We start from the raw sequence: 65,163 nt of genomic DNA, 5'->3' as shown, positions 1-65,163 counted from the left end.
TAATAATTCAACGTATTGTTTACAAAATATTATATAATAGTTTTACAGTCGTAATTATAACACAATGATGTTACTTGTTTTTGATATGAGTTTCAATCACCAATACTGTCTGAATTACAAATATGATATCGATTCTCTCATCTATAACAACAAAAAAGGTAAATGAAATTAACACAGAAACCTTACTCCTAATATGTTAATGAAGTATCGTTACAATTTAATCGAAATGGACTATATTTATGAAATGCTACCCATGTCATATCTTAACAGATTTGTAATTAAGGTTAATGACCCCTTCTGTAGCAGTGTGTATTTTCTAACATTTGAAAATGCCTGTACCAAGTCAGGAATATGACAGTTCTTGTCCATTCGTTTTTGATGCGTTTTGTTATTCGATTTTGCCATGTGATTATGGACTTTCCAAATTTATTTTCCTCTAAGTTCAGTTTTTTGTGATTTGACTTTTTACCAAATTTTCAAAGTAAAATATTTTCAATTAACCCCTTTTTTGACAATTTTACCTATTATGTCTGGGTTTTTTTCACACATCGTTGTAAATATAATGGAATAATGAGAGGATTGTCGCTATCAAACCAAGTTTAATCCGCCATTTTCTACATTTAAAAATGCCTGTACCAAGTTATATTACAGTTGTTGTCCATTCGTTTGGTGTGTTTTATCATTTGATTTTGCCAAAAACTTTCCGTTTTGAATTTTCCTTGGAGTTCAGTATTTTTATGATTCTAATTTTTTCAAAACATCAATTTGAAAGCTAATGAATAATAGAGATTGGCAATTTTGTCCATATACCAAAGTGGAACGAACTTCTTTCAAATCAATATTAATTATTAATTTTTTGCATTTCATTTCATGAGAAGTGGGGGTTTGTGGAAAATAAATCAGAGATGTTTGCAGAAAATCCACTGACTTTAAGACAGTGATTTTGGTTATAAAATGTTAAACATACTAGATTAATGACTTGTTTGTCCATGATTTGCTAGCGTTTATTGATTACAAAACGTCTTGAACAACCTTTACATTCCAAAATAATCTCGTGCCAATTCACTAAAGCCGAGTGCATTGTAGAAGGTGTACTTCAATTGGTCCGTACCTATATTTATGTCAAATTCATATGAAACGAGTTTCTTGAAATTCTAATGTTATCGAAATTGTTGAACCAATGCAACTAAGTCATGTTCGCACGTTTTTATATGCAATATGAACCTATAACATACTAGAGACAAATAATAGTTCTCGCAGTTATTGTTGACCGCCAGCTAATTGATATTTTAGTTTGTGGCCTAAATTTACAGGATCGCAACATTCAATTTGATAACAATAAACATACAGCACGTGTAAAACGTGTCATATAAGTGAATAGAAATATATTGTCCCGAAGTGTCGCCAGTCAGATTATTACCCATTTGTAATAACAGGTTATTTCCCAAAAAAAAAATGAAAGGTTCGTATTGGTATATAATAACTTTAAACGTTTCAAAACAAATAATTAAAATTATAAATATATGTAAATGTCTTTCATAAACCATTAATAGTAACTAAAACCTATTTGTACTTTTTTTAAATCAAATCAAATACATAAACGTAAATTGAAAATTGTGAAACTGTTCAAGGGAAACAATACACGCATGGATTCTATAGACTTTTTTTTTTAAATTTAACACAGTACAAAGGGATACAACTCTTGCATACAAATTACACTGTAAAAAATATATTTAACACAGCATTCGTACTCCACCTTCAATGAAGATTCCAAGTTATCAATATAACTAACCGTTGTTAATCTATAGGATAGAGACAACAAACGAAAGCTAACCAACAGTAAAGTATATTTGTTTGAACCTTTTTAAAACTTGCTCAGAAAATTGCAAGAACTACTTGACTTTCAAATCTCTTAATAAACTAGTTTACACATTAATATAGACAACTTCAGACAAGACAATATTTTATTTAAGTCTCCCCTCTTCATTTTATATAATATACAAAAGTTAATAAACAATATCATAAAACATACAAGAGCCACTCTAAAAAGAGGTATGCGAGTCTATCTAAAATGTATAATGAGTATATATACATTATTTACACTAAAATTAGCAATTAAAATATACATGTACATCTTCTTTTCAATAAAATGTCATAGCAGATTTTGGCAGTAAAAAAAGTACATATTTTCAACAGTGAATGGGAATATAAATTTATCGTCAACAGGCAAATGCATAAAATTAACATTGAATATTTATATATGCTTGATAAAACACATAACAACAACGCAAATATTCATACACTCGAAAAAAAATTAATACATATTTTTCATCTTAAATTAAAAAATTTGCATTACAAGTGTTCTTATAACAAATTATGTTTTCATACCTTCGAGTCTCAATTTGCAAAGAAGCAGTGCCACTTATAAATTTGACAAATGCACTCGTGTATTTTCCAGGTATGTTTTTTAAATAAACAGTTTAACTAAAATAACTGCCACATTTAATGGGTAATCTATACTACTGCTTCTAACTTTACATAAGGTGTGTCCTAAATCAAATAGTCAATGTAATACAGTTAGATAATTTTCCATACCAAATGCAGCTTTAACATTCAGTTACATTATCTAAATTCGATTACCTCCCCTTTATCAGTAAAATTGCTACAGATCAATTGTATTATACGCAAGTAAGCAGAGAAAACACATGTGTCCGAGCGTACACGTGTAAATGGCATAGCTACGCCACTGATCGTTAGAAAGGCACATTTAACAATGAGCGTGAGGCGGTAAACAATAAAGGGAAATAACCCATCAATCATACATGGAGTAAGGGAGATAATACAAATCAATACATGTGACAATCAATACAATACAAAGGCGCCACTTCTTTTCTCCTTTAAAGTCTCTCTCTCTCTCTCTCTCTCTATACAATTGTCAACTAATAATCTTTGTTATTGTAAGAACATGAAAGAAATTAAATGTTATCAATATGCATAAACTAAACACATAACTATCAATAAGAAACAAAATAATACTGACATTTCCTTTCTCCTTTAAAGTCTCTATATCTTCATCGAATGCATATTATTGTATAAGTAGTTTAACAAAAAATACTGTGTATATAAAATGAGCAGTAAATGAAATACAGAAAGACATATGACGTATCTCTAAGTTAACAATCAACCTAAGGTGGCGAGTAAGCATTAAATTTAAAAAGCATTGAAATCTTTAAACTGCGTTGGCGTTTTCACGTCGGAGCGCTTACGGAGAACGCTTTTATTATCTTGTTCATTGCTCGAGTTACTAAGTGTCAAGTCATGCGGTTCGAGACTATTATCAGGTTGCCAAGTCGTTTTCACCATCGTCGATATTTTCGCAAATAAGAATAGGTGGGGGCTCCGCGCCATCTGGTGGTAAGTCACGAATAGGCCCAGGAAGGCATGGTCATCTGAATCAGACTCCTGATTGTATACGTTTTGAGAATATCTTGGATTTCGCTGGACACTTATAGTGTTTAAAACTTAATGACATTCCGAAAGTTTTACTTTGTAGGACGAGGCGCGGAGTTGATTGCCTGAGAATTTTTTTGATGAAACACCATTCGCCATCACGCGCTACAACAAGGTACCGATCTCGCGATTGGGTCTTTGATCTGTCGGTATAAAGGTAAACCGAATCCCCTATAGTAATATCAGGGATGGGACGACCGGGTCGACTGCATTTAGAAATTTCGTTAAATCCGTGATTTTTATTTTGGGGCCTCGTGCTGTGCGCGAATAAGGTTCATGTCAGAAATTGGCAATTGTTCATGAGTAAACTTAATTCTTTGCGTCCATAGTTCGCGGGATGACAATCCACGCTGGCGAAGCCTTGAATTAAGTCTCGTGGTAGCAATAACTAGTGTATTTTCAGATAGAGGAGAAGGATCGCGTTCCTCACGAAGTAACTCGTCTTCAAGCTCAGCGATGGCTTTATCGGCAACTGGATTTTTGTTCTGATTTTTAACACGGCCAATTTCAATTGATATGTTGAGCTGCTTTAAATATGAATCGTCTCATAAAGGGCGAAAATCCGGGACCGGGTCAACTCGAACGACAACACTGGGACCGTTTACTGAAAGGCTTTAAAGGTATCAATAAGTGCATTTTTGCGCCTGTCCAAAGTCGGGAGCCTCTGGCCTTTGTTAGTCTTGTATTATTTTAACTTTTAGTTTCTTGTGCACAATTTGAAGTTTAGTATGGCGTTCATTATCACTGAACTACTATATATTTGTTTAGGGGCCAGCTGAAGGACGCCTCCGGGTGCGGGAATTTTTCGCTACATTGAAGACCTGTTGGTGACCTTCTGCTGTTGTTTTTTTCTATGGTCGGGTTGTTGTCTTTTTGGCACATTCCCCATTTCCAGTCTCAATTTTATCAATAAGTGTATTAACCCATCTTGCAAGCTACCCAGTTTTTCGTCTTTGATAAAGCACGTACTAGTGTACGACGTTACAGTTTCTCCGACGACCAGGATGAGTTGACGGTTGTGCTTAAGAACGTCGGCCACGTAAGATATGCCAACCAAGTCCGATGGGTCTTCTGAAAACTGCTCGACGAGGCTCTTAGGGAACCGTTTTAAAGACGCGCATGTGTGACAGAAGTCACTAGCCTGTTCGATCGGCCGCCTTTGGCATATCTAAAGCGTAAAAGTGCCGTTTTAAGACGCGGTTAAACTGGTGTTTTGACGGATGTTCCAACTTAATATGTAGAGCGGTGACGAGTCCGTCAAGAACGCTACGTGGAACAATGATCAATTCGTTGGGTGAAGCAAGAGGATCACAACGCCGAACAACTAACAAACCGTCTTTGGCGATTGATGCAACATTCAGGTAACGTTTGACGTCTTTGGTGTCTGTCAGTGGGCCGAGTGCCTTGTTTTAAATGAGCATGAGTGCGCCTAAGATCAGGGCATTCTGATTGAATAATAATCCAGGCCGACCTGGTGGTAAAAGGTAAGTGAAATTCGTCATTGAGAAAGTCTTAAATGCTTACGGCTCGAACATCGGCAAATGCCGTTACAAGTCGGAAACCCCCGGAAGCTTTTTTGACAAGAAATGAAGGGTTAATATACTCGACTGAAATTCCGACGTCTTCGGGTTTACAGAACACTCCTTTACATTCCAATTCGTCAAATTTGTTTTGGAGTTCTACCAAATTATTTTTTGAATACTGTAGCATTCTACCTTTCCTTTGGAGAGGCTGGACAGGACCCATATCAACAGATGCTTCAAAGGGACCTATTTCCCCATTATAACTTCGGAGAAGTTCATTAAACTGGGTTTGGAGATCCGGACTAAGTAAATTATCTGGAACTACAGAGACTTGTTTGAAAAATTGGGAAGTATGTGTTGTGTCTATGTAGTTTGTTGTTTTTATGTCACGGATATTGTCCGGAGCCTCTGGTGCGTTGTCTCTGGTAGTCGTAAGTCGTAGTTGTATGAATTGCGGTACCGACGTATTATTTACGTATTATTTACTAGAGTTAAGTTCCTCGTTTGGGCTACCATACATACATTTGTAACAATTGCCTTGTCGCGTATTACGATTTTATGTTTGCTAGGGAAAATCGCGATGTCGTTCGATGACATGAAAGGGATACCGGCGAGTATATTAACGTCTAAGTCGTTCACTATTAGGGCCTCTAACTGTAATTCTCGAAAGTGTGAAATGACATTCACCAACTATATTTAACGGGGTAACATCGTCAGCTTGTAGAGTGGAAGGGTTGCTTTTCTTGATTGTTACGCCGATGTTATCCGCGGAAGAAGCTTTTATCATACTCACCTCAGCACCCGTATCTAGTGTTAGCTCAAGCGGGAAATGTGTATAAAATGGCTTAAAGAAAGGAGACTGTTTAGTGCTCACCCGTCTTAAAGCAGATACACCTCTAAGCTTACTAGGACCTATATTTTCATTTAAAATGAGACTTGTTCATTATCAGCATTGTCCTCAGACTCACTATCACCTACTTCTGTACAATAAGATTGCCCTACTATGGATATATATTGTTTATCTTCATCGGGTAAGTATTTACAAGTACTTAAAAAATGTTGGGACGGACGACCTGCTTGCTTACATAAAATACAACACTTTATTTGACGACCAGTTCTTATACTACCTGTCTTTTTTGCACTTCTGTAAAAACGTTTGTCTTTTATTGACGCCCGTAAAACCTTGGCATCAGTGGCTGAATAAATTTCGTCAAGTAAACTATCAAGTGCCTGTGAAATTTCAGGTTTCAAAGAAGCTAATGTTTTTGACCGTAACTCAGTTCCATATCGCTGCTTCACTAGGTTGGGCAAGTCACGATTAATAAGTCTTAACCAAGTTAGTACAATCAGGTTTTCCAAAGAAGGCGATAGTTCTTCGTCGGCTTCAGGTACTTCTCCGTGGTGATGAATATTGCCACCGGCACGAAGCATATTGTCTTTAATAAATCTAGCCAATCGCTGAAATAAGTCATCAGTACGCTCATTTGGTTTCAAAAAGATTCTATTAAAATCAAGAAAGTGTCCACCAGTAGACTGAAATCCGTAGTGTAGACGAATTGACTGCCAAATAGAATTAATTGATGTCGAATTTTTAATTATAGTGTTTCTTGAAATAATCGGACAGTAATTTGCTATTTGCCCAAGCATAAGGTCCAAATGTGTGTACGTTTGGGCTGCTGTTCGTCGGTTAGCTTCGGCAACCTCCTCGCCATCGTCAACAATGCCACGTAAACGATTGGCGTTGGTTTTCTTCAGCCTTGTAAATCTATCTACAAGGAACGCTGCGAAGTTTTGATCAAAGGACAAGGTATTTTGTAAGTTTTGTCTCCATGCTTCAAACGATATTGTTTCAACTTTTGAGAGTGACCATTGTTTTGGAGCACGTGTGCCTGCCATTTTGTAAAGATCAGTTAAGTCCAACAATAGAAAATGTTGTCGTGTTAGTCAAAATAAATAACAAATATTCAGGCTGCTCACCTTTTACTTCTAGAGTGGAATAATGTTCAAATTGTTGAGTTATTTGAGATGTGTGTTTCTTAAACCGCTGCCGCCACGCCAATTAGCAGAGAAAACTATAACACATGTGATCGTCAGACGCGTAGCTACGTTTTCGTCAAAACGCGTACACATGAATTTTGGAGAAAATATATTTTAAACTAAATGAATTAAAAGAACTAGTTATGAGCACACAAGATGTATAATGCTTTTTCCAATCACTTGTAATTGAAGACAAAAGTGACGAAATTTACTTTTTAATCAAATGGTATGATATTATATTTAATAGTTCATTTTTTATATCAAAGTCTGAATCTAATGTGAATTCTATTCATGATGAAATACAATAAGTGGCTTGCATTTGAATGTTACACCTGACCATCAATAAAAATTAATTATTTTTGTATTCATTAACAAAATTTGCGGGTAAAAAGGTTAGAGCAAAAAATAGAACAACAACATTGAGATGTACATTTGCTTTTTGTATAATCTCTATCAAATCTGATTGATTGTTGTATATACCACATCTCCTTTTAACCATATTGAAAAGTATCAGTTTGTTCTTCTTTTATAAAACAAATTACTATAAAATTATAAATCCACACAATAAAAATATTACACAAAAAACAAACTACACTATAACAGTGAGGAGAAAGATACCCATGGGATATTTAGACTGATCAGTATAAAAGTAAATGAAAAACAGGAGGAGATATCAGGTGCTTCAGAGGGAAAAAAAGATTCTGCTCCACATGTGTCACCCGTCGTGTTGCTCGTATTAGTACAACCCTGCTATTAATTCCAATTCGTTAGGTTACATTCGCAGAAAAGGGACAGGATTGTGGTTACAGCAATTGAAACATATCCGTTGTTATCTGTGAATCAAACTCGTGATGACGACTGTAAATTTTTGAAGAACGATTATAACTTCACTATAAGAAATTCTTGGTTCAATAGTTTCCTTGTAAGCAGCAATACTCTATCAAGGAAATCACGATAGGAAATGCAAGCTCTGAAATATTGAATCAGCTGGGAGATACATAAAAACCGTTAAAAAATGTGGCTATTGACGAGTTTTATAATGACAGAAGTGGTATCTCTTTCTCGAGAACGAGAGAGTTTTATGTGGTTTCGTATCATACTAGGATGTCCATTGCCTTGGACCTGCTGTTGTACATCAGACCTCTCGCCAAGGTCCGAGCGTACACGTGTAAATGGCATAGCTACGCCACTGATCGTTAGAAAGGCACATTCAACAATGATCGTGAGGCGGTAAACAATAAAAGGAAATAACCCATCAATCATACATGTATAATCATGACACATGTAGTAAGGGAGATAATACAAATCAATACATGTGACAATCAATACAATACATTGGCGATAAGTATGACTGAAAGATCCGATGCGTTAGTTATAAATGTAATTTGGTACAAAAATAAAAACAAAAACCGACACCTCTGAGAAAATATAGCGTATATATACACTTGTGTCACTTATATGTATGTGACTTTGTATCATATGAACTAAGCGTCTTATAAGTATTACAGTTTTTAAAAAATCAGACGTAGAACATTTAATATTAGTTCTAGTTTTTATTCAAGTTTTGTGTAAAATGTCTACCAAAGAAGATTAAACATGTGTTCATATTTCTATTCATTCCGTGGAAAATTGTCTAATAAATTAAAAAAGTATGTTAGTAGGGCTACTGCTAATCAAAACCACACATCTACGTCTAAGTTAGTGCTATTTTGAAGTAAAATGTACATAAAATTGTATAGCAAAGAGTTCATGTTGATGCTATATCTTTGATGCTGTTATCATGCTTGACCCTAAACATGTTAAACATTTCTTTAACAGCGCGTGTCCCTTGTTTTCTCCTTTTTGCAATATTTTTAGCTGAAATATTGCAGTATTATTCAAATTTATTTCATCGCTTTTCAAAAGTGTCAAAGTTTGATTGCGTGATGGAATTCGAGCATCCCTTTAACTTTACCTTTGATACATTTTTATTTTTCTTGAAAAATTATTTATTCGAAAATAGATTCGTGTTGTTTATTCTTTAGTTTTCTATGTTGTGTCATGTGTACTATTGTTTGTCTGTTTGTCTTTTTCATTTTTAGCCATGTCGTTGTCAGTTTATTTTAGATTTCTGAATTTGACTGTCCCTTTGGTATCTTTCGTCACTCTTTTAAAGAGGAGGTTTGAGGAGGTCAAGCTATAATTAGTTTTTTTGTCATTCTCATAATTCAAATGCCTTCACATTTTTTTTTACAAAAGAATAATATTTAAAGTGTATACTTCCAATCCTTATCGTTTTTGTTGTATCAACGTAAAAAATACATTTAGACCTCTATCCCACTTGGAGACATTTATAGACATCAGCTGGTGATGATGTGTTTTTGCCAATGAGGCAACAATCCACAATCCATCTCTTTATGGTCACCCAAAAATTAGCAAATAAGTAGGGATGATAAAAATCATGACTGTCCTAAAAAATAAAGGGTTAATTATCATACATGGTTAGTTACCATATATGGAGTTAGTAAAGAGTTACTTCCCCTTTCAAAACAAAAAACCTGCTACAACCCTTTATAAAAACAACACGGTGTTGAGGAAAAAATCTGAAAGGATTCAACAGACGGAGAAAGTGATACATGTAATGAACGATTGAAATAAATTCATAAAATAAACTTATTTATATAGCTAAAAAGTTGTTATTGTTGGCATTTGTTTTCTGAATAGACAAATGAAAGTAGGGTTTTATACTACTTAGTAAGTATTGAAGACTTGATCATTTTAATAAGGCCGCTAGTCAAAATACCACATGTGAAGATAGTCGCGGAAGATAAATTCGTTACACGGTGTGCTAGTGACCTAATACAATATGCATGTATACTGACCCCATATATATATATATATCGTATTAGGTTACTAACACACCATGTAACTAATATTACAGGAATAAACAATGTCCAGAATAAAGAATCATATAAATACGGAAACAAATTGATAGTGGATCATTTTCATTGAAATTATTTCGAATAAACGTTATGTGTTAAACATGAAAAAAAATGCCCCAAAAAATCAAGGAATATAGAAATAAAGGACCAAAATGTGAACGAGAATTGGATCGTGATAAGCCAGACTGTCATCTTTTTAATGTTATTTTTTTATTTTAAACAAATTAAAGATACAATATATTTTGTAAATATTTCCTCTGAAAATGTTTTATTTTTCTTTAGTGTACAATTGAATTGACATATTTTAGTTCAAGGTTGTTTCTTTCATACATTTTTGCACACTGTGATGAGAAACGGATTGAATGTCGTAGATACAATTATCATAAATTAGCAAAATGCGTCTGGTATAAATTTACTGATCCACATATCTTGCCCGTTGATAATTTGTTTTTTTAAGAGAAATTTTACGTAAATTTTGACAAAACTTATTCCTGAATTTACCTCCAATGATAATAAATGTTCACCCACTTCTGAATAATTCATATACTTTTTACTGAAGTTAATTCAGTCTGACAAATATCCTCGTTCAGTATATATATAAAAAGGATTTATGATCATATATATTATGTGTGATACAGTAACAAGAAAACAGAGGTTTTTACAAGGAAAGAAGGTTAAAAATTCATCTGATTAATGAATATAAATTGTTGTTTGCTTTGTCAGTTTCACATTAATCTTACAATGTAATGGCCACTGGCTAATCATACAATCTAGATGTGCAACACTGCATTGAAAATAAGTAAAAATTACATGTTCATGTCTAAGAGAAATACTTATCTTACATAAACTTAATTATAAGAGTATGTAATATCATGAGAAAACATAGAATAATAACAGGATAAATTTGATTTATAAGACAGACTATTCTCCTAGAAATTAAGTCATCTTATTCCGGACAAACGCGTATGTGGAGGAAATTAACTTAGTGATAATACCATAAAGCTGCTGAAATCGTCTGAAAGCATTGCTGGTAAGCTGTTTTTCATTTTATTTCTGTTATATGTCATGGCCTGTCTTAAGGATGTACACCTCTGAGGAGCTAAACATTTCTAGAATTAGACTTTTTTTCTTAACCTGGTTTTTGGGTTTATATGACTATAAAAAATAATTGGTGAAGAAAAAATCATATGGTGGTGCACATCTTTTTTAGCTACAGCCCTTTGAAAGTACCGAATTTTGATGATTTTCCCATTTTTCATCAATTTTTACCTATATTTTTTGGGCTTTAATCATGAAAAAAATAGCAATTCCACAATTAAACTTTTTGTCATACTTTCAATAAAGATGAAGGGGACCAATCTGAATAAATTTGACTTAAAAAAACTATAGGTATGTGTTAATATAAGAAAGTTTTATCATGTTTTAATGCTTTTTTGTGTACCATGTTGTCAATTTTGTAAATTTGTGAATTTTCTCCGTTTTAAGTACAAATTTTATATTTTTTCAAATTCTTTGTTATGAATGATTGATAAAATACATATCTAAGAAATTTGAAAAGAAAAAACGGATGTGGGATGTCCATGTTTCTGATAAAATCATTTTTTGTATCCCTCACCCATTTTCTCAAAATTTTGACTAAATCTGGCTTGATTAGTTGTAATAAAATTTGAAAAATTGATTACTCAAAAACTACACATTTGAAATAGCCATTTTTTTCACAGAGTTAAGTTTGATTAAAACTTTTGTTGAATTCATTGATATTTTCCACTTGAATCACATATTTTAGAAAAAATTCCAGAACGAGACTGAAACGAGACTGAAACGTCAGAAGAATACATCCTTAACGTACTTAATAATTGTCGTATTTATATACTAAGAAAGACGCAAAACTATTTTTTATACTGCAACTAAAACACTTTCTGGTGTCTGTATCTACCTAGTTATGGATAAAATTTCATAATTATACAATACATGTTCATTGTCGGTAAATATAGAATTTATTTGTATGAGCTTTTAAAATAGGACAAGAAGCGAAACTCGCCGATCTTTTCTACTGTTTTGTTGCGAGTACAAATAAATTTTATATTTTCCAACAATGTACATATTATTATATTGTTTTTATCCTGAAATTTACACCCAACACTTGAAACTTTCAAATATCTAAATCGCGGTCTTTCATTTTTCAAGGCAATAGATAAAGTTTAAACGTGGATCGCGTAAAGGACCCAAAATGAACTGGTATGCAAAAACGACATCCACATTACCGCTTGCTCCACATTGAAGCAGGATAACAGGAAACTTTTCAAGTTAAATTAAAACAAAATCAGTTATTTGTACAATAGTTTACTGATTGCAGGATAAAGCTGATCGAGTCCGTGTAATGTAAATTTCACGTCAATCTTCGCTTGCCAATGGTTACGATCAAGCCCCCTCCTCTCCACGTGGAGAGTAATAAGGAGGGTGAGACTGGATTTTAACCCTTGGCAAGCGGAGATAATTTCAAGTCGTCACTTTATTCACAATTTGGGGTCTTTTACTATGTTTAAATTTTATACTTGGAACGAAACAGTAAAAAGGCCCACCCTTCCCCAGTTTCTAAGCCTCATTCAAAACATTGATATTTTTTAATGTTGCCTTTCATATGAGGATTAAAACTTATCTTAAAACTTAATGGAATTAGTATAAGAAAAATCTGCATAAACTATTAAATTCGCCTCTTTTTTATATCTGCCCATTAACATGATTAATAAATGTATTACGATTTGATAAACAGTTCTACCCCAAAAGATACATTTTGTATGTTTCTTTATGATTTATTTTAAGCATATAAATGTTTGAGAGTGTAGAGTCCAATTCTTCTTCAAGGTAAGGAACCGAATTCAATATCTGAATTCTTTAATAATTGAAGTGACAGCTAAAATGTTCGATACGGTTTAGTTATTTTGTTGCTTGTCAATCTGTTCTTGTCATCTATGTTTAGAGTTCAGTTTTATGGGATTTTCCCTGATTTTAATGTAAGCTTTAAATTTGTTTACTTTTAATGGCCAAATTTAACCCGACTACATATTCATCTGCACGTCATAAGTCCGGAATTGTGTCTGTATTTGTCTTTGATTTGTTATGTCTGAGGGGTAATTTTCTTTTGAACATTTGGTTTTGATTTTTTGGGTCTTTTGAGAATTTGGTATTGGTTTTTTTTGTTTTTTTTTTGTCTTTTGAAAATTTGATATAATTGATGTTTTGTCTTATTGAGAATTTGGTGTTGATTTATCTACCACTGTATTAAACAAGGGAAAGAAGAAGACTAAACTGCATGTATGGTATCATTTTTTTCTCTCGTTTTTTTATATACATTTAAGATGAAGTCAACTTAGATAACCACCATTGATTTGTTTAATATAAGTATAAAGAACATTATCAATATAAAAGAAAGTGAAGATAAAGTTTGATGCCAGGTTCTTTTCTTTTTTTCTTGAGAAGCTCCTGCATGAAAGAATTATGCAGACTAAAAAGGCGTTCATTCTTGCTAGAAGTTCTTTTCGACAGCAACCAATAGTTTGACGTGGGCGAAACTCCGCGTTGTTTATGTTTTTTCAGAGCTCTGTAGTGGTAGGATATTATTTTACTAGTATTGAATCCCTGTTTTTAGGAATTCTTTTTTTAAATAAAGTACTAGTAGTCTCCTATTAATACAAGTTTGTTATTATACGTCATTTTCATACCGGATTTTTATAGCTTATCGTATGGTATGGGTATTGCTTGTTGTTGGTGCCGTACGTTGGCCTTTTTTCTTTAAACGTCCTTACCCTTTTTGTACTTGTCTGAGTTCTCATTGACAATCATGCCGTCTGTCATAATCTTTACAGTCAATTTCCAGCATGGTAGATTATACGCTTTACTTTAAATAAAAAAAGTGCTATATCATTAATAGATACTGACAAGTTGGCACCTGTGCCATGAATATATGGTTAAATATGTCCACGTGGCCGTCTGTTTCATGCAACTCGACTGTAAGTCTTTTCACTGTTACGTAACGTTTATCGAATATGATTGATAGCAATGTGCACTATGTGAAAAATCAGTTGATTATTTACAAAATTTGTGAAATTATTATCATTTGCATTTGCATCTGGGTAAATAACCTTTCTACACTTTGTTTTTGTCATGTTTTTGTTTAACAATCATAAACTGACGAGCTTTTAAATTTCATTAAAATGATGTAATAAGTGTACGCTACTGAATTTTTCCAATGAATATAATTATATTTGAATATAAGTATAAATAAGACAATTCTCCATCCAAGTCCCAATTGATAAAAGTAAACAATTATAGGTCAAAGTACGGTCTTCAACACGGAGCCTTTGTCCGTTTCTAAATTGATATATGCAGCATTAGAGACATGACCCAAAGAGCCAGATCATAAGTTGCCCTGAACAGTCCTGTCATTGTTAACAAAAATATATGTTGTTTTTGGGTGAAAAAAAACCAAACAAAAAATAAATAAATTTGACCTTGAATGTCAACGGTCAATACTCGCCGTATCGTCTTGAATTGTTGCACACATTTACTTAATATCAGACGCCTATAATGTTATGAAGAATAAAAGAATAAAAAAGGATACGTAAAGTAGTTCATGACATGAATATGTCCTTAATTCCGTTATTGTGACCTTTAGTTCAAAAGTCTGACGAATAACATAATTATTTGCAACACGATATACTATGGTAATACACAGTCATCATAGTGCAGCGGCGAAATCTGAACAGACGCTTAGTTAAGGAGTTTAATGCACCCAAAGAACACACACCTGAATTTTTTTTAAATGAAAGAATACATGTTAAACTTGTATTTTAAACATGCCGTAAGAAAATCGTATGGTCGAATTTCCGTAAAAATGGCATTTTAGAGCGTTATGTAGTGTATAAAAAAAATTCACTGATACACTAAAATGCTAATTATTATTACGAATTACAATATTACGGCTATTTTTCAAATTGATAATGTAAGAATATATCACTGACGATAAAAACAGTCAATAATTGTTTTAAAAATATTTACCATTAACATTTTAAAAAACCGTTTTACTTCAGTAGTTGTGATTAACACGATTTTCACCGGTTTCCGTTAATAACAGGATAATTATAAAACACTTCATTTGTGTTTATTTGGCATAAATATACACTTCGATATTTACTTTATACAAAACAACTTTCGTTTGTAACATTTCTTATTAGATTAACAAGATTTTTTTAATTTGAATAGAACACCTCAATCTGTTACACATTTATTTAATTCCGGAATTACGGTCCGGGACGTTTATTTTTGTTTAATCCTCACTCCGCTCAGTTCTATCACTGTACAAGCCAAATGTCGATTAGCATTTCACATTGAAATTGTTTGACTAATATCAGTTTTAGGGCTTATATTTGTCTTTACACTAGTTTTATATTTGCTTTGTTGTTGATTTCATTGTTTTTTTGTTATTTTTAATACCCAGAGTGGTAATATATTGGTTTTTTTTATCATTGTTTACATTGTGTTAAGTAATCGCTTAAAAATTATTCCGGATCTGTTGTGAAAATTTTCCGGGTAATGTCACAGTTCGGTTGTCATTTAAAACTTACCCCAACAAGTGCAAAGAGATGGAAGTCTTATTTAGATTGGCAGGAATGCATAAGTTGTCACCTTAAAAGCCCGGAAAAATTATATATTTTCACTGACAAGGGCAAAGTTAGTTTTATGGAAGCTACTAAACTACGGAAAGATGAGATCTATTTGAAGATTGTAGAAGAGTTGTCTTCTATTAATCAATTTTTTTCGGAAAATATTGATGTTAAATACCATAGATCTTGTTGTAAATCTTACACCAGTAAGCAGAATCTATCTTGTTATAAACAAGATTTTATGGAAACGGAGGAGAATATAGGTGGTGCTTGCATTTTTTCACCTGCTGCAAGCACATCTAGAATCACAACTCGATCAGAGTGGTGTTCCTGTATCTTTTGTCAGAACAAAACTTACAAAAAAGATGCTAAATTGCACAAAGTGGAATCAGAAGACAGAATTAAGAATATACTTGAGGCAGCTAGAATTAATTCGGATCATGAAATTGAGTCAACGGTTTTACATGAAAATTTTACTGAAAATGCCCTTTATCATTCGGCCTGTATAACTAAATATCTACTGAAAACACCACAAAAAGTAAAAGCAGAATCTTCTGACCACGATACTGCATTTGTGAAGTTGGTATCAGAAATTAATTCAGACCTGATGGTAAAGCATAAGGCTTTTATGATGTCCAACTTGTTTGAGAAATTTCGTTTCTTGCTTCCACAGGACTATGCCGACAAATACACAACATATAAATTGCAAAATAGGTTAATGAATTAGTACGGCAATTCAATTGTCATACAACCACAACAAGGCCAGGGTAAATCAAATATCATGTTCAGCAGCTCTATATCTATCGGTGACGCCTTCAAAGCTGCAAGTCAGCTAAAATCTGAACTCAAAATAGCACAGTTAGATTTGGAAATTGGAAGTTCCAAAAATACAACAAGTGAAGAACAGATTTTACACACCGCTGCCAATATTTTAAGACGTGATATACATAGCCTTGATCTAAACAATGATTATTACCCAACACCTTCCGAATGTTTTCTGCCGTTGTCAATTCAATCAATGCCCCCAAACCTGACCAAATTTATTTGTTGGTTAATAGATGAAAAGTCTTTTCTGGCCGTTTCAAACCAAAATCATACTACCGTAGAAAAAATGCGAAAATGTATGTCGCTTACAGAAGGCATAGTTTCAATGAGTACTAATGCTATCACTCCATTTCAAATTGGTCTTGCATTACAATTGTATCACGAATTTGGATCAAAACAATTAGTTGAAACATTAAATGCTCATGGGTTTTGCAGTTCGTATGATGAGGTTAGGCGTTACCTAACAAGCTTATCAAGTCATGAAATTGATAGGATCAAAAATGGCGTGTATATTCCAAACGGTATTGTACCGCTGTCTTCCAATGGTTGTCTTATCCAGGAAGGATCAGATAACATTGACATAAACACGGAAACGGTGGATGACAAGGATACTTTCCATTCTATGGCTAGAGCTGTTTTCCAACTGCAGACTGAAATGACTGATTCAAGCGCTGTACATGCTGAACAGGTTAAAGTTAAACGAGGACAGGAAAAATCTCTACCAGTCGACGAGAAGACAATGTCTTTGATAAACTGTGTACCATTCAACAAGCCAAAAGAGCGTCCTGAGCCTCCCCGTCGTGAGAATGCATATAGTGATATACAATCTTGTTCAGAACGATGTGAAGCTTCTTTAGACTCCGTTTGGGTTTTGCTGCGACTTCTGTTCAGAGAAGTAATTAAATTTCCAATGGAACTTCCAGAACAAATTAAACAAGCAATCCCCTTCTGGACTGGGTTTAATGGCCTAGTCTCGGAATCACTTCCTTGTCGGACACTTGTTACATATGCACCAGTTGTTGACTCGAAGCCAAGCGATATGTCAACCGTTTATACAACAATGAAGAAATGTATGGACATGTCAAAAGAAGTAGGACAGGACTTTGCAATACAGACGTTTGATCAACAACTTTACGCAGTATCACAGCAAGTGAAATGGTCAATGCCTGAAGTTTTTCAATCCCCTATTTTGAGGCTTGGTGGATTTCATACACTTTCTTGTTTTATAGCTTGTATTGGCAAATTGTGGGCAGATGGAGGTCTTCGGGATCTTATGGTTGATTCTGGTGTTTATCCAGTTCTGTATACCACCCATGTATTACCATTAACAGTTAGATTCAGGAACTGGGGATATCTCCAGTCCCCGACATTTAAGTACTTGGATATGTTCCTGAACGCGGTTGAAGTAATGCTCCAAAACATTCGTGCAGAACGGGAGGGTTTGTGGTCATCTACTGATATGCTGCCATATTTCTTCATAACCAACAGAACAAATTACTCCAGATGGATCCCGGTTTATATTCTTGATATGCTTGATATCCCTCATAAAGTTCAATCAGCATTTGATTCTGGTGAATTTGCAATTCACCAAAAAAAGGGAACTTTTAACGGCATTTGGAGTGACATGGCCACCGAAAAAACCATTATAAAAGACTCTAAAGGGCATGGGGGGATTGTTGGATTAACCCGCAAAAAATCTGCTTTGATTAGATGGACATTAACGAGACATGTTCTAGGTCATTTCGGTTCAGAAATGCGTGATAGAGCTGGTTTGTCCATAGAGAGTGATTTATCTCACGTGGAAATGAAACCAGCAGCAATGACACGAGATAACCAACAGGTTAGTGATTTGATAGATCATATCGTCAACAAAATGACAGATCCTTTTGATGTTACCTTACATCCAGTTCCTCTCATAAACATTTCAACTGGGATGCACGCATCTAAAGAAGTTCAAGATTCTTAATTGAATTCTATTAATGAGGGCACACAAAGGGTTTAATCCTTTGTTGATGGTTCTTTGTCGAATGGGCAGTCTCGAAGTTTCTATAACCCGATATCAAGATCTAAACTAAAGTCTTTCGAGGATATGACGAAAAAAACTAAACTAAAGTGTCGTTCTGGTGACACAGTTAATGTGCATATCAACCCAGAGTTAGTTTTTAGGCGTGCCTTGGCTTTGGCAAATTGTCGAGAGGATGTAACAGTTGCAAAAGTTCTGTCCTATCCAATTGGCCCAATCCCAACATCCATGTTCCATGACGATGGTACAATGCGCAAGACTTGCAAGGCAGATTTAGCTGACATACTGGAACAGGATGTAGTAGTCTGTCAAATCCTTCCAATATTCGATATATCCCGAACCACCCATATAAGAGATGGCATGGCATTATTGCAATCTATCAATGCAAAAAGGTTTAAAACATTTGGTGAATTGGCTTTAGATGTTGTCCGCAATCAGGTTGCTTGCTTTCAATATGCTTCAGTGGTTGCTGACATTTTTGATAGATATGACATTCAAAATTCCATTAAACGCTCTGAACGGGAACGTCGATCAAAGTCATTTTTCAATCCAAAAGTGTTTCAAGTAATCGAAGGAAGAATCATTCCAGACTGGAAAAAAATTCTCAGTTTAGGTGAAAACAAGCAGTCACTTATAAAGTTTCTTGGTGAATTCACTTTGCAATATATGAAAGAAAATAGTTGTCTAATGGATGGACAAAAACTGTACCTTGCTGGATCATTTCCCAATCCAGAAATAGTGAAAATTATAAGTCCCAAAGGTATATCAGATTGCAGTGAATTGTCAAGTACACAAGAAGAGGTAGATACACGTATTATTCTGCATGCATTGAATGCTGACAAACTGTACAGGGAAAACGATATAAACGGTCGCATTATTGTAAAGTCTCCGGATACGGACGTGCTAGTACTTTTAATACATTATTTCCCACAGATGACTCATATATCTGAATTGTGGTTTCAAACAGGAATGATCACTAGCATTAAGGATTGTCGGCGTTACATTCCTGTTCATGAGCTGTGTGGGTCGTTAAATTCAGTTTTGTGTAAAATCCTACCAGCTGCACATGCTATTACAGGATGTGATACTACATCGTCTTTATTTTGGCATAGGCAAGAAATCCATGCTAAAGGCACTAAAAGAAACGCCTGTTCATTTCAATGACTTGTCCCAGATATCTTTATTAGATACAGAAGATTCGGTAGCCGTCAGTCGAAAACTCGGAACTAAGCTTTATGATCCTAAAGGAAAGTCCAAACACTGCCATAATAATCTGAACAGTTTCCAGGTGAAACTAGCCACATGTAAAGATTCTAGCTTGGTCCAACTCCCTCCTTGTGAAGCATCTTTCAAACAGCATGTCCTTAGGTCTTCTTTCCAAACCAAAATCTGGATGACTGCACACATCGCCAAGTCTGCTATTGGATCGCCTCTACGGTTTGGTTGGAAAGAAGGAAAGTGTGGTCTTGAACCTGTCTTGTTTGAAGGTCAAATGTCATCTGGCTCAATATCTTCAATTGTTTTTACATAGGCGGTAATGGTAACGTTTTTTCCTGTAGCTCAGTCCATATCGTAAACTTGGATATGTATGATAGCTCGTTTCGAAGCTGTGACATTTTCACATATGTGGTTAAATTTTCGGGGTACGAAGTGAGATTACTTTTTCCGTAAATTAGCAAACCCCGAACATCCTTTTGTGATGCGGCTCCTTGTGGTAAAATATCCCCTTTTTAACACAATAAGTTCTTTGAAAATTTAATACTTTGAACACATTCAATAGCTCCATAGTTTTTACACATTTATTCTATGTTCCTCTACTTTCCTAATCACCAAAAATAATTAAGTTCAGTCACTTGTTAAAAATAGAAACATGTCCAATATCACTACACAGAGATTTTTTCTTTACACGTGACTTTTGAGTTCCTCATTTCGAGGCGCATTAGGGATGTTGTCCCATCTGACTTCCTTCAAGATTTGGTGTGCACATGCAAAGGAAAATCAGTTTTGCAGTAAAAGTTGTGTGTGTTTTGAACAGAATTTGTCCTGTACTGAACTGTGTCAATGTCAAGCATCAGACCTTTGTAAAAACATCAATACACACCTGGTAGATATAGATGATGATGATGATGATGCTTGATTACCTGACCTATCTATGTCTAAATAATGCTTATTCATATATAAACTTGTTTTGCTTTTAGTTTTTGTCCACTTTTTCTGTTGATTTAATATACGTCTAGTTTACTTTGACACTGAAGCTATTTCCGTTATTATGATAGGACGATCGGGCATTCTTATGTTAAGAAACGTCAAAAAAAACGTTGGTATGATGCTAACATATTTTATAAACCTTATATGAATACATTTTGATTGTACAACAAAAATATTAATGACAGCTTTTGTCTGCCAAAAAAAATGTAAAAAATTTACTGAAATAACCATCATGACCATTGAAACTGAAATCAATGAAATTAACTTTTATCCCCCTTTATCTGACTTTAAACTTTTGTATAGTAGCTAGTCGTCTTAAGACTTCATTTTTATGGGAAAAAAATATTACCAAAGTTCAAGGTCATCCTTGTATGGAAACTAAATGAAGTCATAAATAAACAAAATATATCATATAACGAAAAACGTCAATTTTAACGTTAAATATGACGTATTTAGAAAAAGAAATGGTATGCCCAACCGGCTCCATATATGTTGAATGAATTATTGTCCCTTGATTGTTTAATATGTTTTATGTTCCTAAGTTTAGCCCAAAATAGACAGTAAAGACAAAATTTTGTAATATTCAATTGTTGACCTTTGACCTCAATTATGCAAAATTCCGACCACTTCTTATGCTTACGGCATCATTAAAATTAAAGTCAACAATTTTATCTTTTCAATGATATATAATTTAGCCGTGTGTTCGGTGGGTGCATTAAAAAAAAATATTTTTGATTCTACCGCTGGACTATCATGCTTAAACATGAATTATAATAATCTAAGGAGAGTCTTACAAACTGTCTGTACATGTACATCAAATCTATCTTTGGCGGATAATCCCATCGATGTCCTAAGTGTTGTATGCAAGCTTAAGTAAAATGGCATTATGCAGCATGATAATGATGTTAATGATTACAATAATAGTGATAAATTAAAAACCAATTATTCAGAGAAAAATTTAAGGTCTTTCCACCTCGATAATAAGAATGAAATTTAAAAAAACGATGTTAGAAAATGTCACTCCTTGTTGATGTAATTTGGTTCTTCAAATTGATATAAAAAAATAAGATTAATAGGTATATGCAGAAGACTTAATTGTTTTATTATGAACAGAAAATAATTTTTAGCAAAGGTCAAAATCTAGAACGTCAAATTGACCTTTGACCTTGACCTCAATTTCAAGGTCATAGGTCAGTGATCTAAAATCAAAAGACCCCAGGTCAATCATTTGTATATATGGTTGTGGAGAAATACTGATTTCAAATACATAAGGGGAGAAAACTCCTATAAGGGTTAACCAAAACACTTCGACTGAAATAGGTAAAAGTTGCGCCTTTTTGTCAACAGTAATTTGGCAAACAAATCATATTATTAACTGTAACAGTTTCTTTTGAATAACGATAACAAGCAAAATTCAAAATTTATAACATGACCTTGACCTTCGACCTTGATCTCAATTTCAAGGTCATAGGTCAGTGAACTCAAAACAGAAGACCGGAGGTCGATCACTTGTATGGTTGAGAGAAATACTGATTTGAAATATATAAGGAAAGAAAACTCCTATAAGGTTTAACCAAAACTCTTTGACTGAAATAGGTTGAAGTTGGGCCTTATTGTAAACAGTTATTTGGCAAACACATCATATCATTTACTGTCACAGTTTCTGTGGAATAACGATAACAAGCAAAATTCAAAATTTAGAACATGACCTTGACCTTTCACCTTGACCTCAATTTCCTTCAGAAGGACCAAGGACTTCAAATCAAAAGACTGTAGGCCTCTACGACTTATGACGTATGAATTTATCCAACAAATCGCCTATCTTAAATTTTCAAAGGGAAATAACTCCCATAAGATGTCTTCCGATCACTCAAGTCAAAATAAACCAAATCATTTTCAAGAGTAGACGAACAATTTGGTGAAAACAGTTTGCTAAAATCTTTTACGGTTTTAGAGATATAGTGATAAAAAGAAAAAGGGGACACGAGGAGATAACCCCTAGAAGAATAAGTGTTCGGTCACACAGGGTGAGTTATGAAACCCCCATTACTGTACAACATCATTGGCCAAAAAATCCATTCGATATGTTGTAAGACAAAAAAGCATCTCAGACGGCAGAAGAAAAACAAAATAATCAGAAGAAAAACAAAAGGTCTTTCCACGAAAAGTGGAAAGACCTAATAATAAATGATTGCATCTGGTAGTGACATGAATTTTGACTATATTTGAATCTACTCGGTTTAATCCAACATTTTCGACAAAGAAAAATGCCTGTATTAAGTCCGGAGTATGACAGTTGTTATACATACGTTTGATATATTTTGCCATGTACTTAGGGACTTTCCCTTTAGAATTTTCCTCGAAGCTCGGTATTTCTGTTTTTACTTTTCACTCACTGAATCGAAATGTTTTTGACAAATGTCGCATCGAACACCATCGCTGACCAATATGAATTGATATGTATCTGAAAGACAATGTATAACTTCCATCATAATTTTAGTTTTTGTTTTTTATCGGACATTTTTTTGGATAAAATTTATACTAAAATTTGCCGTAATTGCCTAAAATGTCGGTTTTTTGCTTATTGAAAATGGCCCATTTTGAATAAATTATGGCAAATTGGCCCTACTACAAGTCTGTAACTATTTCTATAAACCTAAAATAGAATACAGGCGAATAAGAGAAATATCCGAATCAAAAGCTACAAACTCAATAATGAAACGGAAAAGCGAAAATATTTATAAGAAAGACCACCATAAGACACTAAATTTTGTGACATAGGAAAAATTCTGAGATTTATCATACATGTAAGTTGGGAATATTTGTTAAACTCACTCAGGACTAAGATATGTCATATACGTGTACATAGGATTGGCAGAATAAATATTTAAACGTTCTTGTTTTTTGGTTTTTTTGCAGGAATTGAATTATTATGTAAGAGCGATATATATACAAGTATATGCGCCTGCCTACTTAATTATACTAATATAACGTGTCTGTCTTTTAAACTGTATTTTTATTTGAACATCAGTTGATATTAGTATGAAAGCGATTATATAATTTTTTTCAACTTAAATATACATGTATACTTATCAGAGACACGTGGGTTAGAATAAGTAGTTTTAAATAAAACAGAGATATTTCAGTCGGTAGAGTAATCCTTAATTAAAATATTGTAATAAAATCTTAGTCATCTGTTGTTTCTAAAATAAAATAAGTTGAATATGTAATAAAATTAGTCTTATAAAATTACAATATTTGTTTTCTTTCAAAAATAAATACTTACTATAATTACTTCAATATTCTGATAGCATTCATTTCATAATGAGAATGACTTTGGAAACTTACTGTCAGTTTAAGGTTCTGATATAAAAAGCAAAGTAGATTGATACAATGTAATACGAATCTGTTTCACTTGTTTCAGTTGCAATCTTTGTCCTTTTTATTTAAATGATAACGCACCTTTAGAAAAGTAATAAAAATGCATCTATACAGTTTTGTAAATAATCATTTGGAATTAGAAAAACTTCATCAAATTAAAGTGCATGCGCAGGTGTTGATTTGGGAAGACTTCCTCCGGAAATTAATATTAAATTTTACTCTTTATTGTTTCAAATAAAATTGTATTCTGATGACACTGATGCTCTTGGTGAGGCATCTTTTGTTTTGTCTCAATACATTGACTGTGATTTTCCTATGTAAAATATGTGCAAGAAGGACACATTAAAGAATTTTAATATTCCTGTAAAACTGTAAGAAATCAAAATTAGCAAATATATTAGAAAACAGCAAACTCGCTATTTATTAAACATGAAGTTCAAAATAATAGAGAAGAAAAAATCTCACCTGCTCAAAATTTGAATTTAGAAGACTGATAACAAAATTAAAAGAAAAGGGAAGAGAAATGACATTAGAAGAAGGTAATGCAAAAACCACGAACAAAATGAAGATATCAAAATTAATTTATTCTTTCTTTCTTTCCTTCTGTCTTTCTTTTTTTTTGGGGGGGGGGGGGGGGGGGGGGATCGCTATTCAGTTTTATTTTGGTTATTAATCATCTTGTATCTTTTCGTTATTATGTCAATTGATAACCAATTCTATGTTATACTGGTGCCGTTTTTCTTACTTATTGTATTAAGTAGTTTTGCTCATTGTTGAAGGCAGTACGTTAACGGTGACCTGTAATTGTTTACATTATTTGTTATATGGTTGATTGTCTTATTTGTAATCGTACAACATTAGTTTAAACATTTTTATTTATAGTGGATTGGGAAACAAGTTTTGCAACTTATATCAATCCCTTTCCACTTTTCGGATGCGAGTGCTACCTTGTAGCGGCATTAGCCTGCTCTTTTTCGAAATCTACAAGGGTGTCTTTAACGTTCAAGAGATATGGCTCTCTCTCTTAACACGGGTAGGCCATTTATCGTCCCCTTCCGACGGACTATCATCGTTTCCTCGAGACCATACTCGCAAATGGTGTCAAGGAAGAGCCGAAAATTCTGTTCCTGAAGTTTTCATCCAAGACCGGGAATCGAACCAGGAACCTTTGTGTTAGTAGTCCGATGCACTAACCGCTACACAACGGCTCTCTTAATCGTACAACATTATTTGTATACTTTTGTATTATAACTTTACTTGTGGTTATATGAAAATATTTCCAGAATTATCTGAATTATTTTTTACATTTATATGAAAGAAATCATAAGAAGTACAACAAAATGAATACTGGTAATAGGAAATAAAAAAAAACTTACATTTAAATCAACATTTCAACTACGAATACGACGATCTACTCTGCAAAACCAGAATCAATCCCCAAGTATGAAATCAGAATTTAAGATTAAAATTCTGAATTTAGAAATTATTTGGCTAAAACACTGTTCCATTACATCCAGGTAAACATTGACTCTTTTTCTTTTATCCTACTTTTTTATATAGATTCTTGAGTACAAAATTGTGTTTTACATGTGTGTAGGTACATGTAAGTAGACTAACCAAAAATAATCTTTTTACCTTATCATTTTTGGCTAAACATTTTGAAATTATGGGTTTTAATATGCTATTCCGGCAAATTCGTACTTTATTTGGCATTTCAACTTTTTGATTTGAGCGTCACTGATGAATAATTTGTAAGTACACGTTTGGCGAGTAATAGGACTGGTACTTTTGGTGAATTTTGTAATCTTCTTCTAAAATTGGCAATCTGAAATTGGTGCTTGCAATCATTTCCAATTTCAAGAAAATTGCTTTAAAAAAAATCATTATACAAATTCAGCGCCTTAATCTTATTAGTACAAATACATTGATCTTCAGATAACGAGAGTTGATGGCGGCATATTTAGATGAACATGCATACATAACGTATTACATAATATACATGCTTAAAATGCTTTCTATCGACTCCTGTCACACAGTGTAAATAAATAAGAAACAATCTCTAACCGGAAACTCTCGTTAAACATCATATAACATAAGCACATGCAATCAAGTAATAAACAGTTATAAGCCTGCTGGTGCCAGAGGCGCGGATCATATTATATGTATTAATAATATGCTAGTTTATTAAAGCTCGCAATACTGAACATGCTTGAAATATGTGCCACTGGGCGTTGAGTAAATCAATTATTAATTAATTTATGAATTGATTGGTTGTTGATTGCTAAACGCCCAGTTATTAATAAATTGATTGATTGTTGATTGCTTAACGCCCAGTGGCACATATTTCAGGCATGTGAAAGACGAACTTAAAATACTATGTGAAGATTCTTATACATTGCACGAAATACGTTGAGAAATTTAAAAACAAGGGATCTCTTTATAAAATCAATTTGTGATAATTGTTTAGCTAAAGATTACGAAGCCTGACATCCTGCTCCAACCTCCTCTCTGTGTCTAGTCAACAGACCCATGGGCTAAAGATAAGGACGAAATCAACGATCAAGTGTGGTATAAACCCCGTATACTTTTCTCAACGATCAAGTGTGGTATAAACCCCGTATACTTTTCTCTTTAAACGCTGGGATTGTGTAAAGACTGTTTCAGGAAACGGTGTTTTAACAGCTGGCAGCACATTATATAGAATAAGAATAAAATTGTTTATTATAGTGTCACATATTGATTGAAACAAGTCATTCGCACAATATTCATATACATACAAACAACTATCAATATCCAGCCTAAATATACTAATGAGACACTGATCCTTAAAACCAAAACATATACAAAAATATACTATTTAAACTTGTAAATAATCTCATAAAAGTTATATCTATATATACATGTAGGTAACACCAATCAAAAGAATCGCGGTTAAGAGCATTTCGAAAATGAAAAGATTTCTCTTAAATCTTGACTTTTATTGAGACGTGACAATGGTCAGATTGAACATGTTGAAGAGGTTGACCACTAAATATTTGAATACAGAATAAGTGAAACTCTATCAGATACAAAAAAAAAAACACATTTGCATTTTAAGAAACTTGTTTTAACAATGATTTTTCTTAAGGTACATTATAGATCATAAGTAAATATTTTTTGAGACAGAATTTTCTTATACTTAGCCAAAATGAAGATTTTACTATGCTCTTTTTAAAAATATAAGAAAAAGTATGGGTCACCGTGCTATTTTTCAAGCTATGAGTCGTTGAAAATTGCCTAAATTTGGTTAGATTGTTCATGGAAGAACACATTTGTGTGCATAAAAAAAAATCTTTGAGATAGAATTTTGAAATAAATTGTGAAAAGATAGGTTTTGTAATATATTTTAAGGAAATAAAAAGAAAAAATGGTGTCACCGAACTTGTTTTCTTGGTACAAGTAAAAGGAAAAAATTTCCCTATCAGTCCAGTATAATTATTTTACTAAAAGAGTTATCTTCCCTTAAATGGGTCATTTGAAAAAAATGATTCTAAAAACAAAACAAAACGATGTTTGATTAAATATTTTCAACTATACAATAAATTACCAAGTTTTCTGTATATTATTTAACAGTCTATCCTTTAAATTGCAAATCTGTTTTCAAATTTGCAGATTTAGGCAAATAACTAGACCGATTTTTTACTGTGATTGTACAATCCAAGATGGCGGTATACCATGTGTCTACCTTAAGCCTGTACAGACTGAGGATTGTCGACCATATTTAGGTTTTTTTCCAGAAACACATGTTCATGCGAAGAAGGTGATCTATAATTGCATCGGTAGACGTTACTTTATTTTGGTTTCGAAATACATGTACTGAGTGACAGTAAATATGCACAATAACAACTGTTGTTAGCTATTTTACTTTTTGTCATTTATTCAGAAATTACATAATTTCGACATTTAATATTCTTTAGAAATTTATTGGTTTTGTCATGTTTGCTGCTATGCCAGAAAAATCTGACTGATTTTGTTATCATGTGATTCGAGATACACGCACTCCGACGACTTACCCCCTTCTTACCTTGTTTGTAAATTTCGTGCGATGCCAGCAGATGCTTATTCATTTTGATATTAATTTCAATTTAAGTAGTTAATCATTTTAAAACTTGCACGTGTTTATCTCGTAATTCAATCTTGAAATTTCACTCTTATTAAATTATTACATGTACTTTCTACTGGCTTTAAATACATGGAATGTTATGTATATATTTCAATCGTTTAAATTAAACAAGAACATACTGTCATTCTTTTAGGAGTTATTGTCCATATATACATGTTGTCCTTTATATATATATATATATATACAACTCATCTAAACATCAACCCAACAATGTTAGATCTGTAAATTTGCTTTCGCAAATTTTTGGTTCTTCTCTCGCCGGGATTCGAACCCATGCTACTGTGATATCGTGACACCAAATCGCCTGCACTGAAGCCGTCCCGCTAGACCACACGACCACCTGGGCTCTCAAAATAAGAGCTTTCGCTGGCCGTGTGTTACCTTTCCTCGTCAGTTTTAATCTAGCGGCGTACTACAGTACATGATATATAAGGCATGAAGATGTTACTGTAACAAATACGACCCTCATAGCTAAACGTACACGTCGATACTTCATAACTAAGGTTTTTTTTAATTTATTTTTTTGCGGAAATGGGAGATGTCTAAAGATAAGATCACCCTATTTTCTTTTATATCGCAGTCAATTATTTGGTTGTGTTCATTTTCCTAAAAAGGGACCCTAGCTGCGAGATATGTAAAAAAAAATATAAAATACATTTTTTTTTTGTTCAATCATTAATGTAAGTGAAACAGTGAAATAATATATAGCTTTTAGCAGCAAGTATGGCGTTAAACTTTGTCAAAATAAGCTAAGAATCATCGAATAAATTATAAATTATTCACTTGCATGCAAGAGATGGATACCGCATGCATTTTGCGTGTTTAGTTATTTAAAGGAAAAGAATGTCGACAACTATAGTACAAATAACAGGTATACAAATAAATGTTTGCTTTATTTGTACTTGTACAAATAAAGTCTCCTGTTACCTCTCTTTCATCTTTCACTTTGAGCAAGCGCTAACATGAATATTTCTGTTGCCTAACTAATTCAATTTAGGATCCTCTTCGCGGTCCGCGTTTCAACTACATTGTATGTCGATTTCTTTAAGAAATTAGAGACAATGATTTCCATTTAATTACTAAAGTTGCAAGTGTTGGGAGTAATTTCAGGATAAAAACACTATATGATAATAAAATAATAATAATTTATTTTATTAAAGTGTCACATACTTGTCTACAGATTTTTTATACAGATTATATAATATACATTGCACAATAATAAAATAAGACAAATACCCAGCCTAGAGAGACACTATATATACAAATATATATCTATTTAACAAATACAAATTGAAAAAACATAAAAAATGTTAAAAATGTTTAAAATTATCCGGATATTTCACATCATAAAAAAATAAAAATTAAAATAAGTAATTAAAAAAAAAACCAAAAAAAACCATATCTTTTAAAAATAGAAATGACAAAATTAAGTATGACGTAAAAAAATAAATGGTATGTGATAAAAAGAATATATTTTAAAGAGGTTATATAAACAGATTGCGAAGAATAAAATGAAGTTATCTTGTTGTTTTGTTAAAAACCTCTCAGTAAAATAGTAAATAAATAGAACATGATTGAAATGAATTAAAAAAAAAAAATTAAAAAATTAAATGTGACTTTGACTTTTACGGAAATATACAATCATGAATTAAAAAAATAAATAAATTAAATATATTAACTTTGACTTTTACGGAACTATACAATTAAGAGTGTAGATTGCTTTTCAGTATGTACATTGTCGGGTCATTTACTTGTACTCGCTACGAAACAGGAGAAAATCTCGGCAGAGCCTCGCTTTTCGTCCTGTTCCTAAAACTCATACAAATAAATTTTGTATTTTCCGACAATGTACATCTATATTGTATATAATTTATATCTATATGTTTGTGTATATCGCTTGTATTTGCAATCGTAGGTATTCGGAAGTCAACTCGAAAGTTAATTAGATGGCGTATAGACTAAAATACACACGAACAGAAGCTTCATATTATTGAACCCATGTCTAGTATATTGTTTATTTCAGACTTTTTTGTAATTTGGTTAAATGTTTTACATTGTAGTAAATCAAATATGAGAGCTTGGGTCAAATTTATGAATGTGAATTTGACAGCTACATGTAGTGTCCCTTTTTCCGACGTAGTCGGTATAGTTTTGGTTTGTGCCCTTTGAACTTAAGGACGCTTATCTATGGCAACAGAATACGCATGCTCGAAAATCCTTTCTGTGATTGGACAAAATGCTGTCATGGTGGGTGATTTGGTTGTGTTTGAAAAAACATCTCGTCAATTATATCGTGATGGAAAGCAAGTGAAAAACTATAAATACTTGAACTAGATCTAACACAGATTTATATTTTTATTAAAATAATTGTTTCTCCAATAGCTCTTTGCATCCGTGACAGCTGATTTCGGGACAATAATATAATTTTTAATGTCGTAAACTTTGTTGTACGAACGTACATGACTTTTAGAACGCACCTACGCATGTGAGATTTCCGCGGGGTTTTGGTGAATGTAAACAGAAAGATACGAGGACCGAGAATACTGAAAACAAACAGAGAAACCGTTAATTAAATAGTATCTTTGTGCTTCTGAAGGTTATCGAAATGATAGTTTTAAACATATACTCAAATTTAAATACGTCGGATATCTTTTTTAAAGACAGTTCTTGTTTAAAACATGTGCAGCTGTTTACAGGGAGCCCTGTAATTCTCCAATGTTTCATTTCGTTTGATTTCCGAACAATGATTTGCTCTTTGAATCACGGGTCACATTGATTTAAATAAAAGGTGCCTGCATGGCTCTCGTGTACTTAGCAACACTAAATATTTCCGAACAATGATTTGCTCTTTGAATCACGAGTCACATTGATTTTTATTAAAAGGTGCCTGCATGGCTCTCGTATACTTAGTAACACTAAATTTTGAAACTATTGAAGCGTAATGTACGCTTAAGTTATAAAATATTGGTCAAGTACATATGTACTGCTTGGATAGTTCATTAGATCAATAACCTGCACACGTGTTTCTAAAAAACAATATCACGATGATATAAAACATTTCCGGAAGTTAAAAAATCTTTAGTAATAAAATACGATAGTCGTAAAATATCACGAATCCAGTCAATCTTTTCTTGCTTGTTCTGGAAATACTTCATGCATGGACCACATCAATTGCTCCTTAAAATACTTCATAAACTAAGAATAGTGATTCTATATCATGTATATCATTAAGAAACACCAACATGCATGCACGTGTTTGGCTCATTAGATAATGACATGTGTCTGTTTTGAAACTGCGTTTTTACGAGTAAATATACTGATATCAGGTAAGAAATCATTTGATTATATATTTTGTTTTTAATTGTCAATAAAATATTTATAATCAAAATACTACATTCATGGTATTTTTTACAGATATATATATATATTTCATATATTTTTTACAAAGGAAATATAAATAGTTTCAACGTATCATTTTTGTCATAGAGGTAGAAATTGTGTAATTAATCTTAAGTTAATTTAAAAAAATATTTGTCAACAAATTCATGAAAATATTTTGAACAAACAAAAATTCCATCGTGACAACAAATGAAATTTGCGTTCAATTGCGACAAAACAATGACATTATTCAGTGTACTAGGTACAATTTTGGTATTCCAGATAAAAAAAAATCAGAACAGTCCTGATATATAGGATATTGACATAAACATATCGGACGCAGATTTAGTTGGTGTTTTTTCTTCAAAATCTTCAAATCCTTAATGTAAAATTAAAACGAGTATGATAATTTACAAGTGTCTGCTGGTTATTCAGGAAATTCGGAAATTATATGAACGAATCGTATATAGTTCAGTGGTTGTCATTCATGTTGGTTTATATCTCATTTGTTAAAGGCCCGTACGTACGGTTGCCTATAGTTCTTGCTGTAAAGCAATTTTTATATTTTTCAAATACACTATTTCACTTTAAATTCTCAGTCTTTGAAAGAAACGAATAATAACGATTCCAGTATGATTTCCCTAGAATATTTTAATCAATGAAAATCTAAATTCAACTGATTCATTAGAATACTATTGACTGATATAGCTATGTATTTGTACTCTAGACACGATGTATCACAACCCGCACACTCGCATTCTCTAAATATTATTCTGTAGTAGACACAGTCATAATTATGGTCACTAAAATATTTCGGAGATTATCTATTCAATTGGTTTAAAATCATTTCCTGTTCATGCATTCTACTTATATATTTAACTTCATTAACTTTTAAGATGCGAAAAACATTAAATAACACAAAACGTATATCCAAAGGGGAAAGTATATGCAAAATAGAAAATTGTATCGCATCAGAATTTAAGAAATGTTTTGTACATGTATACAAATTATTCCACAAGACATACATGAAAAATGTGTACATTTTATATATTAAGTTTTCTTCAAGACAAATGTTACACTGAAACCATAGACCATAATATTGTTATTTTTTTTATTATTATTTTTTATTATATATAACATTATATAAGCTGATAAACAAATTAATGGATATTCAATTTAGATTTTTTTCCATTTTTTTAATCTATCTGAAATAAGATTTGCTTCTAAATTAGAAATATAATTCATTTTAATATTGGTTCTTTTGTGAATATAAAAGGAGATTTGATGTCTTCGTTAGTGAGACAGCAACCGAACAAAACATAAATAGAGGGTAACATAATCAGTTTTTTTTATTCAACACTATATTGCTTACTGTCAACAATTTTCTTCACTAGTCCAGCATTCTAGTGAAGGGTTATACTAAGTTTTAAGAGGCTGTCCAAGTAAATATCAGACAAATCCTATGATATGGGTGGCACAACATAATTTTTTTCCCACTTAATGTTTGGTTCCAATGCAATGTATATATCATACAAAGGAGATATATGTCAATGATATTTTTGAATCAACAGTGGATGGCTCAGAAAATGATTTTAAAGTTCACTAACAACGCAACAAAACTGTGTACAAAATGAAGAGTTATCTCCCCTTTTCAATGAATTTTCAGTGCATTCTATGTATTTTTTTTCTCCTTACTTGTTGCAGTTAATAGAAAACAAAATTTAACTGTGAGAAAGAATGAATTTGTGATATGAAATAGATGAAAACAAATTGAAAACAAAATATGTCATGTGCCATCCACTGCCTGGTTTTTTCCATGGACACCCTCTTTAAAAATCCTCTTGAGTTGGAAAGTTATGACGAAATTATTCTTTTCAACCAACACATAATTCTTAAAGAAAGAAACAAAATTTAGTTCAGTCGTAGATAATGTTTTATAAATCTAAAAATTCATATAAATCAGGGGCGGATCCAGCCATTTTAAATTACATGTCCCCATTCAAATGCATTGATCGTCCAAAAAAAAAGGGGGGGTTCCAACCCCCGGAACCCCCCTCTGGATCCGCGCCTGTAAATGTTATCATATTATTTATATTTAATTTGAACAAAATGTTTTAATATAAAGTGATGTTCTTTGATTAATTCTTTACAAAAAAATTCGAACAATCTAAGTTTCCTCAGTGCCACTTTGAAGTCTTCCTTTATCCTTAAAGATGAAAAGTTCTGTTCTCTGATACATTGATCTTTTTCAAGTATTTCATGGAATATTTGTCTGTCTAATATATGATGTTTATTAACTCAAATGTCTTTTTTGTCTTTATATTTTTACGTTCTCTCGGTTAATGCTCAAGTTTTTAGTACATTTATATTAATAATACCCCATTCTTACATACATTAGTTTTACATGCTATAATTAAACATGTATATCCAATAACGCAATAAATACATAAATAAGATATAATCGGCAATAATGATGCATATAGCTGCATGTCAAAACGTTTTGAATTTAAAACACATCTGTGTGCAGAATGATAAAACGCGCATTACGTTTTTATTGCAAATATTGTTACCCAATTTCTTTATAGAATCAAAGACTAGATTGACCAGAGGTTTAATTGATAACAACTTTTATGAAAAATGTATGTAATAAAGTGTATGATGTGGGTAGTTTGATCTTACTAATTGATCGCTGTTTGGTTTTTCCAGCATAAACGTGTCTACTATATCATGAAAATGTGTCTTAACCTTTTTTCATTTAATAATCTTCTCGTGTAGATGCCAATGACTTTTTGATTGAGATGGTTTTCTGAGATTAAGTGTTTTCTGTGAACCCTTCTTTGAATTTGTAATGATTTATAGGTACTTAACCTAATTACTTTGTAACGGTCTAAATGTGTAATACTGAACCCGTTATACAGAATTAATAATTCAAAAAGTCTGAGCTCTTAACTCAGCACATGCTGAAAGGTCATGCTTTCAGGAATGCAATTGTATTAAATTAATATAATATTTTTGAAATTGGGTCAATTTTCTCAAAATATCTAAGTTGTCATATACCATCTAACGTCTCTTTCAATAATTCGATTCATGTATCATTACACTTCACACCGCAAAACGGACGACTCGTCAGGCGGAGAAACTGGGGAAAACCCGGAGTACATCGGGTAAAATTCAGGACTAACATTTTATGTTATAAAATTGAGAATGGAAATGGGGAATGTGCCAAAGAGACAACAACCCGACCATAGAAAAAACAACAGCAGAAGGTCACCAACAGGTCTTCAATGTAGCGAGAAATTCCCGCATCCGTGACATGGCGGTCGAGTTACATCAAACTTTCTGGTTAGGCCGGGTATTATGAAATCACAGAAAATTCAAGAACAAAATAATTCAATAATCTGTAGTCTTGTTGTCAAAGAAATATACAAGTAAATTCACTAATCTATTTATTAAAACTCCATTCCAGGACACAATTTACATTATATACAGTTTACAAAATGCATAGTTCATATATTCATTGGCACATTACTTTCACACATCACAAATGGATTTCATTACAACTCCGCATCAAAATCGGCAACAGTGTCCAATACTGTGCACCCCAAAGAAAAACGCCACAGGCATAGTGTTCTAAACCACGCAACAGTCTGAGCGGACAAAATATCAAAAATGCATACAGTTGAATAGTAATGACACAACTTTCTAAGAATCTATAAATTCTCCCAAAATCGGCTAAAAACTGACCACAATAAGAAAATCTTTTTAACGTTTCATAATTTATAGTTCCTTTCTCAACTTCAATTTCATAAACACTAAAACTTCTAAGGGCTCTTATATACCTATGATCTCCAAATATTCTCCAAATATTCTCCAACTGACCTAAATATTCTCCAAATATTCTCCAACTGACCTAAATAATATCCAAATATTCTCCAACTCTTTGTTTACAAAAATAAAACATGTAAATCATATAAAAGTATTTACAATGTGACCTTAGAGAAAAATGCTATGTTAATCTCTTATAGCAGGATAGTCATTTGACTTAATGACTTTAACAGACGATAATCAAAACGTTAATATGACAAAATTAATTACAGTGGACATAAAATAACACTTGTACATTCCTTCCCCTCTAAATGATGACTGACCTCAGTCATCGAACTCTACTTCTTTAATGTCTATAGTAACAAAATAAAACCTAAGTAATAAAACAAATAAATTGTTCAAATAAAATCCAGCATAAACACCATTATAAATTGTCTGCACTTGTAAATCTTTTGTCTTAATTTTTTGAATGTTCATTGACTTCACTAACGGTACAAGCTGCCAAGGCGGAAAAGTCTATTTCTTCTGAATTCAATATGTTTGAATATTGGATACGGCTTCTACTTAATGTTTCTTTTACACCATTGAAATAAGAAAAGTCTCTTTGTGTTAATCGATGATAATAGTTATAATTGTTTCTTCTGTAACAACATGAGAAGAACTATTCATATCACCAAATGTCAAAGTATCTGATATAGAAATAATGTCATCACCAGTGTTGTCTTCTTTGTCTTCAGATTTATTGGCACTGTCCTCAACAAGCTGGAAGATATCACAAAACGATTTGTCCAAATTATCTAAATGTCCCTGTTCATCTATAAAAATTTCATTGTCCGAAACATCACTATGTAGAATTAGAGAAAATGTTTTATAAGGGTCTTCTGGTAGTGGTTCCTCTTCAGAAAGCTCATCAATTTCCTCAAATGTACCAATGTGTGTATTCTTGAATAGTTTAATAACTGGTTTTGAAGTTTGATTCAACACTTAAAACACAACATCTTTGACACAATCCAAACTTTTGCTAAAACTTTTGCCTATAAAACACTCTGTTTTGAAGTTAAATTGACTCTTTGGTTCAACGATTCCAATCATCCCATTTACATCTCCGTTTATTCTTCAAAAGAAATCATTTCTGATCTAGCTGGAATATCAACTGTTTGAATTAAATTCACCCCGTACAAAGCACTTGATGCGACACTATTTTGATCACTGCTTCCTATGAACGCTACATACATATTATTCCAGTTAGCAACTTCATCTTTCATATCAATCACTATTCCAATTCGTTTCATAATATCAGTTCCAATAATAGCATCATGAAGCAAATCCATGACTACATATATATATATATATATATATATTGTGCACAGACACTAAACACTAATTTCACATTCAATAATTCCAGTAATATATATAGAGGCTGTCCGGTTGCCGAAACAATGAATTCTTGCTCAAAGCTCTGTGGGTCGCTCATCATAACAAATCTTCTTAAACTAGGATGAAGTCCTTGCAAAAAGTGTTCCATAGCTAACCTGTCGTGCTCGTCAAGTGACACGCCTCCATGTGCCCGTCTTGCCAGTTTTAAGATTGCATTTCCGTAATCTTCAACACTTTCACCAGAAATTTGCTTCCTCTAAAATAACTCACTATAGTACATACGTTCAAGTTCTTTTGGGCAAAACCTTGCTTTAAATTTTGCACAGCTGTATCAAAATCATTTTGAATTTCACTATCCAAATCCTCGAAATAGTCAGCAGCTCTGCCCCCTCAGGTACGCAGGCAACATTTCTCCCTTCCTGCCATCACTCCAACGATTGGCTCGGCTGATCCTATCAAATATTTTAATCCTGCTTTCAAAATCTTCCCCAACGTCTCAAAAATATTTCAACGGTGTTACTTGTGATTTCACTTCAGGCAAATCTCTGCGCTCATGAGGTGTAGATGAAATTGGTGTTCGCACTACAGACACAGATTGAGCAGGTGAAAGACTTCTATTTCTGGTTTTCCTTGTACGGCCCATAATTACGAATTTAAATCATCATCCAATAATAAAAAATGTAATGACGAAACACTCACAGTTCAGAAATATTTATAAACGTACATCCAAAAGTTATATCTGGTAGTCCATATGTTGAATATTGAAATCCACTAGTTGTTCTTGTTGGATCCCACTTCTGACACCAAAAATGCCATGGCGGTCGAGTTACATCAAACTCCCTGGTCAGACCGGGTATTATGAAATCACAGAAAATTCAAGAACAAAATAATCCAATAATCTGTAGTCTTGTTGTCAAAGAAATATACAAGTAAATTCACTAATTTATTTATTAAAACTCCATTCCAGGACACAATTTACATTATATACAGTTTACAAAATGCATAGTTCATATATTCATTGGCACATTACTTTCACACATCACAAATGGATTTCATTACAACTCCGCATCAAAATCGGCAACAGTGTCCAATACTGTGCACCCCAAAGAAAAACGCCACAGGCATAGTGTTCTAAACCACGCAACAGTCTGAGCGGACAAAATATCAAAAATGCATACAGTTGAATAGTAATGACACAACTTTCTAAGAATCTATAAATTCTCCCAAAATCGGCTAAAAACTGACCACAATAAGAAAATCTTTTTAACGTTTCATAATGTATAGTTCCTTTCTCAACTTCAATTTCATAAACACTAAAACTTCTAAGGGCTCTTATATACCTATGATCTCCAAATATTCTCCAAATATTCTCCAACTGACCTAAATATTCTCCAAATATTCTCCAACTGACCTAAATAATATCCAAATATTCTCCAACTCTTTGTTTACAAAAATAAAACATGTAAATCATATAAAAGTATTTACAATGTGACCTTAGAGAAAAATGCTATGTTAATCTCTTATAGCAGGATAGTCATTTGACTTAATGACTTTAACAGACGATAATCAAAACGTTAATATGACAAAATTAATTACAGTGGACATAAAATAACACTTGTACACCCGGAGGCGTCCTTCAACTGGCCCCTAAACAAATATATACTAGTTCAGTGATAATGAACGCCATATGTTATACATAAAATTGAAAATGGAAATGGGGAATGTGCCAAAGAGACAACAACCCGACCATAGAAAAAAAAACCAGCAGAAGGTCACCAACAGGTCTTCAATGTAGCGAGAAATTCCCGCACCCGGAGGCGTCCTTCAACTGGCCCCTAAACAAATATATACTACATTGTAGTTCAGTGATAATGAACGCCATACTAATTTCCAAATTGTACACAAGAAACTAAAATTAAAATAATACAAGACTAACAAAGGCCAGAGGCTCCTGACTTAGGACAGGCGCAAAATGCGGCGGGGTTAAACATGTTAGTGAGATCTCAACCCTCCCCTATACCTCTAGCCAATGTAGAAAAGTAAACGCATAACAATACGCACATTAAAATTCAGTTCAAGAGAAGTCCGAGTCTGATGTCAGAAGATGTAACCAAAGAAAATAAACAAAATGACAATAATACATAAATAACATCAGACTACTAGCAGTTAACTGACATGTATGAATTTGAAACCGTCAATGAATTTGAATCTTCTATTAATTAGACCGACACAGATTGGACTTTAAACGTACTAATTTGCAAGGTACTATTCCACATTACATCCCAGCTCCTTTGTTCTAACAGGGGTGATCTGAGCCGGATCACTCCTACCAGATCACCCCAGTTTAAGTTTCTTTGTTATGCATGCTTTCCTTTGTTCTGTAACATTTTGGCGGGAATGTCAAATCCAGTATAAAACTTATAATTAATTATACATAGAAGACCATCTATCAAAATTCACGTAGAAAAAATCCAGTGTATATGCTGGGATTCGAACTCAAGACCTTTAGCATAACAAGCCACGACACATACCACTTAACCAGGACGACTCGATACGAACTGTAAGAAAATTAATATACTTAAAGGAAGCAAGATATTTTTATAACTGGGGCGAGTTGGCAGACCTTTATTCAGTGGGGTTTAAACCCTTTTCGTTAAATAAATGAGTTGTCAGACTGATTGTTCAATTTGATTTAACACTTTTTTAAAGTTGGGCGAGTCGGTCACAAGAGTGGGGCGATTTTTTCATAAAGTGGCGATATAGTGTGGGCCGATTGGCCAGTGGGGCGAGTTGACATTGTTTGATATCTACTCATCGTGTTAGGGGGTCATAAAGGGTATACATCATATAGTAATATATAAAGTATATAATAATGGTTGTGTGGTGTTCTAAACTAGATTTTATGAATTGTAAATGGTTTTTCGTCTAATCTAAAACAGCTTGGATGTAAAATAGTTATCCCATTCGGACTTGGTGTGTCAGTGTAAGATCACCCTCGGGCCTCCGGCCATCGGGATGATCTTACACTGACACACCGCGTCCTTATGGGATAACTATTAAGGACAACATGCTAACCTATCCGAAAACATTAGTTGGCCTTGAAAAAGACTTAGAGCAATTTGAAATGCAAATTTGACGACGATTTTAATTGACCAGGTCAAGCATAAAACCCACGAACAACCTGCATTCGAGGGGAACACGCTACAACAAGGCAACCAAATTGTGCGTTAGTCAGATCTTTGATGGTCCATGCTGCGTTTAATTTTTTATATATAATAAAAAAAAGTATATAAAAAAAGATGTGGTATGATTGCTAATGCGACAACTCTCCACAAGAGACCAAATGACACAGAAATTAACAACTATAGGTCACCGTACGGCCTTCAACAATGAGCAAAGCCCATAAATTAAGGCTGGTGGAGATTAAAAGTGCTATAGTTGTAGACTTAACTGTAGAATCGTTTTTTGGGGTCTTAGGTTGCTGTTTTGTTACAATAATAAATACTTCACATAGATATAATGCAGATTTTAACAGACAAACAAAATTAATAGTATGTTTTTAAAGCTAGTATATATGGATAACGCTTGTCTAAAAAAAAAATTGGGCAACTCATCAATTAGCCTTTGACCAAATATTTATTATAAAGAATTCTATCTGTTTATTTTCAGAAGGAAATGGCAATAAGATTACAGATATTATAGCACAGATATGTAAATTAGTCGTGTGATAAATAATTAAAAGGAGTGCTTCGATGAAGCGTTGGTATGCCTATGAAACCGCAAATGAATTACAGCTGAGGAATAAACAGAATACGTGCAAAATGATACATCTGTGTATGAAGACAAAAATCAACGTTAGACCACTTATCTGAAAATCACATTTTAAAAACGATCAGAAATTATGTTTTTGACATTATTCAAGAAACAATTTGATTTTTACAATAAAAACAGGAGGAAGATATTGGTTGTGTGTCTATCTTTATCGATACTATTTTGTCTGGTTTTCGGAGGAATAAACCATGCCACATGCTGCATTCAATTTAAAGACCAGATTTCTAAAACTTATTTAAGAGGTTTTTATTCAGACATTCAGAAACAAAAAGTCATTGACCCTCCTACAACATGCATTCCTAAACATATAAATTGTATAAAATTAGTAATGGGTGAACGTGAGGAGCTTATGAAGGCTTCAGGATACATAAAACATAATAAAATAGGAAATAAATGTCAACTTAGAAACCTAGTAGAAAATTGTAATGCTTTGAAAATCGCACACAATTATGTAACAGATAATAAAACAATCTTCAAAGAAGAGCTGGAATTTCCCTTGGCGTTTGCTATAAAAATGCACACCAGTCCCGAACAAGCCGAACAATTGCTTCGAAATATATACCGACCACATAATGTTTATTGTATTTACGTTGACAAGAAATCCAAAGAAGAAACTTTCAACTTGATACAGAAAGTAGGAAATTGTTTTGATAACATATTTATTGTTAAAAATCGTATAGAAGTTGTGTATTCTAGTATAAATTTAGTCGAAGCTGAAGTTGAATGTATGAGAATTGTGTCAAAATCAAAGAAAAATTGGAAATATTACATTAATTTAACAGGACAAGAATTCCCATTAAAAACAAATTTAGAAATTGTGAAAATATTGCAAAGATTGAATGGCGCTAACGATATCGAATCTTACGAGTATCCATTCATTATGCAACAAAGGTATACAAAGGAACACGTTATCAAAGGCAATTCTATACACAAAACTAATAATCTTAAACATTCCTTTACCAAACGATTCCAAATGAGTAAAGGCTCAGCGTATGGCGCGTTTTCAAAGCCCTTTGTAGATTTTATTTTAACTGACAATATCGCAAGAATGTTTTTAAAATGGCTGAATGGAACATACGCCCCTGAAGAAAGTGCATGGGCAACGTTGAACACTTTACCATGGACACCTGGTGGATTTCACAAAAAAGCAAAAAATCCCACGGCTTCTTTCTTGTCGCGTGCTGTTATTTGGAGTTGGGATAAGTCTAGATGCCGGGGACATTATATCAGAGGTATTTGCGTGTATGAATCCGGTGATTTACCTTGGTTAGCGCACAGAGAGGAGTTGTTCGCAAACAAGTTTGATATTAATCGGGACCATGTTGTGTTGGACTGTTTGGAAGAGGTTTTACGAAACAGAACAAAGGACAATAGAGTTGAAAATTTAAATTGGGATTTTTATAATACATTGCCACATGCTGAGTATTATGCTAAATTCAGACAAATGCAATCATCGAACAATTATCTACAACGAAAGAAAGAAATGTGGTTAAAAGATCACAATGTGACAGAAATGTTGGAACCAATTTCTAATAGAGAATAAAAGAAATAAAAAAAAATCTTTGTTTGTTTGTTAAAAGATAAGAAGATTTGGTATTGTTGCCAATGAGACCAATCTACACCACAGATAAAATGACATGGAAGTTATCAACTAGTGGCCATGCACTTCATAGCCTTCAAAAATGAGCAAAACCCATAACGCATTTAAAGTTATTAATCTATAAAAGTCCCCGTAATGACAAATGAGTTTCATAGCGTGGAAAAGTCAAATGAAGAGTAATTCGATCTCTGTAAGCATCAAAATATGGTGGAAATGGACCCTCACAGATCTTAATAATATTTGGTACAATTATAGTGTACTAAGACCCTTTTCTTATGGTACTATTAAAAATTCATTTTATTTATGTGTTTCCATAGTAACTGACCCAATATTATCTTGTATTTATGTGAATTCTGGTATTCTCAGATTCTAACCAATATTATGGTTAAAAGTTGGTTAAATGTCAGTATATTTAATTTTATTTGTTTGCCTTTCAATATTTCACATATTCCTATTTATTTTTATTTTTTATTTGCACTGTAATCCTATGAAAAAAATATTCTTAGTGTGAAAAAAGTCCCAAAAGTGATGAAAATGTGAAAAATGGCTTGGTCAATTGTTTAAAAATGTGGCTACTGATAGCAAAACTTGCCATCATTACTTGTAAACTTCATTTTTCTGAACAACATATAAAAAAATTGGAGTGGTAATATTTGTTTAAAGAAAATAAAATAATGTTATTGATTGCTTGTTTCTGACAATTTCACAAGATTTTATCAAGAGTTATTTCCCTTGTTAGAAATCTTTTCTCAGTGTTTTGTGCAAGTGAAAGTGAAAGTAGCAGCAGACGTTTATAATGTGTGAAATATGGACTGTATAGGGAACCATTGCTGAAGTATATTGATGAATTTGGTACAGAAACAGAACTTGCCTGTGATATAAACAGTTTTTTAACAGTTTTGATGGCATAATTCTGTATTTATTTAAATTAATGGCCGCATCATGTCCTGTCAGTGTCATTTCACTTCATCAACTTCAATTGAATGTTCCGGTAACATTGTTTTATTAAATGCTTGTGCTAACAGAGATAAAACAATTATTTTAACTGAAAATGGATTGCATCCTTCAAAATTTAATATTCAAAATGTGGCTATATGCACTGAACATTTCAACTATTTCTTAAAATTAAATGTAAACCGCTCAAAAAGAACACTATGCCAACTGCCACCACTATTGAGCTACCATCCAGGGCTTAACTACAAATCCAGCAGGCCTTTGCGAATCTGTGACGTTGAGTTAATCTTAAGCAGTAGTGGAATTATAATACCAGTTGGAACCCGTAAGTATAAACAATTCTTTATCTTAATCTGTTTATTTTGCAAAGGAGTATGTTCTTTTAGGATAAGGAGAACTGCCCTCCTTCTTTGCACACTTCAGCTTTTTTGTCCATTCTTTTAAGGCCCATACTATACATGCTATAGGTTGATTAAATCAAGTGAAAAAATATTGACATTATTATCCACTATGATTACTATGGAGTATGGTATTTTGTCAGTTCACTCCCATAAAACTTTCACACCCAACAAGTTTTTGATGAAGTAAAAATCCAATCAACTGAAAACTTACTGTACACATGTTTCCTTATCATAATGATCTTTATGATTTTAATGACAAATTAGAGTTTTGTCCCCAATATCTCTGTCCAGCATAGAAAAATGATATTGTCTGAGTCAAGGGGCATCCCCATACTAACTACTATAGACACATTCTTATTTCAATTCTTGGTCTGAAAGATAATGAAAGTGACCTGTTCATATTAAAGTTTTTAAACTCTAGTAAAATTACCTTTAATATTAATTGCGGCCTGATTTCCACCACTTTTCGTCATTAAGACCGCACATGTGATTTTGCTATATTCAAAAATGTCTTTACTTTCAAAAAGTAAATTGTTGATCTAGTCTTAAATAGTGCTACTCACAAATTCCAACAAAAAGTATGCTAGTTCTTAAAATTCTATATATAAGCAGTCCCATTTGTTCCTTTTCCCTCTACCCCTTAAGCAAAATGTTTTTATATCCCCGCTTTAAAAAAGGGGGGGGGGGTATACTGTTTTACCTCTGTCTGTCCGTCAGTCCGTCCGTCAGTCAGTCCGTCCCATGAAACTTTCGTCACATTTTCCTCAGGAACTACAAGTAAATTTGGTTTCAGGGTTCATCTAAGTCAGCTATACCGTGTGATGCGTTTTCAGATTGATCACTTGACAACTTCCTGTTTACCGAACACTTGTACAATTTTACACATGATAGCCAAGTTGAAAATTTTCGTCACATTTTTCTCAGGAACCACAATACAAGGATTTCTGAACTTTTGTTTCAGGATTTATATAAGTCAGCTATACCGTGTGATGCGTTTTCAGATTCATCACTCGACAACTTCCTGTTTACCGAACACTTGCATATTTTTACACTATTAATATTATCCACTTGCGGCGGGGGTATCATCAGTGAGCAGTAGCTCGCAGTTTACTTGTTTTACATGTTTTATCAAACATACATGTATTCAACATATTTTTGTAATTTTCAGTTTCTATTGACTTTATGATGAATATATGAACATGTATACGTCATAGTACATGTATTTAAGCAGTGCTCTTCATGCCTTATCATCTTTATGCAAACAAGATTTTTATCTGATTTTCAGCAATATGTACACGATGTCTGATGAACGTTAAAGAACTAGCAGTTAATGTTACAGATAATCCTACACTACTTGATCAGGAGGTAAAATTATAAAAAATATGCTTTTATTTTAATTAAATAGATAAAAAGAGTCTGCCATGGCATTTATATAAGTATATATTATATGGAGTGACTGAGCAGTGATATAGGCAAATGCTTGGATTTCACAAGGTGTGAAATATTGTCCCAAAAGAATACCATGAACTACTTCTGTTTCTCGAATAAGGAAGCACTTAATCTAATACAAGTACTTCCCTTTAATTTTTTCCATGAGAATAAGAAAAAATAAATAAATTGGAAAAAATTAACTCTGACATTTGTTGTACCATATTAAGTAGAAAAGATATATTTTATGACTAATATATTTATTTTTAGATTGTGGTCAATTCCTGGGACTGTTATACTAACAAAGAATTATAGTTCCAGTTAATACCAATATATTTTAAATTAAGATTTTATTATTATTTATAGGTTCAGACAGTTGAAGACACTGCAACTACTGATAAACAGTCAAAAGACAAAAGACAACCTTTTATGCAGGTACCAACAGCTTTTGAAACTGTCATGTCACATGTGTACTGCAATTATAACATTTTCAGCAAAATTTTATCACTTTGATTGCCAGTTTGTAGTTATTACAAACATACTTGAGACTGTTGGTTTTGATGTTTGAATGATTTTACACTAGAAATTTTTGGACACCATTTGTAGCGTGCAATTCGGTGTGAGCTAAGGCTCCGTGTTGAAGGCCGAACATTGACCGATAATTGTTTCCTTTTATTAATTGTTACTTTGATGGAGAGTTGTCTCATTTGCACTCATACCACATCTTCCTATATCTATTAAAAGTAACGTTTCTAAACACTTTGCATTTGAAGAATGACAAGTTCCAATTTACCATGTTTCATGACTACAATTAGTATTATTTTAATTTTTAATAATCATTAGTACCCTACCAACAAAGTTTGTAAGTCACTCTTCTATTTTCTTAACCACTTTAGAGACCATGTGACCAAATGATTTTGTTTTTGGCATATACGCTTAAAATTGTGAGTTTAAATTTCCCACTTTATATCAGATTATATTTTTAAGAGTTATTCCCTTTATATGCTATGAAACCACAATTATCTTCCTTTGATTTGTGCTGTTCAGGAATATATTCCCTAGTGTGATAGTGTGTTACTTGCCAATATTTTGTATACCCCTTCCAAATTTATTTCTTCATATTTTATGCCTCAAATAAAGTGTTAAAAAAGGGGGGAGTGTAATTATACTGTAAAAAAAGGGTTCTTGAATTTTGAAGTAAAGTTGTGATTTGGTCCGGCTGTAAAAGGGTTAAAAATAGCATTTCAGAAGTTATTAAAAGATTTCAAGACCCCCTTTTCATAAATTGTCCATATTTTGAGTTAAACACAGTGATTTTTTCTATAATTTTGATATAATTTGTCCCTATAGTAGTATAAAACATTTATTGAAAAAAAACACATGGGATTTTTTTTAATTTTCATTAATTGTCTTCAAGAAATGCACTATGAAATAAATGTGGTCTCAATTCTTATATACAGAATTTGAGTGAATTAAAAAAATCATATAGGTTCATATTGAGATTTTTTAATCAGAACATTTCATATATAAGATACATATCAGCATTGGAAAGCACAAGAAATAAATTCAGAAATATTGGTATGCAATTTTGCCACTGTAATACTTTCTATGCCAGTTTGTTTTACCTTAAAATGTAATGCTGTGGTTGTTGATTAATTTTTTTCCTATATTGATAGATGAACAGAGAAGTTACTGTTGATGCCCAAATGCTTGATAAAGAGGCCAGTGTTACAACAGATACCCAGACAAGCTGCTCACAGGTTTGTTGACAAGAATATCCCATCTACATCAATCTCTAAAAAAAACTGGAACCAAACTTCCTTATAAATTGTTGACAAAAAAAAAATATAACCTTTTATGATTATCAACATCAATAAATTTCCAAACAATCTTTATAAATGGGCCAGCTGTCAAATGCTTATCATTGCCAAAATGTTGGTAGCTTTTTATTTAGTATCTGAATACATGCATATAAACTTTGTTCCGCTCATAGGTTCAATTGAAGGTCACAATAATAAGGATGTAATGATCTAAATGTAGAATTATTCACTTGCAAGTGAACAATTGGTCAAAATTGTTTCTTAGATGATTTTGACAATAATTTACTTAATTGGCTGCTATTTTAAGCAAATAATTAAATTGATATTTTTGAATGTCTTAGGTCAAGCTCTATTTAGGAATTATAGTATTTTTTTTGAAAAATTAGAGTCATTTAAAAGGTGGTACCTAATAGTAATACTTTCACTTAAATTAATTTGGGTTGTTTAATTTTAATAAAAATTTGACAGAGTATTTACTTTGACCCTTAAAAAAATATATAACAATTGAAAAATTTGTGTACCAACTGTTTTGTCAGAAAAATTACACTGGTTATATAGGAGTTTGTAAAACACTTATTTTGATCAATGAGAAGCTTCACATATATTCCCTTCAGAACACAACATCATTAAAACGTTCTGTTGATTTTATGGAGTTATCACCCTGTAGTGTTAGGTACCACCTTAATTGGCGATTTTTATTGTATAATAGTATACTTTATTTTTTATCCCAAATGATTGAAGGTTTTGAAGACCGGTTAATTATTATGAAAAAGATTCTTTTACATTTTAATACATGTGGATATTAAGTTTGTTTTGACAATTCACTGTTATTTTTGCAGGAGTCATTAACTGACTACAGTCAGAGCAGTTGCCAAAAAGAAGAGTCGATCTATTACCTTAACAAATTTCTTGAACTGAATAGAAGTAAACCAGTGCCATGCCTACCAACAAAGAGGTGGACTGACTATTCTTCAAAAAGTAAAACAATGTATGTAAACCAAATTCAATTAATAACAGACAGTGTTATTGAATGTTTGTTTCCATTTGATACTGATGAAGTTAAAACCAGCCTGAGTTTAGATGTGCCTTCCAACAGTTTATCACCAATTCAAACAAGTCCAACAAAGGTCATCGCAGAGTGGTACCAAAAAACAGACTCCTGGAAACATAGAAGACAACTGTTGTCACTAGTTTCTTTGTTTATGAACTACCAAGAATCTCTTACTTTGATTCCTGATCTAACTGAATATAGATTTTATTCCGCCAAAAAACATGGTGAAGAACATGGTTATGGATTACCTGCCCCTAATATTACCAGTCACAGACAAAAAATGGATACGAACAAATTAGATAACTTCCTCAACTTTATCACTTCTTCACATATTGTGAAAGATCTCCCATTTGGAGAGAGAAAAATTAAATTGTCAAATGGAGTAGTGCAACATGTTCCGAACATAATAAGATGCATGGGAGCAGCAGACATCATTGACCAATATAAGGCCTACTGCGTGGAAAACAATATTTCATCATTAGGTAAGACATACAAAAATAAAGAAGCAGGGTTTTTTTGCCAGACTTATAATTGTACAGGGACATAGTGTGTTTTTTTTCAACTGTCTGTTCCAAATCAGGGTAACGTCTTTAGGGTAGTTTAGGATGAAGTTGTAATTACATTAAATTGAAACTTAGTTCACATATATTCCCCATTTTGTGTTCTTGCAAATCAGTGTTCAGACCCCATTTTCAAGGTTCACTGAAATAATAAATTTGATAATATAAGCAACACATCATTATTCTTTAGACACATATTCTTGTTTCATAAAAAAAACACACACAAAATTATGTTCGAAGGTAGTTTATTTGTGTATGCGTCTTTTTGGTATTTATGTAAATAGTGTCAATGTCTATGGGTCCTAAATTCATAGTCTTTATGGTAGATATTAGGTCTCATTGATAAAAAAAAAGATTGTGTGAGCAACAACTTAGAAGCAAATGACTGGTGAAATCAAAAACTCTTCGAAGTCACCATTTTTCAAATTAAACAAAGTATTGGCTGGCACATACAATCATCAAGATGATAGCCTGCTATAAAATTCTAAGATAGAGACAATGAGAAAAAACTACAATTATAAAGTACATACAATTTTAAAAGCTATTGATTACACAAATAGACTTATACCTTTTATTGCTGACTATGCGGTATGGGCTTTGCTCATTGTTGAAGGCCGTACGGTGACCTATAGTTGTTAATGTTTGTGTCATTTTGGTCTTTTGTGGATAGTAGTCTCATTGGCAATCATACCATATCTTCTTTTTTATATTATAATAATAATTGTGTTGCACACCAAATTTGATGAATACTTAATGCAGAAATGTCTTCTTCAATTATAATTTGAAATCATAACAAGGTATATTCTTGACTGAGAACTGATTTTAGTTAGTATATATAATATGTATGATATATGATTTATTCTTTGTTTTAATGTATACATGTATTGTATATCTTATATTATAAGCATAGCATTTTCTTTCAGGGGACAGTACCATGTATAAGATTTTGTCTGAATGTTCAGCGACTGTAAGAAAATCTCTAGAAGGTCTGGATTACTTTGTAGCAGAAGGGGGAAGAGCCATAACTGACATCCAGCTCATAATAGATGAATTAAATAATAATGGATCCCTCACTAATCAGCAGGCAAAAAACTACAATGACATTCTCCTCCAAACAAAGAAATACTTGAAATCAGATTACAAGGTACTAATTAGAAAAATAGTCCTCAATATTATTATTCAACTGATGCTTACACTCTACAATTCAATTATGGATCTTAAACTTAGTATATATTACACAGGCTGTACATGATAAGATTACAGGAATCATCTCCCCTTTAATGAGTTATCTCCTCTTTAATAGTATTTTTTTTTGTAAACATGTTTTGGGAAAACTGAGTTCATCAGCCTGTTCAACTTGTAAAGTATCATTAAATATAAAGTAGGTGTGTTGTCCTTTTTTCCATTATTACTTCCAATAAAATATCTCCTGTAAAGAAAGATAACTCTTGTAAAGGGGAGGTAGCTTTGTATTTAACAAGCATAGTAAACATTGAGAGTATCCTGATATTATATGTTTTTGTACAACCAATGATAATAAACAGTTCATTTCAAAACTAGTTGAACAACAAAAGGATTAAAAAACAGACTATTTCTAATATATAGTAAATGGCATTGTATACGCGTAGCATTAAAACAATTCAGTGTTAATTATAACTAAGTAGACAAACTAAAGATATTTGTAATTTCCAATACTTGTATTTCTGCCTTTTCTAAAGCTTGTACAGTGACATGTTTTATTTGACAATAATGTTTGCTGTAGCTTTCTATATTTGAAAATGAATATAAGAAGATTGCCAATGAGACTACTTTTCACCTCAGACTTTTAATTGACATATATAAGTTTAAAGCTTAAAATTGACAATTTGACATTATCCTTTTTATTGTGAAACTTTTTAACCGATACTGTCCTAAATCAATTTACACAACAGTTAGTCATCTTGTAGATAACACCAGAAACAGCGATAGAAGGCAAAGATAGCTTGAATGGTGAAAGCACTGAACATGGATAAATAAAAATGAATATATGTAAAACACTTGAAATTGAAATTTATGTTTTGTTTTTTTTCAGATTCACATTAAAGAAGAATCAAATGTAGCAGATCATTGTAGAAAATTTGCTTTAAGCGATGCCAAAAATGTTGAATATCAAGATGAATGCACCCATATCCATGACCATATTTGCCAGGACTGTGAGCAAATAAATGAACTTCTTGAAGGCTTAAAAAATCTGCTTGCAGAAACTGATCTTGGTGAAAAAGAAGACAAGCGAGATGAATTCACATTCACTCTTTCTCAAGCTTGGTCTTTCCTCAGAAACTGGAAAAGCCATATTGTTCGGGCTAGAAATCAAGATTGTGCAAAATCTGAAATATTAGACAACCTTGGACAGAATGATATTTTCATTGTTCTTGATTGGGCAATGAAATACTTGCCCCGAAGATACAGGGAAGATCAGAGCAACTGGTTTGCAAAGAGGGGAATATCCTGGCATATATCAGTATCTTTTATTAAAGAAGAGAATATAACTAAAAGCCTAGCATTCATTCACATATTTGAAGGTCAAATACCTCAAGATTCATCAAATACAACAGCTGTAATTTTAGATACTGTTGATACCATTCAAAAAAAAAAATCCAAACATCACAAAGGTTCATCTGTATTCAGACAACGCTGGATGCTACAAAAGTACAGAGACCATAAATGCTCTACACCAATCTGGCAAGATAGCAACATATGACTTTTGTGAAGCACAAGATGGAAAGGGATCATGTGATCGGACTGCAGCAACAGTCAAGTGTGCTGTGAAAAGATATATAAACCAAGGAAATGATGTCTTGAATGCTGTACAGCTGAAGAAGGTACAAATGTAATACATTATTGTAGTGAAATATGTGTTATATTTTCTTAAATCCTATCAAAATTTATAAATAATTTATAGTTTGACACTGACATGGCAAAAGAAGTCATCAAAAACTATTGTCATCTTCAAATTTTGTGCTAATGTGGCATAACCAACCAACAATAAAATCAAATTTACAAAATGATGGATATTTTCAAATTTTCCAGACAACCGCTTATTGTAACATTTGGAAAAACTTTCAGATTATTTAATTTTTATTTTTACATGTCATGTATTCAGGGGTAGTATTACATGCTGAGCAATAATTACAAAATTAAGGGGAAGAAAAGATTTCTAAGTGTGGTTATTTATTTAGACAATATAGGAAAGGTGTACTGACGTAAGTGGTCTCTAAACACGTGGTTATTTATTTACTTTTTTTGTTTCAGGCAATTGAACATTCAACAAAGAATGTAAAATATCATGTCAAAGTTGTTGATTCTGTATTAGTCATTCCAAAACATGATATGAAGAAAACTAGCATTCCTTCCATTTCTGCAATCAACAATTTTCAGTTTGACAGCACTGGTATTCATACATGGAAAGCTTTCAACATAGGCCCAGGTTTGTAGATTTATAAATTTTACATTTTATGTTAGACTTATGGGATTTATTCTAGGTTTCTCATAAAAGCTTCTAGCTGTTTTTAGCTCACCTGGCCTGAAGGGCCAAGTGAGCTTTTCCCATCACTTTGCGTCCGGCGTCCGTCGTCGTCGTCGTCGTCGTCCGTCGTCTGTCGTCCGTCGTCCGTCGTCCGTCGTCGTTAACTTTTACAAAAATCTTCTCCTCTGAAACTACTGGGCCAAATTGAACCAAACTTGGCCACAATCATCATTGGGGTATCTAGTTTAAAAAATGTGTGGCGTGACCCGGTCAACCAACCAAGATGGCCACCACGGCTAAAAATAGAACATAGGGGTAAAATGCAGTTTTTGGCTTATAACTCAAAAACCAAAGCATTTAGAGGAAATCTGACATGGGGTAAATATGTTTATCAGGTCAAGATCTATCTGCCCTGAAATTTTCAGATGAATCGGTCAACCCGTTGTTGGGTTGCTGCCCCTGAATCGGTCATTTTGAGGAAATTTTGCTGTTTTTGGTTATTATCTTGAATATTATTATAGATAGAGATCAACTGTAAACAGCAATAATGTTCATCAAAGTAAGATTTACAAATAAGTCGACATGACCGAAATGGTCAGTTGACCCCTTTAGGAGTTATTGCCCTTTATAGTCAATTTTTAACCATTTTTCATAAATATAAGTAATCTTTTACAAAAATCTTCTCCTCTGAAACTACTGGGCCAAATTAATCCAAACTTGGCCACAATTATCTTTGGGGTATCTAGTTTAAAAAATGTGTGGCGTGACCCGGTCAACCAATCAAGATGGCCGCCACGGCTAAAAATAGAACATAGGGGTAAAATGCAGTTTTTGGCTTATAACTCAAAAACCAAAGCATTTAGAGCAAATCTGATGGGGTATAAATGTTTATCAGGTCAAGATCTATCTGCCCTGAAATTTTCAGATGAATCGGTCAACCTGTTGTTGGGTTGCTGCCCCTGAATTGGTAATTTTGAGGAAATTTTTGCCGTTTTTGGTTATTATCTTGAATATTATTATAGATAGAGATAAACTGTAAACAGCAATAATGTTCAGCAAAGTTAGATTAAGTCAACATGACCTAAATGGTCAGTTGACCCCTTAAGGAGTTATTGCCCTTTATAGTCAATTTTTAACCATTTTTCATAAATCTAAGTAATCTTTTACAAAAATCTTCTCCTCTGAAACTAATGGGCCAAATTAATCCAAAGTTGGCCACAATTATCTTTGGGGTATCTAGTTTAAAAAATGTGTGGCGTGACCTGGTCAACCAACCAAGATGGCCGCCACGGCTAAAAATAGAACATAGGGGTAAAATGCAGTTTATGGCTTATAACTCAAAAACCAAAACATTTAGAGGAACTCTGACATGGAGTAAAAATGTTTGTCAGGTCAAGATCTATCTGCCCTGAAATTTTCAGATGAATCGGTCAACCTGTTGTTGGGTTGCTGCCCCTGAATTGGTAATTTTGAGGAAATTTTGCTGTTTTTGGTTATTATCTTGAATATTATTATAGATAGAGATCAACTGTAAACAGCAATAATGTTCATCAAAGTAAGATTTACAAATAAGTCGACATGACCGAAATGGTCAGTTGACCCCTTTAGGAGTTATTGCCCTTTATAGTCAAATTTTAACCATTTTTCGTAAATCTTAGTTATCTTTTACAAAAATCTTCTCCTCTGAAACTGCTGGGCCAAATTAATTCAAACCTGGCCACAGTCATCTTTGAGGTACCTTGTTTGAAAAATGTGTCCGATGACCTGGCCATCCAACCAAGATGGCCACCACGGCTAAAAATAGAACAGGGGTAAAATGTAGTTTTTTGCCTATAACTCTGAAACCCAAATCATTTAGAGGAAATCTGACAAGGAGTTAAATTGTTAATTAAGTCAATATATATCTGCCCTGAAATATTCAAATGAATAGGACAACTGGTTATTGGGTTGCTGCCCTCCAATTGGTAATTTTTAAAGAAATTTTGCTGTTTTTGGTTATTATCTTGAATACTATTATAGATAGCGATAAACTGTAAACAGCGATAATGTTCATCAAAGTAAGATCTACAAATAAGTCCACATGACCTAAATGGTCAATTGACCCCTTAAGGAGTTATTGCCCTTTATAGTCAATTTTTAACAATTTTCATTAATTTGGTAAATTTATGTAAATTTTTACCAAATATTTTTCTCTGTTACTAATGGGCAAAGTTCATTATAGATATAATTGTAAGAAGCAAGAATGTTCAGTAAAGTAAGAACTTCAAACACATCACCATCACCAAAATACAATTTTGTCATGAAACCATTTGTGTTCTTTGTTTAATATGCACATAGACCAAGGTGAGCGACACAGGCTCTTTAGAGCCTCTAGTTTTATAAAAACATTTCTGAAATCACATTGATAAGTTATGTTACATTTATCATTTCAAAAAATTGACAGAAAGTGTCCAGTTCACATGATATTTATTTAGTTAAGATGTGCTGTGATGCACTTTGTATATTTTCTATTCTTTTATCATGTTTACACAAAACTTGATATAAAACTAAGGAGATGTGGTATGATTGTCAATTACACAAGCAAAATTTAAGCAATAATAGGCAATCCTACAGCCTTCAACAATGAGAATATGATAAGTCCAACAAGAAAAATAAGACACAATTCAATTGAGAAAAATAACCCTTTAATTTTTAAAATTGTAAGAATAAAAATTATAAAAAAAAGGGACATGAATCAACAACATCCACAGATTATTCTATTGCTATATATCAGGAATGTCATTGATAATGTTTCTGTCTATGAAGGAATAATATTGTGCTCACTGAATGATACATATATAGGGTTATTTAAAAGTGTGCTCCACATTTACAAGGGTATTTCGGATAGAAAGAAAAAAATATATCCATCATTCCTTTATGTTCCATTTTCAACAAATAAATCATGATTAACAATGATAACATTACAGTCACATTATACAATCCAGTTTATGAGCTGATATAAAAAACAACACCCAATAAGAAAATATGTGTTGCATCATAAATTAAATCATAAGCAAATAATGCTTATCACTACCAGCACTATACAGTATCCAAAACTAGGGTTAACAAACTACAGTTGAACCGTGCTTGAATAGTTTTCCATTGTCTTATCGGGGCCTTTTATAGCTGACTATGCGGTATGGGGCTTTGCTCATTGTTGAAGGCCGTACCGTTACCGATAATTGTTAATGTCTGTGTCTTTTTGGTCTTTTGTCAATAGTTCTCTCATTGGCAATCATATCACATCTTCTTTTTTATATTAACATTTAACATATTATACTTTTATAAAAAGTAAGATACATTTTATTTTATTTCATAGGAAAACACATACAGATTGATTCTAATATAATCCCAACAATAATGATCAAAGAAGACTCCTGTGATATTCCATTTCATTCGCTGAACCACCACTCAAATACCTCAAGTAGGACGGAGATATCAGATGGCACATTTTCATGTCAAAATGAAGAGTGTATACTTTCATTTCCAACATATGAAAGTATGGAAGGACATATGCTGATTGGGGATTGTCAGTTAAGATTACCAGACAGATCATCTGTTGATGTGGTGAAAACCACTTATCTGGAAAAACTACATGCCACCAATAGTTTGCCCATCTTAATGGACTGTGTGTCTTCTGTATGCCATGATATTAAACTATCAAAAGGATGGGCAATGAAAGAAGAAAGAAAATGCAAAAGGTTCAATGATAAACAAAAAAAATATCTTGTTGAGAAATTTAATAAAGGTGTAGTCACCGGTCGAAAGGAAGATCCTGAAAAAGTTGCAGCCGATATGAAAACTGTTAAAGGAGATGATGGGAAGAGACTGTTTTTGTTAGAGGAATTTTTAACTTCCCAACAAATTATTAGTTTTTTTTCTAGGTATTACAGGAAAAATTCAGCAGTCCAAGAACAACTGATTACAAATATTGAAGTTGAACTGTCCTGATTTGAACAGTTGTTTACTTAACAATGAGATGTTTTTACTCACATATTTTTTGAAAAAAATACACACTTTTTATAGAGAATAATAATGATTACATGGGAATTAACCTACTGTACCCAATATCACACTAATCCATTAGAAACAAAGTGAAATAAATCTTATTTAGATAGGATAGAAAATAAAATAGATTTTTTGGGTTTTTTGTCCACTTATTACTTTGAAAGCATTGGGATCAACAAAAAATCTGTAACCTGTTTCATAAAAAATATTTACAAATTAATTTGATGGTTAGTATACTGAATTATTCATGACTTACAATTTTTTTTTTGTGAAAATGATTACTGATACCTTTATATAAGAAAGAAAATATATATATATACAATTCAATATGAGTGCTTATTGATTTGGGGAAAACATTTTACTAATAATGGGCTTCTTTTTTATGCCCCACCTATGACATGTATGATAGTAGAGGGGCATTATGTTTTCTTGTCTGTTCGTCTGTCTGTCCGTTCGTTTGTCTGTCCGTGCGTCTGTCCCGCTTCAGGTTTAAGTTTGTGGTCAAGGTAGTTTTTGATGAAGTTGTAGTCCAATCAACTTGAAACTTAGTACTCATGTTCCTTATGATATAATCTTTTATAATTTTTAAACCAAATTAAAATTTTGACCCCAATTTCACATGAAAGTGCATGTTTCAGGTTAAAATTTTTGATGAAGTTGAAGTCCAATCAACTTGAAACTGAGTACACATGATCCTTATGATATTATCTTTCTAATTTAATGTCTTATTATATTTTTTATCCAATTTCATGGTCGATTGAACATAGAAAATAATGGTGTGAGTGGGGCAATCGTGTACTTTGGACACAGTCTTGTTTAGATAATCAGTCAATAACCTTGCTTATGATATGTATACCAATATAATTTTAGTGATTAGAAGAATATATGATTAAAGTTTTGAAGAATTGTTTTATAATAGAACTAAATTTATTCCTTGAAAATCATATTGGCATCTAAGCAGTTCATGCCTCTGGCAAGAATCTGTTATATAATGTATAATGCACAGGAAATAGCATCACTTGATAAAATTTAAGATATTTTTTATTGCATTAGCCTCATACAAAATAAAAAATTAATAGAAAAATTATATAAAATGTAAAAATTGACCAAATCTGTATTTTGTAAAATGATTTCTTAAAAAAACTTTGATCAGAAAGATGTGACTTTTATTTTTATAAACTAGTAACATTTTGCAGGAATATATGTATCAAAGAGATAACTTGATATGATACAAACATATTAAAATAAGGACAGCTTTTCAAAAGTGCCTTAGCAATGCTTAGTGGAATGAGAATTCTGTAGTCATGTTTTGTCTCCAACACATCTACTGTTTTTATGAAAAATGTTTTTAGTTAGGTTATCTAGTTATTGAGGCAGTAGAACCAGGTAATTTTGTATTGTTTTTCAAAGTCAAACTGTATCTGCTTACAAGCAGTATTATTATTGAATTGTTTTTAAATAATACCATGCTGATCTTTTTTTATAAATCTAATAAATGTATCACATAGAATTATATCACACTAAAGTTTAGTATCTCCCTCAAACATCAGATATATGAAAGTCAACAATCTTTCATGTAATAAATAATTTACAAAATGCCTGAATATGCATATAGTTCTGAATTGATATTTAACCATATGTCATTATGAATGCATTTTTCTTCTTCAAATAAAATTTCTTCTTGTTATTTACTTTGTTGTCATTTATTTTACTAAGTAAAAGTGCATTTCCAAAGGACATACATATTTTACATCATCATGAAAATAAAATACAAAAAGTGAGAAAAAAAGGTTGTCTGTTTTAGATGATTTAAAGATCTCCACTCATTTTACTTTAAGTTAAGGCACACCTCGAGTAAAAAACAGGCCATTTAATTCTTTTTACCTGATTTGTTATAATCCAGAATATAGATAGTTTGAACCAGCATTTCATTCATTGTAAAAGAAAGGTATAGTAATTCCATCAAAGTAACTTGATTTTTTAAGTTCCACAAAACTGAATAAGATAACTATAGGAGAACAAAAAAACACTGAAGACTAAAAAAATATTTTTAATGCAGCAAATTCATTCATTTTTACAAGATTTGTTTTACCGTGAGGCTCCTATAGGCTTAAATATATGTTCGCCCTTATAAAGCCTCACTTATAGGCTATTTTGTAAAATAAAAGTGTTTAAACAGTCATATCATCAACTAAATAAAAAGAAAAAAATAATTTCCGATTATCCTTTTCGTTTTAAAAAGGTTCTTAGTATGTTGTGAAGATAATCAGCTGATAATGAGCTAATATATCCCCTTTTGAGCCTCAAAATTAAAAAAAAAAATTAATTGTAAGAAAACATGTCATGGTTATGTATGGCACACTGATATTCATTGTTCAAAGCATATTTTGGCTGTAATATTGTTAACACTTGATAATTTTTACCTGAAATTGGCAAGCAAGATAAATAAAAACCTAATTTATCCCCAATTTTCAAAATTTTTTTTTTTGTTAAATCAAATATTACCACTCTAATTTTTCTTGAAATTGCAGATAAGACATAGTTATCAATAAATGGCAAGATTTAAAAAAAAAAATATGCTGCAATTTTTTGTAATTATTCGTCAAAGATTGAGAAAATTTCGTTTTTTACAATTTTTGAAAAAATGGTAATTCCCCCTTTTTAACAAAGACTAAATTTTATAAATTGCAAAAATATTTTTCCAAAACTTTGATTTTTTTTTAAAAGGCAAGGTTAGTTGTTTACGAAAATATAAAATAGTTTGTACTTACTGAACACATTTAAAGTGAATTGAATGGGAAAATGTTGAAAATTCAAGAAAAATAAGAGTAAAAAATTGAAATTTTTCGGGAAAATCTTTGATGGTGGCTACCATGGCAACCGAATATTTTTTTGGAGTAAAAACTTTTTTTGTATGTATTGATGCAATACATTACCATTTTCTAAAAGTTTGGTAAAATTCTGAATCCACCCATTTCCAAATTTTTTTGAATCCTTTGATATTTACAGAGAGTGACTCTGAACATCTCACAGTATTGAACTAATTATTGAAGCACTCATTCTTTCTGTTTTTACGTCTGTCTTTAGAACAACTGAAGATACATTAAAACGTACAATTGAATTCAAATTTGAATAATCATTGAATTGAATTATATGGATATTACATAATATCTTTACATCAAAAATGTAAACAATTCTATGAATTACCTAGCGTAAGTTGTTTATAGGTTTTGTCTCATTCGATATTTGTTATTTCTTGAAAGTGAAACATTTGATACTAATTCTTCCATGTTTAAGAATAAACCAAGAACAAATCTGAAATGTCTTGACAAATCTAAATCATTGGTAGGGAGCATAGAATGTATTTTCTATAGATTGTATTCCTGTAAATATAGACAATGCAATTTCCCAAAAAGAACTCCTTTTACGGCTACAACTGTGCCATTTTTACAATGATGTTTCGTATAAAGTTATATTACATAGGGAAAATGCCCTTTTTCTGCTTACCTTTTTAGATTGTCCAATGTATGGCTATGTTCTTATATATACGGAGAAAAACAACTACTAACATAATATTCAGGATTGCATATTGAATCAATACACGTATAGAAACTCATATGTCACCATCCTTGTTTTTTTTTAGATAAATGGCAATGGCTACAAAGTTGATCGATACGCCTAGAATGTGACCGTAAACGTGTGAAGTTATATATAGAGAATAATACATGGCAAAATCCGTATCGTATGTCGTATCATCCCGAGACATCAATATCAGCCCAAGGGCCTTTAGGCCCGAGGGATGATATTGGTCGAGGGTGATACGGCATGTGATGCGGATTTTGCCATGTATTATACGCTTTATCATATATTTCAACAGAAGAGTATTATATTATATGTTTTCTCATCCATAGCAATGGGTTACCTTCAGTTCTACTTTTGTCTTGTTTCAAAGGCCTTAAAAGAACTGCTCAATTACTTATCCGAAGCACCTGGGTTTGTTTTTAAAATATTTTGTTTATTATTGTATTTATTTGTGTGTTTTTGACAAAAATAAGCAAAAACCCATCGAAACAACATCTGATAAACAAATTTAATAATACTTTTAGATATTTGGATGATATTTTGGCTCTCAATAATGACGACTTCAGTATGTATATTAATGAAATTTATCCTGTTGAACTTACTTTAAATAAAGCTAATACTAACAATGACCACTGCCCTTTTCTCGATCTTGATATCTATATCACTAATGGAAAGCTGAATACTAAAATTTATGATAAAAGGGATGATTTTTCATTTCCTATCGTTAATTATCCGTTTTTAGATGGTGACGTTCCCTTGTCACCATCTTACGGTGTTTATATATCTCAACTTGTACGATTCGCACGTGTATGTAACAATGTTTTAGATTTTAACGAGCGAAATTTATGTATTACTGAAAAATTATTACACCAGGGTTTTCGATATCACAAACTAGTAAAAACATTTACTAAATTTTATCATCGGTATAAAGACATCATTCGTAAATATAGCTCAACATGCAGACTTCTAATACGTTCAGGTATTTCACATCCAATTTTTTATGGAAATATTCTTTATAAAGCACAAAGGTGTCAGTATTCACCTCAGAAACTTACAAAACCTTTAAATAGACTTATTAAGAAGGGATATAATTACGATACTGTTATCAAGTCATTAAAGATTGCATATTTTGGCGTTAATATTGAGTCACTGATAAGGTCTTTGCATCGGAACTAAACACATTTATTCTAAAAACAGTTGTTGGCATGACACGGGTTATGTTCTTCTCATATATGTTATGATGGTATGATACTAAACCCCTAACGGGAAGGATTGTGCCTGATGTTCATATGATGAAATCATAATCTTTCAGTCAGTTTAATTGAAGTCTGGAGCTGGCATGTCAGTTAACTGCTAGTAGTCTGTTGTTATTTATGTATTATTGTCATTTTGTTTATTTTCTTTGGTTACATCTTCTGACATCAGACTCGGACTTCTCTTGAACTGAATTTTAATGTGCGTATTGTTATGCGTTTACTTTTCTACATTGGTTAGAGGTATAGGGGGAGGGTTGAGATCTCACAAACATATTTAACCCCGCCGCATTTTTGCGCCTGTCCCAAGTCAGGAGCCTCTGGCCTTTGTTAGTCTTGTATTATTTTAATTTTAGTTTCTTGTGTACAATTTGGAAATTAGTATGGCGTTCATTATCACTGGACTAGTATATATTTGTTTAGGGGCCAGCTGAAGGACGCCTCCGGGTGCGGGAATTTCTTGCTACATTGAAGACCTGTTGGTGACCCTCTGCTGTTGTTTTTTGTTTTTCATTTGGTCGGGTTGTTGTCTCTTTGACACATTCCCCATTTCCATTCTCAATTTTATTTGTATTTTTTATAGTTGCATTTAGTGTGCCAAAAAAATATAAAACTTGACGTTCGTTACGTCACATACAATATGAAAACTTGACGTTCGTGACGTGACATACCAAACAATGACGTCATTCAAAAAAATGACCTATTTTGAGGAAAATTTTTCTTAAGCAAAAAAAAACCAAACTAACTTTATGTAAAAAAAAAAAAAAAAAAAAGTAGGGGTGTGATAAAGGGTATGCGATAAAGGGTAGGGTGTGATAAAGGGTATGCGATAAAGGGTGCGCATCAAAGTTGCGCGATGTGGATTAAACAGCAGGCTATTTATCAAGTATGCAAAACTACTGTATTTACTACTAAACATATGATAAAGTAAAATATACAGAATATAACCGGTTATTTCTATAGCTACTCAGAGATATGGAAAACAAAAAATGTGTCGGCATCTGAATGGTCATGGTGTTTATTTTATTTTCATTTCCACCTATCGGATTTCGTAAATTTACTAGTAATGCCATATAAAATTCTACTGATATAATTTGATTTCGTCTTGCACATGGAAATTTCACTAAAATGGATTAACATTAATCTCGTCTGATTTTCACATCAAACGAGCATATACTTGAAACTTGCGTGAACTGGCTGGTTCTATCTGAATCTTATGATAATAGTTCATGCATAAATCATTTGATTCAATTAACTGTTTTTTAAATGCTCGGTTTGATGGGTGTTTAACGTTCAGTAACAAATAGTTCTAGAAACAATTAGTGACCAGATGCACTAGGTTTAATACTTAATTAGATTGAGATCTTGTTTTTGCATGAAAGAGATCGACTGGGCATTTTGCCTCTCATATTTACTTCCAGAATTCTTGTCGTTTGATGCTTCTGTGTTTAGATTCTGCATTTATTAAGCTTTAATAAAGCTATTCAAAATTTAACGATTTTCAATCTTTTTCAATCCATATCAAATTATTCCAATCAGATTTTCAAATGACTCTAAACATAATCCTTCTATACCAAACATGGACGGTATTACTCTTTATTTAAGATTACAAATTTTAAATTAAAATTCAGTTTATTTGCAGAAAAATCAAGTGGATGATAATCAAATTAAATGTTAATTTTTCTGTGTTTTTATGATATGCTTTAAACAAATAGGTTTTTTCATATTCATATAACAAATAATAATTATTTATTTTTAAGAGGGCGGTAACTCACTCAGACTTGTACTTTTTCATTGACGCGAGGCCTTGTTACTGAAACTTCATATCTAAAATACTTTTACAAGCCTTACATTACTACATGTACATATCGCATCGATAATCTCGTGGTAGTTACTGGTATTTTCTGCTGGGCAAGGGGTATTTTTTAGTAATATTAGTACATATCACTTCATCTTACTTTAAACATGTTTTATTTCAAAAAAATCATGTACATGACATACACATTTAAATACAGACAGTCAGTGATACAATATTACAAAGGTATCGGAAACAAGGTTTCCCTTATATTTATCCGTCTCCCTGAAACTTCATCTTATCGGCACACTCAGCATTGTTCTGTTAACTTACAATACTTTCTAGATCCAATAAAGTATGGTGGGAAGATGCGGCCATTTCACCTTTTAGCGTTTTCGTATTTTTCCGATTTTTTTTTGCTTTAGAGGAGTTAACTATCAAGCAAACACATTTTTAACTAATTAATACTGTCAAAGTGAAAATGAGTACAGTATGTATAAACCTAGCCAGTCCAGTTTTACAAGCAGAACTAAAGACATGTTTCAAGTGTTAATCTAAAATATTAATTTTTACAAGAATATTTATTTATTAAAAGCAATTATTAAAAAATGTCTATAAAAGTGATAACATTGAAATAAGGAGATGTGATAATGGTTGCCATTGGGACAACTATTCACCAGAGACAAAATGACGTGGATATAAGTATTCAAGGGTCACCATACGACCTTCAGCAATAAGCAAACCCCCATAATATACACTCAGCTTTTATAAAAGGCCCCGACATGAGAAAAAAAAAATGAAACAGTTCAAACGAGAGAAAAAAACCGGACATAACAGACAGCAACAACAAGTTTTTCCCCATTTAAATATTACTGGTCTTGTTAAATCATAATAATCAAATTTTTGCTGATTTTCTGTATTTTCCTGATAAGTTTTGGACCAAAAAGGTGCTATATTAACAAAATAAATAATAATTATATATTCTTAAAAGGGCAGTTACGCATTTTTTTTTTCTCTTTTCATTTCAGTATAGCCTGTTTCCGGCTCTTCTTCTTTGCTAAGGACTCGATTCTTAATAGAATGTTAAAGTCCACTAGACAGGGAATTCTGCTGGAACTATTTATACAACTGTAGATAAAACGTTCTCAAATATATACAATTAAAATTTATGTTCACTTGGCTGTTGTCTATCGTGTAAAGTGGATCGACATGCTGGAGATTACGATATGTAGCAGCATATAACAGCAGCTCACCCCTAAATGAGTTGTTGAAACAGTAACTTGTGGTCTAGGTGTGGTCTGTTGTACTTTTTTTTTTTTTTTGAGCATTTTCGGTATTTCCTTTTGTACAGAGATTGTGGCCCTTATTTTATAAAAGGAATAAATCTAGCGTCCCGACCTCTCTTCGCTCTAACTGTACGTGGCTGCGAATTTATATATCTTGCACATACAAAAAAAAAAGTCCTATTTTAGTAGGGGTTTCACAGCCGGATGGCGGTGGTCTGTGGCACCGTTAAAGTCCACAATTCCTCTAAAGTCCACAACAAATTTTCGCTAAAGTCCACAACGCCGCTAAAGTCCACAAACTTTCCGCTAAAGTCCACAAAATGACCTCCGCTAAAGTCCCCAAGAAAACGCCGTTAAAGTCCACAATAGCATGTTCCGCTAAAGTCCACAAAAAAGCACCGTTAAAGTCCACACCATTTTTTTTATATTGTTAAACATATTATTCGTTATTTTTATCCCGTTAGTACAATACAAAGTATGGACTTTCTTCTCGGTAGTATTTTTTTTTTTATCAATTTGATCTATGAAAGAAGTACAGTATCTGTATATGATTTTGTTCCATTAATTTTAATCTTTGTATTATGATGATGATGATGATGATGATGATGTCCAATTTAGACATCATTTTTAAAAAGTTTGTAAATTCGTTAGGTATGATTACTGTATTCTTCAAGTACTTTTTTTCTCTTATTCTTTGCATATTATCAATCACTTTTTGACACAATTAATGTACAAAGCACAGGTGCCTCCTAATCTATAACATTTGCACGGCATTCATTCCGGCAACAATCTGAATTAAATCATTAAACAAAAAATCTACTAAGTTTATGAATTCCCAAAGGTCTCCTGTCGCAAAACTTTTAACCAATGTTTTACGTTATTAATTTCGGTGTTCGTTATAGAAAACAACGAAAATTAATGTGTTATGATTTTCAGAACGGAAAATGAAGCCATTATGATAAATTCTAAATAAAAGATAAAATATTCTATGCTTTAAATAATAATTTAATCGATTAGTATAGGATATCGATGCGTTAAATGAGTTTCTACCAAGATGTCACAATAAAACCTGATTTGATCGATATAGGAAGATGTGGTATGAGTGCCAATGAGACTCTCCATTCAAGTTAAAATTTATAAAAGTAAACAATTATAGGTCAAGGTACGGCCTTCAACACGGAACCTTGGCTCACACCGAGCAGCAAGCTATAACGTTC

The 65,163-nt window shown here is 32.4% G+C and overlaps 3 protein-coding genes across 5 annotated transcripts; all 3 read left to right on the top strand.

The window, feature by feature from the left end:
* The first annotated feature begins 10,672 nt into the window (after window positions 1-10,672).
* Window positions 10,673-42,243, top strand: LOC139528160 (beta-1,3-galactosyl-O-glycosyl-glycoprotein beta-1,6-N-acetylglucosaminyltransferase-like). 2 transcript variants are annotated; one of them, XM_071324017.1, is made up of 2 exons: window positions 10,673-11,021; window positions 40,503-42,222. In XM_071324017.1, exon 2 carries the CDS (start codon window positions 40,735-40,737, stop codon window positions 42,205-42,207), a length of 1,473 nt encoding a protein of 490 aa, XP_071180118.1. In that variant the 5' UTR covers window positions 10,673-11,021; window positions 40,503-40,734; the 3' UTR covers window positions 42,208-42,222. The 2 variants fall into 2 exon arrangements, with proteins under 2 accessions (XP_071180118.1, XP_071180117.1); XM_071324016.1 differs by lacking the exon at window positions 10,673-11,021 and adding an exon at window positions 31,387-31,579 and having other exon boundaries at window positions 40,503-42,243.
* A 793-nt stretch (window positions 42,244-43,036) lies between these two features.
* On the top strand, window positions 43,037-51,221 carry LOC139528158 (uncharacterized). Of its 2 annotated transcripts, XM_071324012.1 has the most exons (7): window positions 43,037-43,543; window positions 44,905-44,984; window positions 45,414-45,482; window positions 46,724-46,807; window positions 47,707-48,400; window positions 49,402-49,622; window positions 50,550-51,221. In XM_071324012.1, exons 1-7 carry the CDS (start codon window positions 43,207-43,209, stop codon window positions 51,216-51,218), a joined length of 2,154 nt encoding a protein of 717 aa, XP_071180113.1. In that variant the 5' UTR covers window positions 43,037-43,206; the 3' UTR covers window positions 51,219-51,221. The 2 variants fall into 2 exon arrangements, with proteins under 2 accessions (XP_071180113.1, XP_071180114.1); XM_071324013.1 differs by lacking the exon at window positions 45,414-45,482.
* Window positions 51,221-57,709, top strand: LOC139528159 (uncharacterized). Its single transcript, XM_071324015.1, has 3 exons — window positions 51,221-51,339; window positions 51,770-51,944; window positions 55,342-57,709. Exons 2-3 carry the CDS (start codon window positions 51,848-51,850, stop codon window positions 55,971-55,973), a joined length of 729 nt encoding a protein of 242 aa, XP_071180116.1. The 5' UTR covers window positions 51,221-51,339; window positions 51,770-51,847; the 3' UTR covers window positions 55,974-57,709.
* Window positions 57,710-65,163: the final 7,454 nt, after the last annotated feature.

Source organism: Mytilus edulis, chromosome 6, assembly GCF_963676685.1.
Source record: "Mytilus edulis chromosome 6, xbMytEdul2.2, whole genome shotgun sequence".
Classification (NCBI taxonomy): domain Eukaryota; kingdom Metazoa; phylum Mollusca; class Bivalvia; order Mytilida; family Mytilidae; genus Mytilus; species Mytilus edulis.
This window is presented reverse-complemented; position numbering and strand designations above follow the sequence as displayed.

What these genes read in the sequence shown, in the direction of transcription:
- LOC139528160 (XM_071324016.1), top strand. Translation starts at nt 40,735, where the DNA reads ATGTTTTTGACATTATTCAAGAAACAATTTGATTTTTACAATAAAAAC.
- LOC139528158 (XM_071324012.1), top strand. Translation starts at nt 43,207, where the DNA reads ATGTCCTGTCAGTGTCATTTCACTTCATCAACTTCAATTGAATGTTCC. An exon ending in TATAATACCAGTTGGAACCC is followed by an intron (nt 43,544 to 44,904) that starts GTAAGTATAAAC and finishes TCTGATTTTCAG; the next exon opens with CAATATGTACACGATGTCTG. An exon ending in CTACACTACTTGATCAGGAG is followed by an intron (nt 44,985 to 45,413) that starts GTAAAATTATAA and finishes TATTATTTATAG; the next exon opens with GTTCAGACAGTTGAAGACAC.
- LOC139528159 (XM_071324015.1), top strand. Translation starts at nt 51,848, where the DNA reads ATGAAGAAAACTAGCATTCCTTCCATTTCTGCAATCAACAATTTTCAG. An exon ending in AGCTTTCAACATAGGCCCAG is followed by an intron (nt 51,945 to 55,341) that starts GTTTGTAGATTT and finishes TTTATTTCATAG; the next exon opens with GAAAACACATACAGATTGAT.